This window comes from Humulus lupulus, chromosome 1, assembly GCF_963169125.1.
Source record: "Humulus lupulus chromosome 1, drHumLupu1.1, whole genome shotgun sequence".
In the NCBI taxonomy this organism is placed as follows: Eukaryota; Viridiplantae; Streptophyta; class Magnoliopsida; order Rosales; family Cannabaceae; genus Humulus; species Humulus lupulus.
The window spans coordinates 251,469,629-251,541,717 of record NC_084793.1 but is presented as its reverse complement, the minus strand read 5'-3'; the positions used below and the strand labels follow the sequence as shown (position 1 = coordinate 251,541,717).

The window sequence follows — 72,089 nt, the reverse complement described above, 5'->3', positions numbered from 1 at the left end:
AAGAACCGACCTACCATGACATCTTCAAGCATAGGAGGTAGGTTCAATGTGAACCGACCTCCCATGCTTTCCTTTGTTATACATGATAGGTCGGTTCTGTGTAAACCGACTTATAAACATGTGGTAAGTCAGTTTAAGTGGAACCGACCTTTCATGGCCGATGACTGTTGTCCAGATTGTAGTAGTGAGGTGAAAAAGACTTCAATGGTACCTTTGCCAAGTACCTTGGATTTGCCCTCATTGCCCATTTTAATCTCATGGTTGCCCTTTGACTCTTCAAAGGTTTTGAACAATGAATTGTCATAGGTGACATGGACGGTGGCACATGTATCATACCACCACCCTTTCACCTTGCCTTGGACCACATTCACCTCACTATGGGTAGCAACTATGTTTTCCTCTTGAGTTGCATTCACCATAGGTCCTTGTTGTTCTTTTCTATGCCTACACTCTCTAGCATAGTGACCCTTTTTCCCACACACAAAGCAAGGATCTTTCTCGCCCTTAAACTTGTTTGGGTTGGTTTTTGGACCCAAGGATTTCTCGTTACCCTTTTTCCCTTTGTTTTTGGGATGTTTTGGTTGTGACACCGCATTTTCTTTGGAAGTCTCTCCATTAGACCCCTCCACAAGTTTATCTATATATATCAATTCCTCCTCAATTCGAATATGTTTTTGGATTTCCTCCAAAGAATAATCCTCATTTTTATGAAGGATTCTTTTCCTATAGCTCTTCCAAGTTGGTGGTAATTTAGCCACTATAGCACCAACTTGAAAGGCCTAGGGAAGCTCAATCTTTAAAACTTTCAGTTTGTTAACAATTATTTGCAATTCATGAATTTGAGGAAGAATAGGTTTATCACAAAAAAATTTGAAATCAAATATTGAGATATCAAAAACTTTTTGGTACCTTCCTCTTCCGCCTTGAATTTTGTCTCAAGTGCATCCCATATCTTCTTGGCCGATTTGGTCTTGGTGTAGAGGTCATAGAGCCTATCGAAAAGGGCATTGAGGATATGGCCCCTACAAAGGAGATTGTCCTCCTCCCTCTTCCTTCTTTTCTCCACCTCCTCGGGAGTGTCCTTGCCAGATGGCGTTGGGAGAGGTTCTAGAGTGGACTCTAGAATGTAGGCGATTTTGAGAGTGGTCAAAAGGAATCTCACATTGTCTTGCCACCTAGTAAAATTGGACCCATCAAACCTATCCAACCTCACTAGGTCTTGATTCATTATCTTGATGGTTTCACCTTCCATTGAAACAAACAAGGGTAAGCTTTTGAATGTTAGGAAAAATAGTATTTGTCTCAATGGAAATGGTAAGAAAATTACAACTCTATGCAAAAATATTACAATAGACAAGGATTGATTAAATAAAGTGTTATAACTCTATAACTGAAAATACAAATGAACCAAAGAAGAAGAAGAAGAGAATAGTGAAATACAACTCTATGCAAAAGATTACAAATAGAGTAAAGTGTTTGAAACAAAAGAAAAGAAAAGATTACAACTCTTAAACAAGAAATACAAGTAAATAGAGAAGAAGAATATAAAGATGAAAAGCAATAGAATAAAAGAAAGGAACAAGAAACAAAAGATAAACAACTCTCACTCACACTACCAAAGTGAAGAGTGTTGGGGATCACCACCTTGAACAAGGTTTGAAACCTTTGTCCAAAAGCTTATTTCCCCCTAACTCAAGCACTAAGAGATCTCTCAAAGATTATAAGAAATGAATTTTGGAATAATCAAGCCTCAAGGTGTTTCTAGCTAAGTGCTCTAATGGATATAAAAGTTTTGTCTTTCAAGTGAGCAATATGCTCCTATTTATAGAGTTTAGAGACACCCATTGAATTTCAAATTCCACCAACCCCCATGGCTGTTACCAATTTTAAATTGGATTTTTATGGAATTAAAAGTGAGATTTGGGAGTTATTTGGGTTTTTGGAGCTGTTCAACACAATTTGGAAAAAACTGAAAAATTGTCAGTTTTTGGCCTGTGGTCGTGGCCAGGGACATTAGTGGCCGTGACCACTGTTCTCTGTCCCACAGGCCGCGACCACCAACATTCAGTGGCCGCGACCACTGACCATTTTCAGCATAAAATTTTGTGTTGTTTTTCCAAACGGTTCCAAACCCTCCCAAATGATTTTGTAACCTTCAAAACACATTATTGGGGTTAAAATCACATCTCTAACAACCATTTCACATATGACTTTATGAAATTCATCTCAATATTATGTAACACCAAATTTACACAATAAAGGGTAATATTTGGAAGTTACAAATTTGTAGCTGAATTTGTAACACCAAATATGTTACATATTTGGATATTTCTCATATATCTAAATATTGTAACTCTCTATTATATGTTACAATATGTGACACTCTTTGTCACATTTATTTAATCTTAAACATTATATTATAATATAATATAATGTTACATTATATTGTAATATAATGTAATAACATAATATAATGTTACATTATATTATAAAATATTATAAAAAATCCTTCATGAATTTCTTCTAGGATTTTCTTTGCCTCGGGTGGAGTCACACATCGGAGTAACGACATAGAATATCCTCTCCGATATAACCTCCCCTCCACAATAGTATATCTCTGGATTTGATACATCAATTTTCAAGCCTTGTTCCATTCTGTTGGGAGAATGTCGGTTTCGAGGAAATCAACTATTGGGGTAATCCAGGTTAGTTCAGAGTCAATAATGCGTACGTCTTTTTTTTCAGGCTCGCTGATACTGGGAGTCGACAGGTATTCTATTGGTACTACATTCAGCATGTCGGCTTCATTGGATGTGGCGAGCCTGGCTACGGCGTTAGCATTTGAGTTTCGTTCTCGGGGAACCTGCTCTATGGCATAGAACTCAAAATGTCCGAGAGAAGCTTTGGCTATTTCTAAATAAGTAGCCATCCTTCTATCACGAGCTTGAAATTCCCCTAGAATTTGGTTAACCACCAATTGTGAGTCACTGTAGCAGTGTATTGCTTTGGCCTTGAGTTCCTTGGCTATTCGGAGTCCTGCCAATAGAGCTTCATACTCAGCCTTGTTATTAGATGCTTTGAAGCTGAACCTTAAGGCAGAGTTAAATCGATTTCCTATCGGAGTGATCAATATGACTCCTGCCCTTGATCCATTTTCGTTAGACAATCCATCGACACAAAGTTTCCATAGCTTGCGGGCTGGGGTTGTAACTTCGTCATCGGATACTCCAACAGATTCCACAATGAAGTCTGCCAGGGCCTGCCCCTTTATGATTGTTCTCGGATGATAAGTGATCTCGAACTGCCCGATTTCAACAACCCATTTCAATAATCTGCCCGAGGCCTCTTGTTTGGATAAGACTTGTCGCAGTGGTTAGTCTGTCAGCACATGGATGGGGTGCACTTGGAAGTAAGGTCGGAGCTTTCGAGATGAATGGATTAGGCTAAGAGCCAGTTTTTCCATTAATGGGTATCTCAATTCTGCCCCCAGTAATGTCTTGCTGACATAGTACATTGGTTTTTGTACCTTCTTGTCTTCTCAGACGAGCACAACACTGATAGTGTGCTCGGTTGTAGCAAGATACAAGTATACGACTTCTCCTGTGATAGGTTTTGACAAGATTAGAGGTTTCACAAGGTGTTTCTTTAGGTCTTGGAATGTGAGCTCGCATTCCTTCATCCACTCGAATTTTTTGCCTCCTCTCAAAAGGTTACAGAATGGAAGACAACGGTCTGTAGATTTAGAAACAAACCTAGTTAATGCCGCCATCCATCCAGTTAGACTTTGAACATCTTTATGATTTTGAGGTGAGGGCATATTGATTAACGCCTGGATTTTTTCAGGATTAACCTCTATTCCTCATGCGTTTACGATGAAGCCCAGATTCTTCCCCGACGACACTCCAAAAGAGCATTTTTGGGGGTTGAGTTTCATGTTGTACTTCCGTAACACGACAAAGCATTCTTTGAGGTCGTCTACATGGTTATCGTTGTGTTTAGATTTGACCAACATATCATCAACATAAACTTCCATGTTATTACCTATTTGCTCAGAGAACATTCTGTTCACAAGCCTTTGGTACGTTGCTCCAACATTTTTAAGTCCGAAGGGCATAATATTGTAACAGTACAACCCTTTATCGGCTACAAAGCTCGTATGCTCTTGGTATGGTGCGTGCATGGAGATTTGGTTATATCCAGAATAAGCATCCATAAATGACATAAGACCATGCCCAGCTGTGGCATCTACGAGCTGATCGATCCGAGGTAAGGGAAAACAATCCTTTGGGCATGCCTTGTTGAGGTCAGAGTAATCGATGCAAGTTCGCCATGTTCCATTGGGTTTCAAGACCAATACTGGATTGGCGATCCAATCAGGATAGAAGGCATCTCGTATGAACCGATTTGCCTTTAACCTGACAACCTCTTCCTTTAAGGCTTTCTTTCTATCATCATCCAGGGGTCTATGTTTCTGCTGGTTCGGGGGGAAGCTCTTGTCAATATTGAGTGCATGGCTCATTACATTTGGACTTATCCCTACCATGTCCGAATGTGACCATGCGAAAACATCCTGGTTTTTCTTTAAGAAGAAAATTAATTGCCATTTTTCTTTTTTAGAAAGATTTTTCCCCACCTTCACGGTCTCTGGGGGATCAACTTCTTCGAGCTTGACCTCTTCGAGCTCTGCCAATGGCTCGAGATCATTACATTTGGACTTATCCCTACCATGTCCGAATGTGACCATGCGAAAACATCCTGGTTTTTCTTTAAGAAGAAAATTAATTGCCATTTTGCTTTTTTAGAAAGATTTTTCCCCACCTTCACGGTCTCTGGGGGATCAACTTCTTCGAGCTTGACCTCTTCGAGCTCTGCCAATGGCTCGAGATCAGCTCTTTCCTCTACTCTAGGGTCGATTTCTTTGTCAATTTCAAAGATCGTCCCGTCCTCGTTCCGAATTATGACAAGTGCCTGTGCACTTGTTTGCTTTTTCCCTCCAATCGAAATGCTATAACATTCCCTCCACGCGAGCTGGTCCCTTTTTAGAGTCCCGATGCCACTAGAAGTCGGGAACTTGATGGCCAGATGCCTAACGGATGAAACTGCCCCTAGCCCTACTAGGGCAAGTCTCCCAAGCAGAATGTTATAGGCGATGGAAGGTCCACCACCACGAACTCCATCATCCTGGTTATAGACACTAGGTAGTCTCCCAAGTTCACATTAATTTCAATGGATCCCATGCAGGCAATCCCTTCTCCTGAAAAGCCGTACAACATAGTTGCACAGGCTTTTAGGTCACGAAGCGCGAGTCCCATTTTCTGTAAAGTAGCCTTATAGAGGATATTCACTGAGCTCCCGTTGTCAATTAGGACTCAGTGTACCCTCTTGTTCACGAGCTAAAGGGTGATGATCAGGGGGTCATTATGAGGGAACTGTACATGAGACACGTCGTCTTTAGTGAAAGTTATGGGTTGAGTTTCAACCCTTTGTTGTTTCGAAGCTCTGGGTTGGGGTTCGTAGGGAGATCCGTCACCAGTCTTTAACTCATTGACATATCTTTTCTGGGCATTCCTGCCCGATCTTGCTATATGGGGTCCCCCCGAGATGGTTATAACATCTTCTCCATCAATCAGAGGGGGTCATTCATCTTCCTGAGCTCGGGAGTTATTGTTCTGGGCAGCTGGTGCAGCTACTGCCCTCTGGCTGGTGGAAGCCTGATTGGGGTTTCAGTTTCTTACATACTGACCGAAATACCCCCTCGAGATCAATCCTTCGATCTCATCCTTTAATTGTCTACACTCATCGGTTGTATGCCCGATATGTCTATGGAATCTACAATATTTGCTAGAATCTCTTTTCGCCTTTTGATTCCTCATGGGATCGGGTCGTCTGAAAAGGACCTGGTTTTCATTAGCCAGGTAGATATTCTCCCGAGACTCATTGAGCTCGGTATACACCTTGTATACGGAGGAATATCTTTCCTCTTTCTTCTTCTTTCCCCCTATCCGCCTCGGGGTTACTTCCTTCAGTTTTCTTTCTCTTAGAAGGGTTGTCCCCTGGGGTTTTGAAGTTGTAGGGTCCGCTGAAGTTGAGGCAGAGTTAGCGTTCGTTGTTGTAGTTATGGGCTAAGAGTTCATATTCAATGCTGACCTCGTCTCCTCTACATTAAAAAACCTCTGAGCTCTTCGATTATACTCGGTTAAGGACCTTACAAGCTTTCTTTGCAAGTCTTCATAGAGAGGACTCCCAGGCATTACTCCAGCTTGAACGGCCATTAAATGGCCACTATCGTCAACATCTCGAGCTCGAGCGACTTCTACGTTAAACCTTGTGAGGTAACCTTTTAGTGACTCATTTGGCTGTTGCCGGACATTGGTCAAGGTTGAAGCATCGGGTCTAATGCCAACCATGGATTTGAATTGTTTCGTAAAATCTCTCAATAATTGATCCCAGGAGGCAATCGAATGTTTCTTATATTTCTCAAACTAGTTTTTTGCTGGTCCTGTGAGAGAGGCTGGGAATAGCATACACTTGAGCTCGTAGCCCATATTGCTGGCTCACATAATTGTGTTGAATGTGCTTAAGTGACTGTATGGATCCAAATTTCCATCGAATGATGGGACATGAGGAATTCTAAATCCTCGAGGAAACGGGGTGTTAGAGATATGTGGGGCAAAGAGCTCGAGTTCCTCATCAAACTCTTCATCTCGTTCTCAGCTACGTTTGTTCTGTAAGAGCCTGAATGCTCTCTCCAACTGCTCAATACTCTCTTGGAATGGATCTACAGGAGGCCTAGCCTGAACTGAAGGGAGTTGGTTATCGTTGATTACAACCCCAATTTCATGTCTCGGTGCAGGATTGTACATCGGCTGCTTGCGATCGTTCAAATGATCTCGTAGATATGGATTTGGGGGATTATCACGCCCCCGATTATGGTTTAAGTGTTCCCGTAGGTCAGGGTGATCTCATCGATTTTTGACATTCCTTGGTTCTGTGTCATGAATGCTCATAAACCTAGTGTAATCTGAGCTTTCACTTACGCAACTCGTTGCTCGGTGATTACGAGGTGGATCCCCTGCTGGTCCCCTTGTCCAAGCAGCTCGTGATCACGACATTTGGCTTTTAGTAGGTAGAGGAGCCCTGCGATCTCGAGTAGCCTCTCCATTTCTATGTCCTCATCCAATCTGTCGATCCCTATTTTGAGGGACAGGTTGCGGAGCATCTTGAATTGGTGAGGGATGCCTTATTGGTGATGGCGGGTGTCTTATGGGAGACGGTGGCTGTCTCCCATTGTTGGGCCTGGAAGGTTCTGAATTCGCTCGGTTAGGTTCTGGGACATTCTGCGCTATACCAAGATTTGGAGTCTGAGCCACCTCGAGGGCTCGGTTATTTCCCATTCCCGTGTGTGCTACTGCAGTTGGGTTGGCAGTGGCCTTAGCCTGATTCCCCCTCCAGGGTCTCGACTGAACAGGAGGGGATGTTCGTGGCAGTGCTTGTTTCGCTCTCCGGGTGGCCGCATTATTTCGAGGACATCCCCTGGGCCTACGAGGTGGGGCCTGTGTCTCCCGCGGAGGCGAAGGCTGGGTATCTTGCGGAGGCGGGGCCTGAGCCGTCTGTGCTTCAGCAGCTAACCTGGCTAACTCTTCATTACGTTTTGTAGCTTCGGCAAACTATTTACGCAGTTGACGATTTTTTATTTCCTCGATTGGAATATATCTCTCGGGATTGTAGTACATATCCTCATCAGCCCTGGGGGCAGGTGGTCCCCGGGAGTTAGACGAGTCACTCCTCTCATCGGGATCAGAATTCACCATAGGCTGCTTTCCAGGCCGTCATGGATATTCATCTTCATTTAGAATTTCCTCCTCATGTATATTGGGATCGTTCCCAGCCATTGCTAATCCGAGAGGCTCTCTAACTAAACAGACTCACGCACATTTTAATGGCTCTCAATGAAAGCACCAAACTGTTGACGCCGTTTTTCATCAACTTAAAAAGGAGAGCAATTAAATAAGAATATATCAGAGGAAATGAAATAAGAAGATGACAACATGATCTTTTTACGTGGTTTAGCCGTTAAAATTCTGCCAAGTCCACGAGTCTATATTATTAGTTCTTTGGAGTCTCTTGGAGACTTTCAGAGAATAGTTGCCCAGAGTTTTCTCTCAAGATCTCCCGATTTTCCTCTCTCCTTACAAATGGAGTTTCCTTTTCTATTTATAGAAAAGGTTTCAGAATTCTTTCCCACATATTTCGGGAAGATTTTCTGTGAGTCAAATGATATAATGCCACTTAATGCATTATCTTTTACGTGCATGATAATATTCCTAAGAATGTGGGATTGGACAACTAATTACATCATATCCCTTAAACATAAGGATTTTACAACAATAAATACATTCACACGTAACCGAATAGCTTAGATATTGGGCCTATTATGCCCTTGAGGTTACTTGTCAATCACGAGCTCATCATTCTTGCTTCGCCTTTGCTCTCGACAAGTTATTGATGGAGTCATCATATTGGAGCTCATGCCTCTCGAGCTCGGATCATCCTGTCTGAGGGCAACAGATACATCAGGAAATATATTCAAGTGTTGAACCCTTTGCTGTTGCGAGCTTACCTCATAAGCTCGAAGCATCTTCGAGGCTACATACAACACGAGCTCATGAGATCGTTATTTACAGTGAAACTATGTGACTGGAGGATCGTATGAGGACTGTGCATATATTGAGCTTACACCTAATGAGCCTAGATTTCGGGATCTTAATTCCTTATGCTCGAAATCTATGTGTAACAGTATAGATTCCATATCTGTTAAGCTATGTCCCTAGCCATATACATCATTGAGTCCCCAAAACAATAGTTCTTAGCCTGATCATTTTGACAAACCGTAACACATGAATCAAAGGATCAAATGACATATATAGGAGTTTATAGTAACTTCAGGATTAAGATCAGTTTGTCTATGATCATCAGTTGATGTATTTTATAATACTACGAAACGGTATTTAAACAAGTATTATTAAATCACATATGGTCCAGTTCTACATACTCTCAGCATGTAAAGTACCTCCACTAAAGTGTCCTACTATACTAGTAACTCGGATCTAGGTCACATGTATTCATAATACTAGTGGACCGTATTAGTAGTAATTAATCTAAAGATTCCATAACTTTATTTTACTACGAACTATTTAAGTTCATTTTCTCAACCTCGATCCTCTCATACCAATATAAGATTGAGACCACATAGATGAACTTGTAAATTTTATGATATTTACTTAATTTTAGCAATAATATAGTACATAAGCTACAAATATACAATAATTCAATTCATTCATTTATTTCATTAAAACCATTGTCTACTACAATTGCTTTAAGGGATCAATTCCCAACAAAGGTAATATCTAATTTGATTGTGTGTAATTTAAGATATATATATGTGTGTGTGTGTATGATCTTGACAGGTATTATTAATTATTAAAAAGGGCCATTTCCCTGCTGCTTATCTTTGATTTGCTCTTTTAATACCAACACATGGGTCATGCACACGTGGCACAAGTTGCACCACAAGTCTATTCATAGAACAATATCACATAAAATCATAAATGAATTATGTCAATTCTACTAAGTAATTCTCAACTACTTCAAGTCAAGAACCATGTATTTAGTTAAATAACATATATTTGAGCTTAAAAGTAAACTTGCATGTAACATGCATATGTGAGATGGTTCTTAAATCTCGCTTTGAAGTTGGTAATATTTGTTCCTTTATTTTCTTGTCAATTTCACAAAAATTCAACACGCATAAAATAAATTACCAACTTGGTAAAAGTTACTTTATTATTTTAAATCAAACATTTGTCATTCACAATTTTTGTTAAAAAAATTATTTTACTAAAATAATTCTTTAGGTTAAATTGTACAAAATAAGAAATGTAATTATTATTTAATAACAATAAAATGTGACAAAATTTATAATTACTTTAAAAATAATTAATTTGGCAAAAATAATTAACTTCATAAAAGTGCCTTTTTAATTTGGCAAAATTAAGTAAATAATACCCATAAAATGTGACACATTTATTTTCTTTTCAAAACTAATTATTAGGTCATAAAATTCACATTATTTATAATTATCTAAGTTTGGCAAGAAGGCTCATAATATTTACATTTTCAATAAACAAATTTCTAAGCACTTTTAAATAAAAAATTTACAACTTTTGAATATTAAAATTCAGCATATATCATATTTTAAAATACAAGTCACATGTATAAAATTACACCATTTTTCTAATCTTAGTGTTAAAATATGATTTCAAGGCATACTTTGCTCTCTTTCTAAATTATTTACCAATTATTATTTTAGAAATACAAAAATTCAGCAAGCATAAAAATTACATAAAATATTAAAATGCCTAAAAATTCTTGTTACAATGTTTCAACAAATTAACCTAACATGTTTCTACACTTTATGCAAAAAAAAAAAAAAAAAAAAAAAAGATATTCTACCATGCTTCCCATTACAATAATATCACCAAACTTTACATGCTCAACATCTAAATAAGTTAAAGGAACCTAAAGCCTAATATATGCCATTGTCGAAAATACACATAGAGTTCCATAGCAAAGCTTATCACCACAACTCATCATGCTTCTTTTTCAAAAAGAACATAACCATACATTCAAATCCATAAGCATATTTATCAAAATTCAAAAGAAATAAAATGAACCCTAAAACATACACTAGGCCGAAATATACATCAAATCTCATTAATTCTTGTTTCCATTTTTCAATTAAAACCCAACATGCCTATATTCAAAATATCTTACCAATACATGTATTGATCATAGCAACATTAATAAAAAATATATACTAGAACCTATAAACATGCTTGGCCGAAACTTAGCATCAAACCAAACCCATCAAAACTACAGAAATCAACATATCACCATACATCATAATTATGTCTTCTCAAAACAACATCAATCAACCCATAGCAAGAATTAAAATAAAAGCCAAAACAACAACAATCCATTAAAATAACAACAAATCAACAACAAGGCTAGAGATTAACTACCTCATTTGATAGCAATCAAACCCACAAAAAGTTGATTCACCCTTTGGCACCTATTATTTTCGAACACCACAAGGATAAGAAAGAAAAACACTTAGAATTGAGGAGAAGATCTAGACTTAAGAATAAAAAAAAAACATACAAGGCCATACCTATAGAGATTCAAACTCCTCCTATTTTCTTCTCCTTCTTCTTCTTCTTCCTTTCCCTTGCTCATGCTCTCTCTCTCTCCCTTTCTCTCTCTAGGATTTGGTAGCCACCACAAAAAAATGGGTCAACCTTCTCTTTGTTTCCCCTTATTAACCTAGCCGAGCTCCTTTCAATCACTTGCCTAATTCTTAGTTCCAATCCTATCCTTGATTCCCTCCCCAAAAATCAAGTAATTGGCTGAAGAAAAGGAAAGTCATCTCCCTAGTTGACCTCACCACTCAAACCCCTCTCTCTCTCCTACCTTACTCAGCCAACACCACAACTCCTCTCCATCAATTCCCATTTACTTACTGAAATAATAAAAGACAACTAATGTCATTTTCCTCAATGTAATAAAGTCCATTTTTAAATATATTGGTTTCTCTATAATTTTAAATTGGAGAAAAGATGTCAAATGAGGAAAAAGGAAAATTTTCACTCTTCCAACCTTGCCCATTCACACTACACGCCCTCTCTAGAACATTCTCTTATTATTTCCCCTTTTTTTTAATTAAATAGAATACTCATAAATTAAATAATGAAGGGAAAAACTAATGCATGTCTACCATGCATACATGCACATGCACACACCCAAGTGCTCAAGTGTATCATGCACCCTCCGATACACAACCAAAACTCAAGAACTCACAATTTAAAAATAATTAAATTAATCAATTGACAAAAATTAAATTCACAAAATTTCTACCAAATAATAAAAATAAAATCATAACACTTAATAATTAATTTAAAAATAGACAAACCATTTATAAAATAATAAAAAAATTGGTACGCTATAATATACCCTCCTTAAAATAAATTTTGTCCCGAAATTCTTTTGTACCAAATTCCTCAGGGTATCCTTCTTCCATGTCTTCCTCCACCTCCTATGTTTCCTCCCTTTCCATGTGTTATTCTTCCATAGGACCTTAACCAATGGAATCCTTTTCACTACAAGAAAAAATGCTTTTAATAACATCGAAAATGTGTTATCAAAACATACGATAACACTTTCTGATGTGTTAAGACCGACTATGTTATCGTAGGTTAGGGTACTTTACATAACACTTTTTATCAGTGTTATACAGATGTGTTATTGTACTGTCAACGATAACACAATTTCTTTGTTATTTTAATATATAGATAAGTGTTTAATTATGTTATTTATAGTCGATTATATAACACTTTTTTTGTGTTATACTACACTCTAGTGTAACACTTTTTTTGTGTTATACTACACTTTAGTATAACACATTTTTTGTGTTATACTATACTTTAGTATAACACATTTTTTGTGTTATATAATGAAGTTTGCATAACATAATTCTTTGCATAAAAAGTGTTATTGTAATAGATATTTTAAGTCAATTTTCGTATTATTGTTATATTTAGATATGTTTAAATTCTCATTATATATTTTATTTATATAACACTAATTTATTCTATTATATTTTTATTTTTTTTATATAATTAAAATTAGCTTTCTAATATATACTAGCATCATCAAATGAACTTGATTTTCAAATAACAAAAAGTAAGAATATTCAACATTGAATTAACAATCCACAATTTAGTTTAAAACATTCAACATTGAATTAACAATCCACAATTTAGTTTAAAACATTCAACATTGTCATCAACAACAAAATATTCTTTAAGTATTCAAGGAGTCTAAAAGTTACTACTTTCAACACAAATAAATAGACAAAGTTACTACTTTCAAGGAGTCTTAAGTATCCTTTTATACTTCCCTTGTCACATCTACAAAATAAACAGAGAAATATTTTATTGTTATTATCTAGCATCACAAATTACTTCAAGAAAAATGCTATGGAAATTATATCCAAGAAAGGACACCACATACAAAATAATGGATTCACAACTACACCAAAGCAAACAAAAACCATTCTACTTCGAAACTACTCGGAAATGAGCCTTTTACTTAAGAGTGTCAAAAACCATAATTTCCAAGTCTCCACATAAGATATAAAGGAAATACTAGCAGTTTTTTCTTTTTTGGTTTCATCAGGTTATGACAGGTGAGCAAAAGAAACAATTAACTAAAGTCGCACAAAATAGATTAGCATTTGCTAGTTTGGTAAAGTTGAGTTCTTTTCACCATTGTCAAATCTACCAATAAAGCTAAGATCAAAAGATTTATACAATTCTAATTAACATAGCTAAAAGTCAATAGTTCTATTGTTACTGTCACATTATATTCATTAGCAAAGCAACCATAAGCTTCTGATGAATGTTAATTAAGAAGTTCAAAAGCACCATCACGAACTTCATCATATGCCATACAACCTTTAATGCATATACAACTCCAAAACAATTAGTTACTCCTATTGCCACTGCTAATAAACTTATGTGTGAGATATGAATATGAGAGAAGGCATTGCTCCATACCTAGGGAATCTGTAGAGTGCCACAGGTGTTGTTGCCGGAAGTCTTAACTTTAAAGTGAATAACAAGATTACTGCAGTAGATTGTTGCTGCAGAGTTTTATATGTTTTTTTCTTTCTGATTCTTTGATCCCTGAAAGTAAATAAGAATGACCATAACCAATTAACCAACCAAATCAGAATGCATATGAGACAAAAAAGCACAGAAGAAAATCTTACTATCAATCAATATCAGCTTTACCATTCTTAGTAATAGAATAGGAAATAGACCTATCATGTTTTGACCCAATAAAGCTCCATGACTTAATCGATTTTTAATAAACACATCTTCTCACCAATTTCCAAAAATAAACTACCACTAACTATTATTATTTTACTTATGCCAAATACATAAACCATCAAAAGGAGCATGTGCACAAACCAGTACAGTTAACAAATTCTTTAGGGAAAATAAAATAAAATAGAGAAGATAACATCTTGAGTACATCTTTTCCCCTGCATTGTTTCACTTTCAAAAAAGAGAAATCAAGTTAATACAAGTTGCCCTCACCAAGGAAAGCCTCTGCTCACATAAAATCTTAAGCTGCAAAACTTCAATTATTAGATATGGTCACATAAAATCTCTCAAATTGAGAAGTATACTCCCCCTAAAATTGAGAACTTATTCAATAGCATCATCCAACCAAGAATACACCCTCAGCAAGAGATGCCTTGCTGCTACTATTGCTCTGGATTGCTGACTGAACCTGATGAAGAAACAATAACCATATAGAACCAGAACATTTTCTTTTTTAGGTAACAAACAGAGCACTTGATTTAAGACCAAAAGGAGACAGAAAAAAGGTCTACCAACCCAACAAAACAGCACAAAACAATGGAGCGCATTAATTCAACCCCTACATTATTTTACCTGAGAAGACACACTTTTGAGTACAGAAAGTACATGAGAGCGAATCATACCCAATGCTCGAGACTGTCATAACAAAAAAATTACTCAATTATTGGAAATGGAAGCAAATTTTAGTGGAAGAATGTACAAAAATGTAACGTTATCTAATCAGCTATCTGCATAAATTTGTTTCTACCTGTAGTTGTCGAAAGCCAGATTCAGCATACTGTGGGTTGTTTTCTACATACCTAATATAAAGTAGATAATGTTTAAGGTCTCAAGTTGATTGAGAAAATAAATGTCTCAACAAAATATGCTAGTAATTCCCTAAATCAACATATAAATTAATGGTACGACACAAGTAATATTTAATGAATGCAACTAAAGCAGCAAAAATAGATACATAAATATATATGATGTAAATAGCATCCCCTTACGCTATGCAGTCATCAAGGCATTTGAGCAGAGGGAGGAAGTTCTCATTGACAACATTCATATTTGGAGAATAAAAATTTGTAGAGATCTGCACAAGGATAGACAACAGCAAATCATTTTGTAATGATAAGAACCGAATAATTTAGTATAATACACTGTCCAAGTTTTGAATCCAACAAATTGCAGTTCAGTTTATATTTCAATAATCAGCTCTCCAATTAAACTCTAAAGACTGGACACTAAGACTAATCTGACAAATTCAACTTTTACACTAAAAAAATTCAAGCAAAGAAAATGTTAGATAGTTCAAATGCATTACTAAATTATTTTCATATTTCCTTGCATGCATTTAAAAAAATCCAAACAGAAAAAATTACAAGCGGTATCATTATCAAAGCCTACCAACCTGTTAAAATGAGCTTAATTTATAAGGTTTTAAGCGGTATTTGAAAGTTTTTTTCCTGAAAGAGCCCCATTGTTTGATCCACAAAGTCCAATCTTTCATATATCTACAGCAGTAACAACAATGGCAGAGCATTAATCAATTAACAGCTCAATTATAGAACAATAATCGAACGGTTAAGCATAAATATTCATAGAAGTGATCTAACCTTCTCAGTAGATCCACACTGTACTAGTCCTCGTGGTTCAACCGGTACTACCACAATGGTCTGCAAAGTGAGTTTGATTGTTAATAATTCTGAGTTGTGAGCTGTTGCGAATTTTTACTACTGCGCAAGTATACGCAATCGAATAAACAAGTAATAGTAGTGGAAATATATTATCGTTCCGTCAGGGAATTGATCTAATAATTACCAATAGCAAACTTTTATTTCTATTTGACTAATGAAATTTAAATGACAATTAACAATGAACAATAACTAAGAAAGCACAATTTAATTAACGAAATTTAATATAAGCGAAAGATTAGAGTATTCTAATTTCATCAACCTTCAATTCTATTCAATCAATAATACAACTAATATGTTTCTTTGATCTATGGTTATAGCAAGTTTACTAATGACAATTCTATTCTCTCTCAAGATATAAAATATTCAGTTTACCTGCGAATTTTCTACATGTCTGTGATAAATTCTACACATAAACCGCATTAAGAACAAAAACCTAATTGCTACACAAACCAATTTGATACTTTTGTTCTAAATTGAAATCTATGTCTATTGTCTAAAGCTATTCCAATTCTCACTTTTCAGATATTGAATTAAAACCAATAATCATGCAACAGATGGCCAATCAATTACAAGCATTAAACATAAGAACAATAGATAACCATAAATTCAAAGATTCATAGAAATTGCATTAAAAACGAATACAATATCCAGTGACTACATTAAAATACTCTAAATAAGAATTTAGTTCATAATATTAAACTTCATCACACAATCTAAAATTCAAAAGCATAAAATAAACACAAACGAAATAAATGTGGATTCTTCTCTGTTTCTTTTCCTTTGCCGTCAGAATGCTTCCTCCCTCTCTGTCCCTCCCGATCTTCCTTTTATTCTTTTTACAAAAATCTCCAAAAACCTACGAATTTCCATGAAAATTTCCAAAAATGCCCTCGTGCCGATATATCGCCTATGATGCTGCGATATATCGCCTGGTGAATTTTCTCGATGAAAACGCGAGTTTCTGATGTCGTTTCTGCAAAGACAAAATTTGGAATTCCTTCTTATGCCGATATATCGCCCAAGGCAGGCGATATATCGCCTGTACCATATTTCCACATATTGGCCAATTTTCGGCTACTAATACCAACATTTATCTAAATTCTCGAACAAATCAGAATTATAACAAAAAACTGCACAAGTTCACCAATCAGATTAAATAGAAACTTTCTCTTGAGAAAAACAACCAAATCAATCTGAAAATGTTATCAATAAGCGTATATTTTGTACGCTTATCATGAGCTAGAATTGAACAACTTTGACAACATATGAGAAGAAACCATAAAATTTATAACACAAGTTTCTACCATACTAATCTCAATTAAAGTACTCAAAAAGAAAAAAATTGTACCTTTATTCCAGAGGAAAACTGATATTGAACCTCAGAATCATCCTGTAGAGTGAAAGAAAATTCACAAAATAAGCAAAAGGAGTGTGGTGTATGTAGAGTCCAAGAACTTTACTTAGCTAAGATAGATAGTAGTATGATAGTATTTATAGCATTATCTTTGTTACTGTGGATTTTTGGTTCAGACTGGGAATTATTTGGACACTCATAGTAGCACTTATAGATTTTCTAAGTTTAATCTATAGTTTAAGAATATTAAGTTAACCTAAGGTTTGATTAATGTGACTGATATTAAGGATTAAATTTATTATACTATAAGGTTTAGATATCAACCAATAGGATTTTAAGCACATGTTATGAATGGTGATTAAGGATTAAAGATTTTTGAGGATTTAATATAATAAGGAGTAAAGTTTGAATGTTATAGGGTCAGTCAACAGCTTTGAGTACGTTGAGGGCTTAGTCAAGGCTGTTTACTCCATTCAAACTTAGCTAAAAATGTGTAATTTCGTGTTTAAATATTCAGCGTGTGCCGATATATCGCAGCTATAGGGGGCGATATATCGCAGCACGTAGATACGGAAAACACGAATCGATGCACGGTCGCCTCGGGAACAATGGTCCAGGCGATATATCGCCTATAGGGGGCGATATATCGCCTCCTCCAGCATAAATTCAAATACTTTTGAATTCTTTTCCTTTCAGCCATTCAAACTCCTCCATAAGTCCAGCATCTTTTGAATGAGTCTTCAGCCTCTGCTGAACGATTATTCAAATGATTTTCATCTAACAAGCCATTATTTTTATTCAAGTAAAATCAAGATACTTTCTTTCCCAAACTCTATAAATAGGACCTAGTACCCAGCCATTATTCACCTTTTGCTCTAAGTTCAGAAGCTGCTAGTGTTAAGTGAGTGTGAGAGTGTAAACACCTGGTTTGGGAAAAAACTATAAGCTTAAACATCATAAGCTTATCAAACACTTTGGGAAGTGAGTTCCATAGTATTTCGGTGGAGGTGTAGATTGGTCTTTCAAGTCTTTGAGGTAACCAAAACTCTAGTTCCTTTCTGTATTATGTTATTTTCTTTCTCATAGTCTTCTACTCAATCTCTAACCTTAATCTTCATTTTGTTTAGGGAATCTAAGTTCTTGAGCACATAAGTTCGGTAAGCATGTTTCTCAAATGGTTTAGTCTTTCCATCTCTTTCATTTCATCTCCTTTCTTTAGACTCACTCTTTCTTATGGTTTTAGGAGTGTTCCAAAAAGTCCCAACTCAGTCCATTATATCCCGGTAACTTTGGTAAGGAAAATAGGCTAGAATCAATATGTTATGTGCTTATGTTATCTATATGTTTTATGTTATTAAATGTGTTATGATATGTATGCATGTTTGTAGGCTTGGGCATATGACCCATATGACTAACAAGACCCCAAATGGGTTATGGGCATATGACCTACTTAGCTAGTAGGACCCCACTAATCCCATGGGCATATGCTTGTTTAGTCTATGGGACCCCAAGTAATAATGGCCATTATAATAAGTGTATGTTATATGTATTATGTTAAGTCTTTATGTTTCTTATGAAATTATGTAAATGATTAAGTGTTAGATTTTTCCTTGCTGGGCATTAGGCTCATTCCTTTCTGTTTATGTGCAGGAAATAAGCTTTAGAGGTGGAAAGATTCGTGACGCTTAGAGGATGTGTATCGATGGTGAATGGAGTCAAGGGGCCGAGCGTTATTCTATTCGAGGATGTAGTCTTGTTTATGTTTTTATGGTTTTAAATGTATTTTCCGCATTTTCTATGTAACTCTTTTTAGTTTTTAAGTTATTTTTGTTTTAAAGACAATTGGTACCCATATCCTACTTATTTTATGAAAGTAAACTTTGTTTCTACAAGTTTCTGATAAATTATGGTATTTTCGCAAAAATGTAAGTTTTATGTATAGTTTTGTTAATGGTCCAAAAAGTCTAAAGTAGTGGGTCATTACAGTTGGTATCAGAGAAACGGTTCTTTTGCATGAAGTTCTCCTCGATACACACGCTCAAAGCTCCGAATCGGACCGCCAAGTAAGTGTTTAAGTTACTAGTTATGTTACTTATGTGTATAGCTAACACCTTTAGTGTTTATGTTTTCAGTTAAGAATGAACGGAGCTTTAAGCAATGAGGATATCCGAGCCATTAAGGCTTTAAACAGAATAAGGGAGCCAAGGAACACCGTAGGAGCACTAGAAAGGATCACTCAAAGATTGATCTTGTTCCACAAAGAGATAGGTCACCTTCAAGAGTCTAAGCAAATCATGATGAGAGCTGCAGAACAATATGTCCTAGTAATTAGGCTTTTAAAAGATTTTCCTTCAGCAATTTTAACTTTAGAAGAAATATGGGAGAATATAAATAATGATGATGACTTACAAGCAGCCCTAAGATATTATTCTCTCATACTTAAGTTCACCTATGATTTAGAGTTTCAATTCACTAATGAGCAACAACATAGGATCTTCTTGAATCTTCCCCGAGGAAATTTTGAGGCTCAAGACAACGATGATTATAAGGAGATAGATGATAATATGCTAGATGAAGGATCGGATGTAGAAGATCCCGATTTTTAGAATAGCTAGTTTTTCATTGTTTGTTTTGTTTAAATCTTTATTTTATGATTGTAATAAGTGAAAATTATTTTTCCAAATTAATTTCATGTTATTTTATCATCATGTACGAGTTTGATTTTATTTTCGCAATCATAATAAGTAATAAATAAAATGAATAATGACTAAGTTCAGTGAAGGTGGATACAAATCAATGAACCAAGTTTCCTTATTGAGAGTTAGGGGGCCTTAGTAGTGGGAACGATTTTACTGATCCCAGCCCTCCCTCAATATGGTTAACTTTGGAACAAAGATAAGTTTCGAGCCTAAGAATCAAGTCATATAGGATGATTAGAAACACACCTAGAAAATAAAGATGACTTGTTTTTCTAAGTATAGAAACCCACTCTAATAATAAATAAAGACCTATATAATTTTTCATAAGAAGTCATAATAAATAGGTCCGAGATATGTTTGTTTTAGAATAAGTTTTTGCCTTAGAGCCTATTAGGGTAAGTTCTAACAAGTTCTTGACTGTTAGAACTTTTGGTGAAGATGTCGCTCCGAAGATCTGCACGCACCAGCGGAAACGCCTCCAACGTTGTTCCAACGACCAATGATGCCCTCCAGTTCGCAGAAGAGGAGTGCGTGCTACTATTAGCCGCAACACACCGACACCGCCAGCTGACAACACCGCGGAAATCGCTAGATGGCAACAACAAGTCGAGGAACTCTTGCCGCAACAACGTCAACAGGCGCAGACTCAGCCTCAGCCTCCGCCGCAACCGCAGCCGCAGCTACAACAAATGGCCCTAGCACCTCAACAAGTTGGTCCATATGGGGGATGGCCAGTGACGAACCACGCGCCACATCCAGTACTGAATATGGAGTCAGTGTATGAAAGGTTCCGCAAGCAGCACGCTCCAAACTTTGAAGGGACTATAGACCCCTTTGAGGCAGAATAGTGGCTAAGGAATGTGAAGCCAATTCTTACGCACATGAATCTTAGTAATGCAGACCGCATATCCTACGTCTCGTCATTACTCAAGAAGGATGCCAAAATATGGTGGGACTTAGTTCACCTGACTAACGATGTCACCACCATAATATGGACAAGATTTGTGGAGCCGTTCCACAAGAAGTATTACACCTCAGTAGTCATCGCTAATGGTAGAAGAATATGCTCGTCAGTTCAACAGATTAGTCAAGTTTGCACCAGAGTTGGTCCCAACCGACTTTACGAGGTTGACCAAGTTCGTCAGAGGACTTAGACCGAAGATGGAATTAGGGGTTAAGTTAGCAAACCTGGGAACCACTACCTATGCCAATGTTCTAGAAATGCCAATCGAAGTAGAAAGGATTCTGATGAATGTTAGTGAGGAGAAGAAGGATTAAACGATGGTTCCAGACCAAAGTCTTTGCATTGACCCAAGGAGGAACCCATGCTAGTAACAAGGATTTACTGGTCAGATCCTATCCTCGATAGTATATGTTCTAGTATCGCTTGATTGGTAGCTGTATACTCGTAGATCTCGTTAGGAATGATAGAAAAACTAGACAAACCTAGTGAAAGATTTAGAACTAGGTTTGTAATCGAGTTGCCTTCGGGCAAAGTAGTTCTATCATCACGAATAGTACGAGGCGTACCGATCAAGATTGAGGACATAGAACTAGAAGGAGACCTGATAGAGCTAGTGATCAAGGACTTTGACGTAATACTAGGCATGGATCGGCTAGCACGGCATGGCGCAACGATCGACAGCAAACGCAAGAAGGTGATGTTCGAGACTCCTGACGGCCAGAAACTGTGCTTCATGGGACAAGCTTCAGGACTACGCACACCGTTAGTGTCACCTCTCAAAGCTCAGAGAATGATGGAGAAAGGATGCCAAGCGTTCTTAGCCAGCATCACGAATGTGGAAAAGGAGACGTCACTTAAAGTTAGAGATGTTCGAGTTATACAAGAATTTCCAGAAGTTTTCCCGATGACTTGCAAGGATTGCCGCCAAATCAAGAAATAGACTTCACGATAGAATTAGTACCGGGCACCGAGCCTATCTCTAAGGCACCATACCGGATGGCACCTACGAAACTCAAGGAGTTAAAGACGCAGCTGCAAGAACTCCTAGACTTGGGTTTCATTAGGCCAAGCCATTCACCATGGGGAGCTCCGGTACTATTCGTGAAGAAGAATGACGGAAGTATGTGCATGTGCATAGACTACCGTGAGCTGAATAAAGTAACAATTAAGAACAAATACCCGCTACCTTGGATTAATGATTTGTTTGATCAACTCCGAGGTGCGACGGTATTCTCAAAGATCGATCTACGATCCGGGTATCACCAGCTCAAGGAAAAAGAAGAAGATATTCCTAAGACAGCCTTTAGGACTCGTTATGGACATTACAAGTTCTTGGCTATGTCTTTTGGTCTTACTAACGCGCCAGCCGCGTTTAAGGACTTAATGAATAGGGTCTTCAAAGACTACTTGGATAAATTCGTCGTTGTGTTCATCGACGACATTTTAATTTACTCCAAGGATGAAGTAGAGCACGAGGAACATTTGAGGATGATTTTGACGCGATTGAAGAAGCATCAACTCTACGCCAAGTTCAAGAAATGCGAATTTTGGCTTTCGCAAGTGGTGTTCCTCGGGCACATCATATCGAAAGATGGAGCTGCAGTAGATCCACCAAAAGTAGAGGCCGTGAAGGATTGGCCTAGACCAAAGAACGCGTCAGAAATAAGAAGCTTCTTAGGGCTAGCAGGTTATTATAGAAAGTTGTAGAGGGCTTTTTCTAAGATAGCCACTCCACTCACCAACCTGACCCAGAAGCAACAAAAGTTTAACTGGAACGATAAGTGTTAAGAAAGCTTCCAGTTGCTTAAAGATAATCCTTGCTCAACACCAGTACTTAGTGTACCGACACCCGACGATAAGTTCGTTGTCTAATGCCATGCATCAAAGCTAGGATTGGGATGCGTGTTGATGCAAAATGACAAGGTGATAGCCTACGCCTCACATTAGTTGAAAGAGTATGAACAATGCTATCCAACTCACGATATGGAGTTGGCAGCGGTGGTCTTTGCGTTGAAAATCTGGCACCATTTTCTTTACGGAGAACGGTGCGAGATTTATACGGACCACAAGAATTTAAAATACTTCTTTACACAGAAGGAGCTTAACATGAGGCAGCGCCGGTGGTTGGAGTTAGTAAAGGATTACGACTGCGAAATCCTATACCATCCAGGAAAGGCGAACGTAGTTGCCGATGCGCTTAGTAGAAAAAGCTAAGCTATGGGAACTTAGCAGCCTTATCCGGAATTGAAAAGCCGCTACAGCAGGAGCTTATCAGTGCCGGAATAGAAGTGGTTGTAGGCAAGCTGGCTAACTTGTCTATCCAATCGAATATGCTAGAAGACATACGGAATGGTCAGAGACGTGATGAATCGCTAGCAGCACACATGGATGCAGTCAGAGAAGGCAAGACTACAGATTTCTCAATATCCAGTTAAGGTTTATTGAGATATAAGGATCGGGTATGCGTACCAGACGATCAGAGTATTAAGAAGACGATCCTAGAAGAAGCGCACAGCACCCCGTACTCAGTTCATCCAGGGTCTACCAAGATGACTCATGACATCAAGGCAGTCTATTGGTGGCCAGGGATGAAGAAGGACATAGCGGAGTATGTATCTAAGTGTCTGGTATGCCAGCAAGTGAAAGCAGAGCATCAGCGGCCTGCAGGTTTATTGCAACCGCTTAGCATACCAGAATGGAAGTGGGATGATATAGCCATGGATTATGTGACAGGGCTACCAAAGACGAACAAGCAGCATGATTCCGCTTGGATAGTAATAGATAGACTAACCAAGTCGGCTCATTTTTGCCTGTTAGAACTTCATGCACGGCAGACCAATACGCAGACATCTACATCCAAGAGATTGTACGATTGCATGGAATCCCCAAGATGATAGTGTCAGATAGAGGATCAGTATTTACGTCAAGATTTTGGAGAAACTTACAGAGAGATATGGGTACTAAGTTAAGCCTTAGTACAACTTTCCATCCTCAGACAGATGGGCAGTTTGAGCGTACGATTCAGATCTTAGAGGATATGCTACGCGCGTGTATACTTGATTTCGGAGGTTCGTGGAACAAGTACTTACCGCTGATCGAGTTCTCGTACAACAACAGCTACCAGTCGACGATCGGGATGGCACCTTATGAGTTGCTATATGGAAGAAGGTTCCGATCACCGTTGCACTGGGACGAGGTAGGAGAAAGGCAGCTTCTAGGGCCCGAAGCTGTTAGGCAAGCTCAAGAAGCAGTAACGCTTATTAGACAGCGTATGCTTGCTGCTCAAAGCCGTCAGAAAAGCTATGCGGATACCAAGCGACGCGATGTGGAGTTCCAAGTTGGAGATCAAGTCTTCTTGAAGATATCTCCTATGGAAGGTGTCAAGCGGTTCGGGAAGAAAGGCAAGCTTAGTCCCCGATTCATAGGTCCTTTTAGATATTGGACAAAGTGGGAACAGTTGCGTATAGACTAGCCCTACCGCCAGCACTAGCCGATAGTCACAACGTCTTCCACATCTCGATGCTACGCAAATATGTGTCAGACCCATCTCACGTCCTCAAATACGATACCATAGCGCTCCAGAAAGACTTAAGTTACGAGCAACGACCGGTTAGCATCCTGGATAGAGGGATGAAGTAGTTACGGTCTAAGAGCCTTCCTATAATCAAAGTCCTATGGAGCAATAGTTCTGAACGCGAGGCAACGTGGGAGTTGGAGGAAGACATGCAAGGCCGGTATCCGGAGTTATTTGATAAGTAAATTTCGAGGACGAAATTATTTTTAGTAGGGGAGAATTGTAGAGTCCAAGAACTTTACTTAGCTAAGATAGATAGTAGTATGATAGTATTTATAGCATTATCTTTGTTACTGTGGATTTTTGGTTCAGACTGGGAATTATTTGGACACTCATAGTAGCACTTATAGATTTTCTAAGTTTAATCTATAGTTTAAGAATATTAAGTTAACCTAAGGTTTGATTAATGTGACTGATATTAAGGATTAAATTTATTATACTATAAGGTTTAGATATCAACCAATAGGATTTTAAGCACATGTTATGAATGGTGGTTAAGGATTAAAGATTTTTGAGGATTTAATATAATAAGGAGTAAAGTTTGAATGTTATAGGGTCAGTCAGCAGCTTTGAGTACGTTGAGGGCTTAGTCAAGGCTGTTTACTCCATTCAAACTTAGCTAAAAATGTGTAATTTCGTGTTTAAATATTCAGCGTGTGCCGATATATCGCAGCTATAGGGGGCGATATATCGCAGCACGTAGATACGGAAAACACGAATCGATGCACGGTCGCCTCGGGAACAATGGTCCAGGCGATATATCGCCTATAGGGGGCGATATATCGCCTCCTCCAGCATAAATTCAAATACTTTTGAATTCTTTTCCTTTCAGCCATTCAAACTCCTCCATAAGTCCAGCATCTTTTGAATGAGTCTTCAGCCTCTGCTGAACGATTATTCAAATGATTTTCATCTAACAAGCCATTATTTTTATTCAAGTAAAATCAAGATACTTTCTTTCCCAAACTCTATAAATAGGACCTAGTACCCACCCATTATTCACCTTTTGCTCTAAGTTCAGAAGCTGCTAGTGTTAAGTGAGTGTGAGAGTGTAAACACCTGGTTTGGGAAAAAACTATAAGCTTAAACATCATAAGCTTATCAAACACTTTGGGAAGTGAGTTCTATAGTATTTCGGTGGAGGTGTAGATTGGTCTTTCAAGTCTTTGAGGTAACCAAAACTCTAGTTCCTTTCTGTATTATGTTATTTTCTTTCTCATAGTCTTCTACTCAATCTCTAACCTTAATCTTCATTTTGGTTAGGGAATCTAAGTTCTTGAGCACATAAGTTCGGTAAGCATGTTTCTCAAATGGTTTAGTCTTTCCATCTCTTTCATTTCATCTCCTTTCTTTAGACTCACTCTTTCTTATGGTTTTAGGAGTGTTCCAAAAAGTCCCAACTCAGTCCATTATATCCTGGTAACTTTGGTAAGGAAAATAGGCTAGAATCAATATGTTATGTGCTGATGTTATCTATATGTTTTATGTTATTAAATGTGTTATGATATGTATGCATGTTTGTAGGCTTGGGCATATGACCCATATGACTAACAAGACCCCAAATGGGTTATGGGCATATGACCTACTTAGCTAGTAGGACCCCACTAATCCCATGGGCATATGCTTGTTTAGTCTATGGGACCCCAAGTAATAATGGCCATTATAATAAGTGTATGTTATATGTATTATGTTAAGTCTTTATGTTTCTTATGAAATTATGTATATGATTAAGTGTTAGATTTTTCCTTGCTGGGCATTAGGCTCATTCCTTTCTGTTTATGTGCAGGAAATAAGCTTTAGAGGTGGAAAGATTCGTGACGCTTAGAGGATGTGTATCGATGGTGAATGGAGTCAAGGGGCCGAGCGTTATTCGATTCGAGGATGTAGTCTTGTTTATGTTTTTATGGTTTTAAATGTATTTTCCGCATTTTCTATGTATCTCTTTTTAGTTTTTAAGTTATTTTTGTTTTAAAGACAATGGGTACCCATATCCTACTTATTTTATGAAAGTAAACTTTGTTTCTACAAGTTTCTGATAAATTATGGTATTTTCGCAAAAATGTAAGTTTTATGTATAGTTTCGTTAATGGTCCAAAAAGTCTAGAGTAGTGGGTCATTACAGTGTAAAGAAGAAAAGACAAAAGGAGTGTGGTGTAAAAAAAGTTATAGAATTGATTAAGAAAAGAACAAAAGGAGTGTGGTGTGGTGTAAAGAAGAAAAGACAAAACGAACAAAAAGAAAAAACTTACATGGGATTTCTTTGGTCGAAACACCAGAAAACGCAATAAGACCAACCATTACTAACACAAGGACTCTTGAGTGTTCTTCTAAGCACTTAACTGATCTCAGCTTCACCCATTTCACTAACTATGAAATGGTCTTTGTTCAACTCTGTTGCTGCTAACCATGTTGTTATTGCTGCCCGAAATCGTTCCAGTTTTGATAAAGTCCTTACTTTTGTGAGTATACAATCTTTGTTCGAGAGCTTTAATTATTAATGTATAATATCTGACTAAGGGCAAAGGGTGAAAATTCAAGAGAGTATGAAAATATGGGAGAACATATAATATAAATAGAAGAATAAGTAGGAAAAAAAATTAAAGAATTAGAGAGAGAGAGAGAGAGAACCTTTATAATTTCATAAATAATGTATAAAATAATGAGAATAGCTTCTCTCAAAATAGATTGAGAAAAGTTTCCTCATTGAATTAGGCTTTGGTAATTTTTCTATGAAAGTAACTCTAGGAATATAAAACACACTCAAACTTCTAGGCATATCCAATTAAATTAATAATATAACTCCTAATTATTTAATATGTTGTTCTGTATCTTTTTGAACTAACAGAGACTTTTGAGAAGAAAATGGGGAATAAGTTTAACAACTGTTTCTCATTCGTGCAAAATGGGGAAGAGGATTGTCCCATAATTTAGCAATTTTTTTTTGTCAGGTCTATGTTTGAAATATTTTATTATTAATCAAAATGTCTTTTATATTATGGGTTAGTTATGCTAACACAAACATCTTCACCAAGCCTTCACTGTCAGTTTAGGTTGTAGTTTACTCATTTACCATGTATTAAAATTAGCTTCTTATCTATGGATATCATAATAATATGTGATGTCTTGCAGGCACATGATACAATTTTTGCTATGGAAGCCTCAAAAAAGTCACAGGTAGCTTTTGCAGCTGCTAGCACTGCAAGCTTGGCAGAGGCTAAATCTGGGGAGGCTATCTCTTCCATTAAGAGGGCTCTTGATTTTAATTTCCAAGATGTGGATGGATTACTACGGTCGGTACGGCTTGCAATGGAGGCCATTAGCCGTTAAAGACTTAAAAGTGGTTGTGGACTTCTTAACTTCGGGATTTAAGATAAACTGGTGAAAAGTAAGTAATAAGAGGCTGACCTGATCTCTGTGATGAAGGCTCTCTCTTTGTCCATGTTTATAATTTTTTTATTTGCTGAAGATCAGCTTATTGGCATGCACTGCAGTGCCCCAAGGTTGTTTCAAGTTTACCATGGCTGGTTTGTGCTATTACTGATTCAAGGCTTCTGCATAAAAGATTCTGAACTCATCCCAATTGGCTGATCTACTTTTTCCAGAAGGAGCTAAAGATTTTCAAGAAAATAAATAAAAAAAAAGTGGACAATTTTATTATAGGTGTTTGTTTTTTTTAATCCATACTTGTGGCGACAACCCAAGGATTGGGAGCTGCCTGATGCATAATCCATCTAGCTTTACTTATACGAAGAGAATTCAGAAACTACCCTACTAACATCACTTGAAGAAGGTAAGAGATGGCAATTTTATGTAGACCAGTCCTTTTTGTTTTTCTCTTTCAAACTACTTTTTCTTAATCTTCTTTCAGTTGATATGAGAAGAAACCATAAAATTTATAACACAAGTTTCTACCATACTAATCTCAATTAAAGTACTCAAAAAGAAAAAAATTGTACCTTTATTCTAGAGGAAAACTGATAGCAAACCTCAGAATCATCCTGTAGAGTGAAAGAAAATTCACAAAATAAGCAAAAGGAGTGTGGTGTAAAGAAGAAAAGACAAAAGGAGTGTGGTCAACAACTCTTACAACTTCTGAAGCTGTTTCAAATTGCCAAACTCAGGCATCCTTCCTGTGAAGTAGTTACTACTGATCCTTCTGCAATGAGAGAACATGAGTCAAGATTCAAGTGACATAAAACTTGGTTCATTTTGGTCATGGAGTTACATTACAGATTGACACTTACAGTTCTTTTAACTTGGTGAGACTAGTGAGATCAGGGAACTCTCCAGTAAAATTGTTTGCAGCAAGAGTCCTGTAGCCACACCATTTCAATATACTTAAGACTAAATTAATAAATGTCATTTTACTTTATTAATAAAATGCAATTTAAACGTTCTTCCACATACTTTATAACATAGTTTGCCTTGACCATATTAAAGTAGAGAAGAATCATTTTAGCCACTTTAGACAAAAAAAATCACCACATTCAACAACATACTATTAACACAACAAGAAATCAAGCAAGCATGGCACAAAAACTTGACTTAAGTCATATCATTATGCATTATGAAGCAAACATCTAACAAGGTTGTAAGCAAAGACATGTCAACCAAATAATATGCTCAATGCAGTCTTACAAACATAAGAAAACTTTTTTGCATCATCTGAGTAGTGCCATTTTAATTTATAAATTATAATGACTATTCATGAGCATAGCAACAACATTGGCAGCTGAAATCCATCAAGTTGCAGCTAGCTTGACATCCTTACCATGTATTTAGCATCAATAAAAGGATCATTCACTGCCACCATGTCAATATCATCCCTGAATATTGCTACTTGTAAAACCAATCTTCCAATCCGACCAAAACCTATATGAGCCAAGCATTGAAAAAGTAAGGAATTAATCAACTTTACCATTATTCTTTCAAAGAGAATCACTTGGCTCACAAAGTTCTTTAAACCCTGAGGTCCTTCATTTAATAAAACACATATTAAATATAAATATATATATCTAGCATCCAAGAACAATATTGATACATGAAGCTTTACTCTTTTACATGTCAGAATATTAAACTCGCCCAAACTAAAAGGGATTAAAAAAGTGACATAAAGGAAACAGAATTCAAACTATAGACTACTTCTAATTCGAAAGCAACAAATAAACATAAATATATAAATGTAACATAGAAACTAAGTTGAATAAAAGTAAATAATTTTCCAATATGAAAACACACATCAACTCTTGCAAGATTTCAACTGTACCTTGACCTATTAAAACAAAAACTATTGAAGGCCAAAACTGATCAAACATTGACCAATGCACAAAATTTTGCATCTCTAAAAAGAATGATAAAAACATTAACCACACCAAACAATGGAATGTACAATCATTATTAAGTCCTCATTTCAAACTAGGAGCTATGATGAACTTACCATTGATCCCAACCTTTGACTTCCCATCGGTCTTCAATTCTAAACAAAATAAATTATGAGTGAGCATCAAATATTAGAATTTCAAAATTCACACTACAATGTATGAAGTGTCTAGTCCTTAATCTGAACAGTTGGTGGCAATTCAGTGGCCGTTGCTTTAATGGGTTGGACTCTCTTGACATTGCATCCCCTGAACAATGTGTCATCTTCTTGGGTCAATTATAAGAACAGAAAATATGCTTAAACCCATAAAAATTTATATACTACGTTACTCAACTGTAAAACAGATGATCTGCTTGGAACAGCAGAGCCAAATACACTTGACTGAAATCTTGCAGAGTTTGGGCTGTGATTGAAACTAATGCACGATGTTTGAAAAACAGAAGGAAAATATTAACAATATATATTTATAAGTATGAGTGTATATGTGTGTGAGATAAAAAGATCTTATAAAGTCAAAACAAATAAATGTTGAAAACATTAAATATGGAAATCAAGCAAACCCCAAATATAAACAAACTAATAAAAAGGTTTATCTAATATACTCACTCCGCAGAAAAGAACAAAAACATTTTAATGAGAGAAATTATACCAAATGCAAAATTTATGTGTTGAAAATTTTTTGACTCTTTTGTGCAGCCATTCCTCGCTTAAAGCTTTGTATAGCATAGCCATCCTGCAGTTAAAAAGTCCCGTGAGCATGAAAATAATTAAATAAGCTAATGTGTTATGGTCAAACATATTGAATGAAACTGAATATTGGAAATGTATAGTTTCTTGTTGTTTTCCAATTTACATCGCTCTTCCAGCTATTTAGATGCATGGTTTTTGGGAATGGTTACTAAACTAGCACATGCAGAAAAATGAATCAGTTAAGAGAATTCATATTAGTTTGAAGGAGTTCATTTGATTTCAGAACTGAGTAGACTAGAGATCATTATACTCTCGACCTGACATTCAAACAGATCTTTGCAGAACAATACCTGCTCTTCTCTCGAGATAGTATATCGTTCATCACATATCTCTGCACAAACTCCCATTCCAAAATCATTATAGACACCCCACAGGCCATCTTTAAGCATGCCATCAATAATTTGTTCATGTCCTAATCAAGATCCTTTTCTAAAAATAGAATGCAAGTTAGACTGGTTTATGGAGACTTTCTTGCAATAAATTGATACAAAAGAGTTTGTTAAACACATACAATAAACTTAAAAATCTCGTCATAAAGGTAAATGAAAGGGTTTAGATAAATGTACAATAAATTTTTTTATTAAAGCAAGTCTTGCTTGTTGAATCAAAAACCACTAATACCATATAAACACACTTTTCAATCAAGTGAAGCTGCAATAGATCCAAGACTCATGTACGGTCCATTTGAGTTGTTAATAATTAATTGCCATACATGACCAAGTTGAGCACATTGAACCATTTCGTAACTGGACTAGAGTTAAATATTAAACTTCAAATTTTTCCAGTTCCAGAAGCAAAATGGTCTGACCTTACATCTGGAAGGTACTTAGGAGTATTAGACATACTCTCCATTCCACCAGCCAATCATGAGCTCCTCAAGCTTCGGCCAGTCCATAGGTGAGACCTAAATACACTCCACCAGCCAGTCCTGCCACATACATATATATATATATATATATGTATAAGCAAGAACACAAACAGAGTGAGTTTTAAATGGTTTTCAAGTAATTAAGAACATTGAGCTAATGAAACTGCTCTCACATTCACCCCATTGTAATGATTCTTTTCCTGTGCTCTTCACCTGGCAAAGTGTAGAATTATTAACACATATTAGTTTATATTAATAAGAATATTAATGGAATATTTATGAGTATAAATATACAAAGGACTCACCATGGCTTCAAGAGAATTTCTGTTGGTTTCACCTAAAAAGCTCAGAGTATCACCATCAAGAATAGTTGGTAATATTAGTAGCTTATTTTTATAGTTATATCTATCAATATGTTGATATGTATATATAACATACATCCAAAGCCCAAAATAGTAGTGCTCTGTAACAGTGCTCTGTAAGGCATCTCTTTTTGTAGCTAATGGGTTTGAAACTGAAAAATGATGAGAAACAATAGCCCCCAATAGTACAGAAGCTACAACTGTGCAGCTAATACAATGCCCCAAGTACCTAGCAAGAAAGAAAATTAGAAACAAGTTACAAAAACTAAACAAAAACCAAGAGAGCATTAATTTGGAAAAATCTAACAGGCAATTACAAACCAGTAATGGACTCCAAAGCAAATGAGATTGCTTACCCAAAAGTGAAAGAATTCCAAGGCAAAAAAATGGTTGTCGGGGTTTAGACAAATGACCATAGGACCGTGCGAATGATTGAATATTCCTTGGTAGCTGAATTCTTCCCAAAGGCAGTGAATTTATCTTGCTAAGAATCTGAAGGAGCTGTTCTTTGTTCAGTAAAAGAGAGCAACTCATAGTTTTGCCACCGCTTTTCTCTATGTAAAAAACGCAGCATACGAATTCAGCACAATATCAATGAGAATTTAGAACACAAAACACGGAAAACCCATAGAGCATGATCGTTTACCTTGTGTGCGAGCCACAACAGCCAACAAGTTAAAGATATCAAAGTGTCCATTAATTTTATTGTCTCGATCTCCAGGGAGCACAAGTCTCGAGCTAACATCGTCTCGTTGAGCTTTCCTCCTATGCCGATTATGCCCAGCAAGCCTCCTTCTACAACTCTGCTTGCCCTCGTCAAACTCAGAAAGGGGATGAAACCTGCAAAGAGCAAGCAAGAAGATGATGAACCTCGCCGTTCTAAACAACAGAAATCTACAATACAAATTAAAAGAAAAAAAAATTGAGATTTGAAATTTGCATAAACCTGCTACACTGCTGGCAAAATCTCTGCATCTGGTTGGCAACATGGGATAGGTGGTGGTGCTACCGAGAGAGCCAGAGCGAACCCTCTTATTGGGTCTGGATCCAGGGTCATCCCCACAAGTGAAGCCGCCCCCCGGATTAAGGCGGAGAGTTGCATCGGTTATCTCAGGGGTTTTCTTCTTCAAGTTAAAAGGAGTTGCAGGGAGTTCTTCCGTCTTGGCGTAGTCCGCAGTGTTGACGGCAGAGAGGCTGCAGAGTCAAGGGGCTTGGCAAGGAATCTAACCGTGTCCCGATCCGAGACCTTAGTGTTCCAATTATCAACGTGATTGATGTTTGTGAACCGCTGCTGGTAATTAGGAGCCAGATAAGGGAGATCGCATTTTGAGAGAGATGAGCACAAGATCATTCTTCCCAGAAAATTATTTTACTGTAATTAAAAAAGGAAGAAAAAAAAATACTGCCTTATAATTTAGCGGGATCACAAAAGTTTTACTGCTTTTTTCTTTTTTACTTTGCCACCTACCATAATACTTTTTGAGAAGTCTTATATTCATGTGTTATGAAAATGGGTATTTGGTGTAGTGTTTGGAACTCAATTCCATGATTCCCTTTTCAATGATATGCTCTGGCTGGTCATCGTAACGAAGGTCATGCTTCAGCTGTAACAACTCATAACTCAGAACATAAGAGGGATCGGACACATACTTACGCAACATCAATTTATGAAAGATGTTATGCATTTTGGCTAGTGCTAGAGGCAGTGCTAAACGGTACGCAACTTGCCCAGCTCTGTCCAAAATTTCAAATGGACCTATAAATCTCGGCTCAATTTCCCTTTCTTCCCAAAATGCATAACACCCTTCATTGGTAAGACTGTCAAGAACACAAACTCACCAACTGAAAAATTCGATGTCCCTTCTCTTAAGGTCGGCGTAGCTCTTTTGCCTACTTTGAGCGGTAAGCATCCTTTGGCGAATCTTCTCAATCGCCTCGCTGACTTCCCTAACTGCCTCGGTGTAACATCCCGTAAAATTTCTTAACATAATTTGCAGAAAACATAACCATTTTCTAAAATAACATAACCTAAAATCCATATAAAAATACTTTTCAAAACATGAAATTGTTTGGAAGTATGCACATACTAAAAAGTAAATTATAGTGTCATAATTTTAAAACATTCAACAAGCCCAAAATAATTTCTTAGTTATCATATGGGTTCTAGTCCCCAAAATATAAAAGGTTGGTCCACATGTACATCCTCCCAGATAAACTCCAGCAGTCACTGATCCACTTTGCCTTTGAGCTTACCTACAACACGAAACAACTAGGTAAGCAAAATGCTTAGTAAGAACAATTTAACAATCATAACCACATACACGAAGCAAGAACTTAAACTAACTGTAACTAGGTAGATAACTAACAAAGAATAGGATTCTGATAAAATTGAACCCTAACATACAATTTAAGAATGTTCGAACGTCCTGGCAAACTTATGGTCATGCCTCATAACCAAATTTCATATCCTGAAGGTACACCTGCACGTAGAAAATCCCAGAGCGTACATATAGTCTTAACTAGTAACATACATACTTACTTACACAATCATATCTTAACATACATACTTAGTCATTCATATCTTAACGTACATACTTACTTAGTCATTCATATCTCAACATTCATACATACTTAGTCAATAATATCTTAACATACATACTTACTTAGGGTTCCGGAGGAACCTTCAACATAATTTAACATATCATAACATCTCTTAGCATATCTTAACATATCTTACCATAGCGTAACATATCTTAGCACATCTTAACATATCTTACCATAGAGTAACATATCTTAGCATATCTTAATATACCTTACCATAGCGTAATATATCTTAGCATATCTTAACATACCTTAGCATAGCATAACATATATTAGCATATCTTAATATACCTTACCATAGCGTAATATATCTTAGCATATCTTAACATACCTTAGCATAGCATAACATATATTAGCATATCTTAACATACCTTACCATAGCATTGACGGATGTCAACTACTTACACTGGTTACCCATACCCCTAGAAGAATTCGGCATACTTTCTTAGTCATAGAGATTTGATTTTTGAATTAACTTACTTACGTGTCATGGGGTTTAACCAGACTCTTATGTCAAAGGTGTTAAACCAGACTTCTTACATGTTGCGGTGGCCAACCGACCTTAGTTACATAGTTACCGGTGGCGAACCAGTTTCTTACTTAGTTCCCCGGTGGCTAGCCGAAGTTCATAGTTGTCACAGTAGCAAGCCGGAATCGGAATCAACTTACTTATGTGTCCCAGAGTTTAACCAGACTCTTATGTCACGGGTGTTAAACCAGACTTTTTACATACTGCGGTGACCAACTGACCTGTAAAATGCCCTAAACTAGTGCTTTATAAAACATTCACATATTTATAGGTTTATGAGAGAAAAGCCACTTAATATAAAATCCCAGTGGGGTCTTGCTAAAAACATGCAAGTTGGGCCCAATAGTTTAAAAAGAAAATATCAGTTTTCATGCAAAGTTCTAAAACAACCAAAAGTTCAAGTCCCACTGATAAGTTTGAAAAGTCCCATTAAACATAAATGGCATTTTAATTGATCGTTTCTGGTCCATAGGATGCCCCCATGCCATACACACCACGACGATAGAACTCCCCACATCACCACGTGTGCCATAGAGGAACCTATTTGCTACCTGGAAGGGAAAGTAAGGGGGTGAGCTAAAAGCCCAGTAAGGAAGTACAAACAACAAACAAGCAAAACACAACAAAAACAAACATATTCATCCATCTTTATTCATCATAGCATCATTGTCATAATGGCGTAAATATCATAAACATAAACATATTCACGTCAACATAACATCCTCATCATATCATAAACATCATAACATCTTCATAACCACACATCATAACATCATCATAACAACACATCATAACATCACCATAAACATTTCCTTGTGAACATGGCCCGCTAACTTGTCCATGTCACCCTTTGAGGTAAACAGGATCTTTGGTCCTTGAATAACCTCGGCGCGTCCGCCCTTTGAGCTACGTCTTCATATCCTTAGTAACTCGGGTTACGTCTTCATATCCTTAGCAACCCCTTTTTCATGTGTCACGCTCATCACGCTACCATCCATTCATAGCATACAACATACCATCCAAACATATCACCACATCAAAGCATTTCATAATTCATAGCGCAAGGCATCATTAACACTTTCATTCTGTAAAGAATGCCCTAAACTAATACTTAATAAAACATTCACATAACATTGTTTCATAAAAGAAAACGCCTTATTATAAAGGTCTCAGTGGGGACTTGCTTAAAACCATGCAAGTTGGGCCCATTAGTTTTAAAAAGAAAACATGAGTTTTTATGCAAAGTTCAAAAGAAAACAAATCCAATAATTAAGTTCCACTGATAATTTAGAAAAGTTTCTCAAAACATAACATAATTAAAATGGCGTCCTAAAGTGATCTTTTTTCCGTCCATAGGATGCCCCACGCCATACTACCCACGACGATAGAACTCCTCACGTCACCACGCGTGCCACAGAGAAATCCTATTTGCTACCTGGAAGGGAAAGTAAAGGGGTGAGCTAAAAGCCCAGTAAGTACAAACAATAAGTAAGTAAGGATATAACAAATACAAACACTATCGTTCATCTTAAACATTATGACATCATAGACTATCATAACATTATCGTAACATAACATCATAACATATCATAACATTATCGTAACATATCATAACATTATCGTAACATAACATCATAGCATATCATAACATTATCGTATCATAACATCATAGCATATTCATACAGCATTCATGGTGAACATGGCCCGCTAACTTGTCCATGTCACCCTATGAGGTAAACAAGAGTCTCTGGTCCTTGAATAACCTCGGCGCGTCTACCCTAGGAGTTACGTCTTTATATCTTTAGTAACTTGGGTTACGTCTTTATATCCTTAGCAACCCATTTGATGTGTTTTATCACGCTAACATCCATTCATAAACATAGGAGTTGCATCTTTATATCCTTAGTAACTCGGGTTACGTCTTTATATCCTTAGCAACCCATTTGATGTGTCACATTCATCATGCTAACATCCATTCATAAACATATCATATTCATACAAGCCACATATCATCACATTATGACATTCATAATTCATAACGATTCATTCATACAACAGCCTTACCATTCATAGCATAAACAATCATAAATTCTATCTAACTTCCTTACCTCAGGTCCGAGCTATGAAATTTCACATCCTCTCAACGAGCCTATACCATAACCAAAACAACATTTCTTAGGTTCATAAAATTACTATTTTGCCCTTTCATACAACTCATGTGTGCATGGGCCATGCACACATAATAAGAGTTACACATAACATGCAATTATTCTGAACTACACATAAAGCCATAAAAGAATAATGCTCATTTTACCTATTTTACATGCATGATCTTTCTATAAAAACCACATGGTTGAATAATAGACATAATTTTGGACGTAAAAGTGGATTTGCATGTAACATGCATACGTGGGAACATTGCGTAATAGTGACGTTTTAAAAAACGATAATTCTACATGTCTTACTTTTATCGGTTTTTTTTAAATAATAGACTTACACTACAAGAAATCTGACATTTACCTACCAATTTCTTACCTACATATATATATTGGTAGGTAAAAATATCTTTTGCCCACTAATATTTATTGGTAGCGAATATTGGTAAGTAATTATTTGTCATTAGTAAATCAATTCAGAAATGTTATCTCCTACCATTATTACCTACCAATATGAAGACTTTACCTACTTTTATTTTTCAGGGAAAAATTTTACAATTCCCGCTCAATTTTTCCTCCCATTTTTGCTTACTTTTTATTTTATATTTTTATAAATGCTTATGTGTAAGCTGATGTGTTATAATATTGATGATGTGTTAAATTTGTTGTAATATGTGTCTGCCATGTGGCCAACTTTTTTTATCAAATTTACAAATATATTATATGTTATATATGGGGTTAAGGTTATATCCAGCCGCACCCTTTCCTTGTATTCTCTCACACTCTGTATCCAGCCGCACCATGGAAGAAGATGTTCTCCACTCCACCCATTGAAGCTCACTTGGAGTATTGTACTACGCCTTGGCCGATCTTGCAACCAGGAGATTCTGTGTTTAAAGTGAGTTTCGAGTGGGACGAATCCATTGGAATTCTGTGATCTTCAACAACAATCACGTTTTCTAGTTCTTCCTCAAGACCATTACTCTTGATCATGTTCCCGGCGGAGGTAAGATCCGATTCATCTGCAACTCCTGGGTTTACCCAGCTACCGCTTATAAATACAATCTATTTTCTTCAGAAACAAGGTATTACCCACGATTATAATCAATTTTTTTCGATTGATATTGGTAACAAAAAAATAAATGGTCTTAGTCTGCCATGTGCTTGAGTAAAGTACACAACGAAAAAAACAAAAATAAAGCCGCTTTCTTCTTTACGTACCCAGATTAATTATTTGGTAATGATGGGTTGATTTTGTTTGTGGCCCTTCGCCTCCTCTGCCTGTTGAATATGGGTTTGCTTATCTTAGTTGTGAGATGTGATTCAGCGCCTCATTCACCTTGGTGAGACGTCGCCTCGTTCATCTCAGCTCCAAGCTGCCGCCTCATCTCCTTGACCTTCGTTGAACGCATTATGGTTCGTTGTTGTGGTCTCGTTCCTTCGACCTTTGGCTGTAAATAGAATCTCTCCCATTTATTTTAATATATTTAGAGGTAATGGCTATGTAATGTTCTCCCAAAGCTTATGTGTGAATGTTGTTATTAATCTCACAGTTTATTTATTTGTTAGGTATGCTTTGTTTGGGACTTTCAGATTGGTCTTGGTAGCTTTCAAATTGTTGAATACTGAACTTGGTGGCTTTCGGAGGACTGAGTTATTGGCTTGGTGGCTTAAGGTATATATGTATGTATGATTATCATTGATTTATTTCTCACTTATCTGAATGATTTGTAATGAATAATTGTTCTGAAGTCTTTGTTTGTTTTATTTGTGATGAATAATTGCTTTGATTTGTGATGATTATGTGGTACCTTTCTAAAAAAACTAGATGTGTTATTTTCAATGATTATCGTTGAATGTGTATTGTTTTTCTTTTAATACTTTGTGAATTTCGGACTAGGCTTGGTTTGCTTTAAGATTTTTGAAAGGGTGAGATTGATGTATATTTTTATGATACTCTACTTAATAGTTTATCATTTGTTTGTAATCTGAATTCTTTTGAGGTAATTTTTGGTTATATATGATTTGTCTTTTTATTTTTGCATTTTTTTATTTGATTTGATTCTTTATATTCGTTTCCAAGTTATGTTTTCTAAATTTTTTGTATAAGTTTCAGATCTGATTTTATTTTAGTTTTGATTGATTTTGAATGTGTAAATATGAGCATGATTGAATTCTTGGTTTGCTTTGAGATTTTTGAAAGGGTGAGATTGAAGTATATTTTTATGATACTCTACTTAATAGTTTATCATTTGTTTGTAATTTGAATTCTTTTGAGGTAATTTTTGGTTATATATGATTTGTCTTTTTATTTTTGCATTTTTTTATTTGATTTTATTCTTTATATTTGTTTGCAAGTTATGTTTTCTAAATTTTTTGTATAAGTTTCAGATCTGATTTTTTTTTAGTTTTGATTGATTTTGAATGTGTAAATATGAGCATGATTGAATTCTTGGTTTGCTTTGAGATTTTTGAAAGGGAGAGATTGATGTATATTTTTATGATACTCTACTTAATAGTTTATCATTTGTTTGTAATCTGAATTCTTTTGAGGTAATTTTTGGTATATATGATTTGTCTTTTTATTTTTGCATTTTCTAATTTGATTTGATTCTTTATATTTGTTTGCAAGGTATGTTTTCAAAAAACTTTGTATAACTTTCAGATCTGATTTTATTTTCGTTTTGATTGATTTTGAATGTGTAAATATGAGCATGATTGAATTCTTGTTGTTTTTATTGTTGATCATCTTTTTCAATCAGAATTTAATTGTAATATGAATTTCTTGTAGTGCTTTGAGGTTTTGGGATTGGTCTGGGTGGCTCTGTGATTTTTGAATTAGGCTTGGCGACTTTAACACTTTTGGAATTTAGGCTTGGAAGCTTGGAGGTAACATTTTTATGATTTATAGTGATATCAAATCCTTACTAATCTGAAAGTTTGATGATGAATCATTGTCCTGAGGCACTTTTTGGGGCTTTGTTTTTAGTGTTTGTGATTGGTTGTTTATGCATTTGAATTTGTCTATGCTATTTCTTTTGTATTTTGTCTTTGGTACTTTGTTTATGAGTTGTTGTTAGTGCCTTTCCCTCTATTGTTTATGTACTAAGATTGATTAAAAGTCTAGTTTCTTTGGAAGAGTCTAGTTTCTTTGGAAGAGACTACAAAATAATAAAATCAAAAATCAGTAAATTAACACTAATTAATAAGCTTACTATCCTTTTCTACTGGTACTTAGTTTAGAGTTCAGAGACAAACTGTTATGGTTTATTTGCTTTGTGAAATATTAATAATCCATGTGGAAGAAGAAAAATTAAAGCCCCTTGTTTACTGGGGTGAAAAGAATCTTTAAAGCCTCCTCCTGGGCAGTAGTAGTAACATTTGAATATGTACAAAAATATGTGCACCACATATATATACATACATATATTTATATGTTTCTATATAATGACAATAGTTCTTTCAATTCAATATTGTTTTTTTTTAAAAAAAAGAAAGAATTAATAATAAAGATGCATTCATGAATCCTTGTCAGATAGATCAAATCCCATGTTACTAAATTGAACCTCCCCAAAAAATGCAACGTCCATGAGAGGTGCTTATCTAGGAGCAACTTCCATGATTCTCAGCTTAGCTGCCCCAAGTAGCTGACCATAACAATTTTCATTGTTTTCCTCATCCTTTTTAGCCTCTCCATTTTCATTTCACTTCCCCCAAATCAATCTCCCACTCTCTCTTCTTTCTTATTTTCCTATTTCATTTATAATAATCTACAAAAGAGAAAAATCTTTAATATTTACCATCATTTCTTATTCTTTCTCTTGATCTTGTTCTCCTCTGTTTTCTTTCTAGAATTTGGGTTCATCATCAGCTCTACCAACTACAACAAGGGACACCATTTTGTTGGTTCATGGATCGTCATTGGATAAATATACCAAATAAACTTTCAGCAGAATATGTTGTTGGAATGAATGAATTCATTAGTGTTGCAAGACACTCCATGGACTCTAATGGGATGGTTCTATGCCCTTGTTGTCAATGCGTGAATAAGAAATCACAATACATGCATGTGATAAAGTTGCACTTGATCACTCATGGATTTCTTAGTACTTACACAAGGTGGTATCACCATGGTGAGCAAGTATAGGAAGTAGAAGATGATGGATTATTCGATACCGAGGATAATGTTGAAGATTCGGATCAGAGTGATGATTTGGCGGCAGGTCTTCATGATGCTATTGGTAGTAAGTATTTTGACATTGGTCCAACTAGTGACTTCAATGATGAATCTCCACTTAATGTGGATGACAAGTATGATGCATTTTTTGAGTCACTTCATAAGCCTTTGTACAATAATTTTAAAGGTTTCTCTGTCTTAAGCGCGACGGTGAAGTTGATGAATCTCAAAGTGCTTAACAAATGGACAGATAAATCATTCAACGGTCTTTTGGAGTGTTTGAGAGAGATATTGCCTGAGGGTAATCAGTGCCCAGGGAATTATTACCAGACGAGGAAGCTTCTTTGTGAAGTGGGCTTAGGCTATGAGCAAATTGATGTTTGTCAATACGATTGTGCATTGTTTTATGGTGAGAATGCAAATGCAGTGTCATGTCCTGTATGCAAGTCTAGTCGTTATGTACGAAATCAAATCCCACATAAACGACTTAGATGGTTCCCAATCAAGGCACGACTTAAGAGAATGTTTAGTTCGAAGCACACTTCTAAAGATATGTGATGGCATAAAGAGGTACGAAAAAATGAAGCTGGGATTTTACGTCATCCTGCTGATGAGGATGCTTGGAAGCATTTCAACAATGTTTATCCTGACTTTGCAGCTGATTCTAGGAGTGTACGAATGGGGTTGGCGTCAGATGGGTTTAACCCTTTCTCTAATATGACATCAACCTATAGTTTGTGGCCAATGATATTAATTCCGTACAATATGCCACCTTGGGCTTCTCCTAATGGAACAAACTATCTCATGTCTTTGTTAATTCCAGGTCCTAAATCTCCTGGAAAAGATTACGATGTGTTCTTGATGCCATTAATTGAAGAGCTTAAAGAGTTATGGGATGGAGTCAATGCATATGATTTGTATGGTCAATGCATGTTTAAACTTCGAGCTGCAGTCTTGTGGACAATTAGTGATTTTCCTGCTTATGCATACTTGTCTGGGTGGAGCACTGCTGGTAAATTAGCATGTCCTGTTTGTCTTGAAGATACAAGATCTAGAAGAATAACTGACAAACAATGTTTCATGGGACATCGATGTTATTTGAAAAGAAACCATTCTTGGAGAAAAAGTAAAGAATATGATGGATCTACTGAATTACGTGGCCCTCCTAGAACTTTTACTGGTGATGACATTTTAAAGCAATTGGATGAAATTCCTATTCATACCCCTGGTAAAGCACCAAGTAATTCTTCAAGAAAACGTAAGCGTGGAGAGAAAAAGCTGAATTGGTGTAAAAGAAGTGTTTTGTTTGAATTGCCATACTGGTCAAAGCTCTTGTTGCGTCACAATCTTGATGTGATTCATATAGAGAAAAATGTATGTGATAACATTATTGGAACACTTTTAGACATTGAAGGTAAATCGAATGACACTTTAAAAGCTCGTAAGGATTTAAAAAATCTTAATATTCGTGAAGAGCTTTGGCTGAAGAAGGACCCATCTAATAACAAGCTTGAAAAACCTTATGCTAGTTACACTTTGATGAGAGAAGAATGCAAAGATTTTTGTAAATTCATTCAAAGTGTTAGATTACCAGATGGATATGCTTCGAATATTAGTCGATGTGTAACAGATAATGACAAACTAGGAGGAATGAAAACTCATGATTGTCATGTTTTACTTCATAAGATATTTCCAGCTGCATTACTTCCTTTTTTGACAGACAACATTCGTGGTACTTTGATTGAACTCTGCCAATTCTTTCAAAAAATTTGTGCAAAAACATTACAAATTTCTGACATAGAAGAATTGAGAGATGGAATTGTAATAATTTTGTGCAAGTTGGAAAAGATATTTCCACCATCATTTTTTACCATAATGGTTCATCTTTGTGTTCACCTACCCGATCAAGTGTTATTAGGTGGTCCAGTTGCTTCGAGATGGATGTTTGGGATAGAACTCCATATGGGTTTGTACAAGAAATATGTGAGAAACATGTCTCGGCCTGATGATTCAATAGCAGAAGCTTTTGTTGTAGATGAAGCTGTAACTTTCTTGTCAAGATATGTTTCTAACATAGAGACAAGATTCACAAGACCCGAGCGTAATTGGGATATACCTTCTCCAAATCATAAGTTAGATGTTTTCAACTCCAATGTTCGTCCATTAGGGGCATCTACTATCAAATTGCTTCAAAATTGGAGACAAGTTGTTCAATGGTATATATTGAACAATTTTGTAGATGATATCCAAGATTTTATCGACTAAGTAACAATTTCTTTTCTTCTTCTAAATTATCTCAACAAAATATCATTTACTTATTCATAGAAATGAATTTGAATGTAGTGATCATATAAAGTTTTTGGAAGAAAAATGTCTTTCAGATTCAGAAGTTGCCTTAGAGCACAAAGAACAATTTCCTTCTTGGTTTAAGAATAAAGTAAGAGATTATCATTAATGGTTTCTTACTAAATTCTTAAGTTGTGATATCATTCATCATAATTCAAATTCTTTCATACTATAGGTGTCTCAAATGCGAGTTCAAAAATCACCTCTTGCCAATGATGATTTGTACTCTTTATCTCAAGGTCCACTTGAACAGTACAACACCTACCAAAGTTGTATTGTAAATGGTGTTCGATTTCGATGTAAATAGCGTGACGATACTCTTAAGACACAATGTTCTTGAATTTGCACTGAAGGTGATCATGACAATATTAATATCCTATATTATGGTGTCTTGATTGAGATTTTGCAGTTGTCATTCGTTTTAGATCGAAAGGTGTTCTTATTTCGTTGCAAGTGGTATAACTCTAATCCAAAAGGTAGATCAATTGTTGTGGATCATAATTTTACTTCCATCAATACATCTACTGATTGGTATTCTAATGAACCATTTATCTTGGCAACTCAAGCACAACAAGTTTTCTATTTGCTTGATATGAAGTGTGGTTCAAATTGGCGGATTGTTCAAAAAGTAAATCATCGATATATTTATGACATTCCTGAAATTATGGAAGAGACAGTAAATAATGATGTGTTTCAAGAAGAAGAATCATTTCAATTGCCACCTTTTCAACCAACTGAGGATTTCATTGAAAGTTCGTCTTTAGTTCGATTAGATTTTCCTTCTATAACTCTTTCAGACCAACTTGTTGTTGATTTATTTTTAAACCAAAGTCAAAATGTTGACAAGGATAGTGACTTAGACGAAGATTTTGATGAAGGAAATATATTCTCTAATAATGAAACATTTCTCTCAAGTGATGACACCAAAAGTTATACAGAATCTAAATGTGATGATGATGCAGATTCTTAATTCATAGTTAGTCATCTTGTCATTGATCAGTTAGTGCCTCGTGAAATTTGTCTACAAATGTTCTTCCTCAACTAGCCAACTAGCCAAGCACCCTATACACAAACAGAAATACAAGTACAGAAACTAAGGTTTGCAAAAACTGAGATGAAACAAGATATATAGACATATAGACATCCATATCAATATATATACACATCTAGATTCTTAATTCATGGTTATTTTCTTAATATTTGTAAACATTTATTTACTAATCATTTTCTTTGTTTTATTTCACAGAATTTTAGTCATGGCACCTGGTCGTCGCACCACTCGATCTACTGCTCAACGTCAACAAGTTGAACCAGTCATTGATCATCCTGCTCCACCTTCACAAGTTGTTCGCACTACTGGGTGGAGTATAGAGAATCAACAAGTTGAACCAGTCATTGATCCTCATGCTCCACCTACACAAGTTATTCGCACTACTCGGTCGAGTTTAGAGAATCAACAAGTTTGTCGCACCACTCGATCTATGGTACTAAGTCAACGACCTAGAACCACCACACAATCTAATGTAGAGAGATAACACCCTCAAGGCTCCACACACCTTACTGTACAGGGTGAACAAGTCAATGTGACGACCCATTTTGATACTGAAGATGATAATCAATCTTCCCAAGTTCCACCTGGTAAATTTAATGACTTTCATGTTCATTTCTTTAAATTTATATTTATTTTAATTAAGATTATATTGTATTGTAGGACAAACATCTTCCTTTAAGCCATGTGGAGTTACTCGCGGCTTGACAACTATAACTATAGCTAAGGCATCATCAACTGGAAAGTTGTCAGTGACTTTTAATGCGGAGTGTCGTCAACCAATTTCTACTAATGCTGAGAAATTTAATAATGAGATTGGATTCATTATTCAGAATCATGGTACATTTCATTATAAAGAGTGGAGAATGGTCCCTGAAGATGTGAGAGCTCCATTGCGACACTATCTTCTGGTAAGTCATTTCACAATATTACATTTATATTTGTAATATTTATAATTAATATTGTTTTATGTTATAGGAACATTTTGACATCAACTTGAATGATGAGACAACTAAAAAATGCATTGATGAGCAAATGAGAAAAGCTTGGAAGGGTCATAAGTACAAGCTGCACTTATATTTCAAAGAAATTCGAGGAGAAAATGATCTTGAGATGACCAAGAGCAAACATCATCCAGACTTAAAAGAAGAACATCAAGAAGATTGGATGATTTTGTGTGATCGTTGGTGTTATCCTGAATTTAAGGTAACACTTTTTAGCATAATATTGCTATTATGATAGGAACAAGAGACCCGACATACTATTTACATATTACTATTGTTCTTAACATCTAGCTTTTTGCTATTTTTTTCTGTTTTATTGAATTTATATTGTTGTATGTTGCCTTGATTGTCCACAAATGTCGAACTACTGCTTAATTTTGAAATATTGTATTGGCTATAGATGACCTCTTTGTTGAAATTTCTGTCTTTCTTTGACTGTGATACCCAATCAGTTGTTGTGTTTATTTCATTTTGGTTGTGGGAATGAAGTTTATTCTGACTATGTAGTTGATGTAGTTAAGGTGTTTGGTTAAATGTTTGAATGAAAAAATGAAAGCTAATGTTATTATTTTGGCATCATCTACTCTTTCTAGTATTTGGCCCTACATAAACATCTACTCTTTCTAGTATTTTGTTTTGTTATTGGTTTACAGATTTTAGTGTTAAAATGTTTAATAAAGTTTGTAATAAATAGATATTGTGTTGTTCAAAAGAAAAGGTTGTGTAAAAAATTTTCTAATAAATTTTATTTGGATTTATTTCTTCAGGAAAGAGCATTAAAGAATACTACCAATCGATCAAAGAGGAAATGGGAGTCGAAAAATGGTTCAGTCTCCACACCACGACATCACATTCGACGCGGAATGGTGTTAACTTCTCCTACCGGTCAAATTGAGACATGGCGTCTAAAGCATTATGATGCTGAGAAAGGATGGACTGGAATAGAGCTCAGACCATTATATGTAAGTAAATTAAATTTTTATTTATTATATTTATTATATTTCTTACTAATAATTAATTAAATATATTATTAGGATAAAATGATGGAGTTAAGGGGTCAACATCCTCCAGAAGAATTGTCTGATAAAGAGATTATGGAGCGTGTACTTGGACGTGATTCAGTATACTTACGAGGGTGGGGGCGGTCTCCTAGTGTCACAACTTCTACTTCACATCATGAAAATATTGTGGGTAATCAACCAACTTATGAAGAGTTAGTTGAACGACTTAATGATACAACTTCCCGCCTTAATGCTACAAACGAACAACTTAGTGTGGTTTTGGATATACTTCGTCATAACAATTTGATGGCACCACCTCCACCATCTCCAACAGACCAAGCTTCAGATGCAAATTTAAGAGAGTCGCCATCTTTTTCAATTCGGGAGTCACAAGATGATTCTTAGTTTATTTACATTAATGTACTAAGGAATGAACTTTATGAAGTTTTTGTTTTTTTGGTAGGGGTAACTTTAAAAGGATAACTTTATGACTCATTTTAGTATTGAACATGATAAAGAATTTTAGCATTAAACATTTTATTATTATTGATCAAAATATAAATAGTGTAACAGACCAATAAAATCATGTTATGTGGGCTAATAAAATGACCCCACGTGGTCCAATAATATTGTGCCACATGGACCAATAAAATGATGCCACATGGACTAATAAAATGATGCCACGTGGACTATATCAAATGATGACAAATGTACTAATTACCAAATGACACGTAGACAAATTATTATTTAACACATGGAGCAACCACAAGATGCCAAGTGGCGGTATTGATGTATGCCACATAGGATGCCACGTCACCAGACACATGAAACTATGAAAACCATGTCAGCGGACACGTAGGATGCCATGTCATCAGACACATAAAACTATGGAAACCATGTCAGCAGACACGTAGGATGCCACGTCATCAAACACGTCATCTGCTGACTCATCATTTGATTTATAACTTAGTGGGGTCCACTGATTCTTTTACCTACCAGTATTAATAAGTGTAGGTAAAGACTATTTCCCCACTAACCTTTACCTACCAATCTCTACCAATTCAATATTGGTAGGTAAACCACATTACCCACCATTAGGCTAGTTTTACCTACACTTACAATTTGTAGGTAAAGACCTCATTTTCTTGTAGTGTTATAATATGCTTTATTTTTCTTAAAATTTCTAGGTTGATTAAATTTCTCAAAACATTATTTTATTTTATAAAATAATTTTATTTAGCTTAAAAAAAATAAAATATGTGACAATTTCATTTTTTATTCTCAAATTACAAAGAATTAACAAAAAACTTGGAATTTATATTAAAATGCCTATGATTACTATGTTTCTTTAGAAAATCAATTTTAATATTGGTTAATTGTGTTACATAAATGATGTGAGAAAAATATATTTTTAAGTGTGGGAAAAATATATTTTATTTAAATGATTTAAGACTTAGTTTTATGTAATATAAACCCATATGAGACAATTAAATAATCATTTTTTTAACTTTTTAAACCAAACTTTCAGCCACTATTTAATTTCTTTGAAAATCACAAATAAATTGATTCTAAATATTTTCTCAATCAAAATAAAGAAAAATCATAACATATCAAAATATGCATTCATACCATATTAAAATACCATTTTTAATATTACCATAATTTAGGGTATTAATTTTATTTCAAATACTCATCAAATTCATTTTATTGAAACACTTCACATTTTTTTACAAAAATTCCAGAAACCATTTTTATCTTTAAAAATCACCATATTCAATTTAAAACTTCATATTTTTCTAAAAATACAATAAAAAATTTGTAGGTATTTATTTGAGTAAAATATCATTTTATTGTGACTTAAAATACCCTTTTTAATTTCATAAAATTAACATAACATCAAGGACATTACTTATGCATGCAAATTATTTTTTTTTATCAAACTTTTACCCAATTATTTACAAAAATCAGCAAGCTTAATTTCTCATGAAATCCATCTTTTATCTAAAAAATTTCACATAAAATCATACATGTCCAAAATCTCATCATGCTCTTATCATTGAATAATTCTAAGAGTATTACTAACACATATTCACATGCAATCTTAAAAAAAAAACCATTTTTCTATTCCATTGAATCTACACATGAAATCCAACAAAACACTAACAATCACAATAACATAAATTAATTCATAAACACCATATTCACATATGCCTTTATATTAAACCTAACATGCTTCTATCATTTTTCATGCATCTTATAATTTATTCTTCCACAATATCACATGCATACTATCAAAATTTCATGGATCCAAATATCAAGATTGCCAATTATCATTTTACCCAAATTACATAGGTCCTAAAACATGGATCTAATATATTGAAAATCATAAAACATCAAACAAAATATAAGATGATCCTTAGGTATGCCTAGGCCGAAATCCCCATGTTGCATTCATAAATTACCACTAATCATTATACATAAAAAATCAACATCAAAACCCTTTTATACATCAAACCATAATACCCTTCATGAAAATCAAACAACTCATTATCAACAAGATATCAAGAACACAAAGTACGCAAAACACATAATAACACATAAGTATTTACATATGTGTTATTACTTGCTTCTATTTTATTTAATTTTCTATAGTTAACTGCTGTAGTAAAAATGCCTCCTGTGTTGAGAACGACAAGGAAACAATTGCTTAAGGAAATCCACGCGATTCCAAAAGTCGAGCTTGACGAGGATCCTTATGATTGGCGCATGGCGGTCTTAAAGACGACAAAGGAGGTCTGCAATCGTATCCATGGAATAATGAATAAGAGGGGAGCCTTGCTTTGGCCCATAGAACAATTATGGGTGATGAGTGAAGCTTTGTCGATGTACCCGGAGGCTCTTCGATAGTTACATCAATCATGGAATGACGTTGTGCTAGATGACATGGAGTTAACACCATGGAGTTTACAATTCGCGACTTTCTGGTAAGATACGACCTTAGTCGTCTGGAGTTGGTGCTAGTAAAGACGGATGATGGCGAAATAGAGGAGCGTTTAGAGACAGTGCATGACGTGGAAGGAGAATCGGCAGTTGAGGAAGTACTACAAGCTATACCGCGTCTGACCGCGAGGATGGAGATTATGGCCAGCACTCCTGACTATTTCCACATCCTTGAAAACATCTTTTATTACAATGCAGAGGACGAGTACACCGTCGAGGACTAGAGTCCATTTCGTAATCGTCGCATGGGGGTGCCAATAAATAAGATGGAATAATAATAATTTCCTAAGACCTTAAAGGATATATGTTTCGGTTAATTAAACACTTTTTGGGATTGTTTAATTTTGGAATAATTTAAACGTTTTGAATGCTATGGATATTTTATTGCAAATTTTAAGTGATGTGATGTGAATGCATGATTTACAAATATCCATCAATATGCAATGTTCCTTCCTTATGATTTTTCCTGTGATTGCCTTAGAACTTCATCATGTCAACCAGGGGAAGAGGAGGAAGGGGAAGAGGTAGAGGCATAGGAAAGGGTGCCTCCACAAGGTCTGAAACTACGGCCACCCCTGACATTGAAGTGTCATCTGTTCAACCTGCAGCTCTAGCAGCGCCAACTGTGGACCTGGCTGCAGAGGTAGCAAGGTTAAGAGAATAGTTGAGATGAAGAGATGAGGAACTAGCACAAGCTAGACAAGCACCACATACATCCCAAACGCACCAGATACCTCAAGTACCAGTGGCGCAACCTCAGCCGCCAGTACCACCGCCCGCACCACTACCAGTAGCCTATGGGTTCGAACCAGTATATGAACGCTTCAGGAAACAAGCCCCACCGACGTTTGAAGGGAAAGCTGATCCAATGGTGGCAGAAGATTGGTTAAGGTCGGTCAAGGCTATTTTTGATTATATGGAGTTAGATGATTGCCAAAGGGTTTCCTGCGTAGCTTATCTACTTAAGATGGATGCACGGATTTGGTGGGACGTGACTAAACAGACCCGTGATCCAAATACCATGACTTGGGCGGAGTTTTTCCAGGCATTCATTAAAAAGTATTACAGTCCAGCTGTGCTAGCAACTAAGGTTGATGAATTTGTAACTCTGGTTCAAGGGAGTCTTTCAGTCACTGACTATGCACAAAAGTTCAATTGATTGGCCAAATTTGCCCCTGAAGTGGTGCCAACTGATGCATTGCGAGTCCAGAGGTTTGTAAGGGGACTCAAACCAATGATCGCGAGGGACGTTAGGATGACCAGCGTGTAGGTGGTCAGTTATGCAGAGGTACTGGATAGAGCTCTTGAGGCTGAATATTTGGAGGAACAGATATGGAAGGATAGTGCCGCTAGAAGAGAGAACCACCGCAACAAGAACTTCCATGAGAGCAACAAGAGAAAGGCTAACGAAGGGCAGATTAGTGGGGTTGATAAAAGACCTAGACCTCCAGTCACGAATAGCAACAACCATAACTCTCAGAACCATATCAACCGCAATAACCGCTTCAATGACCGGAACCGTGGGAACCAACAAGGCAACCGAGTCGAGTATCCTACCTGCCCTAAATGAACGAAGAGACACCCAAGAGAGTGTCAGGCCGGTTCCAACAAATGCTTCAAGTGCGGCCAGGCAGGACACTTGAGAAAGAATTGCCCACAATGGAAGGTGGGACAGAATAACAATAACAATCTGGTGCCAGCAAGAGTTTTCGCCCTAACCCAGAACGAAGCGGCCAATAGCAACACCGTGGTTACACGTCAGCTCCCTATCTCTGGTACAATGTGTAGAGTCTTAATTGATTCTGGAGCGACTCATTCTTATGTTTCCATGAATGTGATTGATAGACTGAATATGCCTTATAAGATGTTTGAACATGCCTTTAGTATATTGTTGCCATCGGGAGATATGATGTTGTCAAATAAGTGGTTACCGTCAACACCTATGACAGTAGAAGGAAGGGAGTGCCCAGCAGATCTCATAGAACTGAGTATACCAGATTATGATGTCATACTCGGCATGGATTGGTTATCCAAACATGGGGCTACGATAAATTGTCGAAAGAAGATCGTGGAGTTTAGGCCAAAGGAAGGAGAGGTCTTTTCCTTTAAAGGCGAAGTAGCGAGCTTTCGAACACCCATAATATCTGCACTGGAAGTAGCGATGCAACATGGATGTTCGGCGTTCCTTGCCAGTGTAGTGGATAAGTCCAAGGAGTTAGAACTAAAGCCAGAAAATGTACATATTGTTTGTGAATTCCTGGAGGTGTTTCCCGAGGAATTACCAGGACTACCCCCGGATAGAGAAATCGAGTTTGTAATCGAGCTTGCACCTGAAACCGCACCGATTTCTAAAGCACCTTATCGAATGGCGCCGATAGAGTTAAAGGAACTTAAGAACCAACTACAGGAGTTGTTGGACAAAGGGTTCATAAGACCTAGCAATTCACCGTGGGGAGCGCCAGTCCTATTTGTGAAGAAGAAGGACGTGAGTATGAGAATGTGCATTGATTATCGAGAGCTCAATAAGGTCACCATCAAGAATAAGTATCCTTTGCCTAGGATAGACGAACTTTTTGATCAGCTACAAGGGGCCTCATTGTTCTCGAAGATTGATCTGCGATCTGGGTACCATCAGTTGAAAGTGAAAGAGGGAGACATTCCAAAAAAGACCTTCAGAACTCACTATGGGCACTATGAATTCTTAGTGATGTCCTTTGGACTCACCAATGCCCCAGCAGCCTTTATGGATATGATGAATGTGGTATTTAAGGACTTCTTGGACAAGTTCGTAGTAGTGTTCATTGATGATATCCTCATCTACTCAAAGACCAAGAGGAGCACGAAGAGCATTTGAGATTGACTGTGAACAGATTACGGGAACATCGGTTGTACGCCAAGTTCTCTAAATGCGAGTTTTGGCTGGAACAGGTAACCTTCTTAGGGCACATAGTCTCTAAGGATGGGATTGCAGTAGACCCATCGAAGATCGAGGCCATTAGAGACTGGCCCCAGCCAAAGAATGCCTCAGAAGTACGGAGTTTCTTAGGGTTGGCGGGTTATTATAGGAAGTTTGTCGAGGGTTTCTCGAAGATCGCTACCCTGTTGACCAACTTAACCTTGAAACATCAGAAGTTCGCATGGACATAAAAATGTGAAGAGAGTTTTCAGACCATGAAGGATAAGTTGATTTCCACACCTATCCTTTGTGTTCCCACTGAGGGCGAAAAATTTGTGGTGTACTGTGATGCATCAAAGAACGGCTTGGGATGCGTGTTGATGCAAGAAGGGAAGGTGGTAGCTTATGCTTCCAGGCAACTCAAATATTATGAGTAGCGGTATCCCACTCATGACCTTGAATTGGCAGCAGTAGTGTTCGCACTAAAGATATGGAGACATCACTTGTATGGAGACAAGTGTGAGATATACACCGACCACAAAAGTCTGAAATACTTTTTCACACAAAAGGAACTGAACATGAGGCAACGAAGGTGGTTGGAATTAGTAAAGGACTACGACTGTGAGATTCTATACCACCCAGGCAAGGCCAACGTAGTTGCTGATGCTTTGAGCAGGCGGGGACATGGGAGTGTCTCAGCATTACATACAATAGAGATGCCTCTTCAGAAAGAGATCATAAATGCCGGCATCGAAATTGTGATGGGAAGTTTGGCAAACCTCACATTGCAATCCTCCCTACTAGAACAATTCTGAGAAGGACAGAAATTGGAAGAAGCCTTGGTGAAACAAGAGGCTTTGGTACAGGAAGGTGGCAGCAGCGATTTCACAACATCTAATGGTGGATTGCTAAGATACAAGGATAGGATTTGCGTGCCTGACAATGCTGAAATTAAGGAAAGTATCATGAAAGAAGCGCACACAATGTCTTATTCCTTGCACCCAGGGTCCACAAAAATGTACCAAGGCCTTACGGCATTATATTGATGGCATGGAATGAAGAGGGACATTGATGAGTTTGTTGCTAGATGTTTGGCATGCCAGCAAGTCAAAGCGGAACACCAGAGGCCAGCAGGGTTGCTTCAACCGCTCTACATTCCTGAATGGAAATGGGAGGATATCACGATGGATTTTGTGGTAGGGTTTCCTAGAACCACCAAGCAGCACGACTTAGTGTGGGTGATAGTAGATAGACTCACTAAGTCTACCCATTTTCTGCCAGTTAAGACCACATACTCGGCAGATCAATATGTTGACTTGTATGTTAGTGAGATAGTGAGACTTCATGGGGTGCCAAAGTCGATAATTTCTGATCGAGGGTCAGTTTTCACATCGAACTTTTGGAAAGGGCTACAGAGAGCTATGGGATCAAGACTAAAGTTTAGCACCGCTTTTCATCCTCAGATCGATGGTCAGTCTGAGAGGACTATACAGATATTAGAAGACATGTTGAGGTGCTGTGCTTTGGACTTTTCAGAGTCTTGGAACTGATATCTACCCCTAATGGAGTTCTCGTACAATAACAGTTACCAATCTACCATAGGGATGGCTCCCTATGAGATGCTTTATGGGCGTAAATGTAGATCTCCTTTGCACTGGGATGAAGTTGGGGAGAAGCAGATTTTAGGTCCTGAAGCAGTTAGGGAAGCCAGTGAGGCGATAGAGAAGATTCGCCAAAGGATGCTTACTGCGCAAAGTAGGCAAAAGAGCTACGTTGACCTCAAGAGAAGGGACATCGATTTTTCAATGGGCGAGTTTGTTTTCTTGAAAGTCTCACCGATGAAAGGTGTGATGCGTTTTGGAAAGAAAGGGAAGTTAAGCCCTAGATATATTGGTGCATTTGAGATATTGGATAGAGTAGGGCAGGTTGCGTACCGTTTGGCACTGCCCCCAGTATTAGCTGAAACGTATAACGTCTTTCACATCTCGATGTTGTGTAAGTATGTGTCAGACCCCTCTCATGTGTTGAGTTACGAGCCATTACAGCTGAAGCAGGACCTAAGTTATGATGAACAGCCTGAGCGCATTATAGAAAAGGGAATCAAGGAATTGAGATCCAAAAGGATTCCACTAGTTAAGGTCCCATGGAAGAATAGTACGGAACGAGAAGCAACATGGGAGTTGGAGGAAGACATGAAAGCAAGATACCCTGAATTATTTTGGTAAGAAAGAATTTCAGGACGAAATTCCTTTTAAGGAGGGTATAATGTAGTGCATCAATTTTTTTTATTTTTTTTTAGATTATTTAAATTTTGTGATTTATTTTATTTAAATGTTAAGTGTGATGAATTTTTTTATTTAAATGTTGTTTATTTTATTTGATTGTTTGTTATTTTATTTAATTGTTAGAATTGTTTGGTATAATCTTTTTAAATTTAAATTTGTTAATTGTTTGTTTGGTGATTTATTTTAATAAGTGAATAATTGTGTAACATATTTATTTTACTATTAGTGTTACATTTTAAAAAAGTGTGACAATTGATGTGATTATGTGAGATTTGGTTGAATGCACTAAGGTGCATGGTAGATAGTGATGTACCCTAGTGATCTAGTGTGTGCAAGTACATGGAAATAAGGTGCACATGTGTGGATTTTCTACACATTTTATAATTGCCATTTATTTGATATTATTGAGTAGTTTTATTTAATTGATAGAAAAATAAATAAAATGGAAGAAAAGGGCAAGTAGGTGGCGTGTAGGAAATTAGGGGATTGATTGATATTTTTCCATTTTCTTTAGAGAATAAAATTAAATTGGATGAGGATAGTCATTTTGGGAAATCACCATTTATCCCCAATCTATTATAATAAAAGAAATTAAAAGAAAATAAAGGAGAAAAGGAAACTTACCATTTCTTTTTGGAGAGGCTTCATGAGGGGATTATGTTAATAGAGGAATGAAAGATTTGGAAAACCATTTTCCCATAGGCTGCCATGGGATTAAGGAGAGGAAGAGAGAGAGAGGGTGGCGAGCTAGAGAGGGAGAAAGGAAGGGCTACCATTTTTTCTAGAGAGAAAGGAAGAAGAAGAAGAAAGGGTTCAAGCTAGGGTAAGGTTTTTGGTTGTTTATCCTTTTGATTAATCTAGTATTTTGGGTTGTCTCTAACTTTGTTCATCTTCTTCTCCATCTTGACTATTCAAAATATACAACCCCTAGGGTTTGAGCAAGGAGGTTATTGGATTCTTGATTTTCTATTAAGAATAGGTATTGAAATCCCTCCCTAAATTTTGTGATTTTTGGTTTTGATGAATAGATTATTATAGGGATTATGGTTAAAAGGGGATTTATGTTTTGGGTAGGAAAAATGGGTACTTTGTGTTCTTGATATCTTGTTGATAATGAGTTGTTTGATTTGCATGAAGGGTATTATGGTTTGATGTATAAAAGGGTTTTGATGTTAATTTTCTATGTATAATGATTAGTGGTAATTTATGAATGCAACATGGGGATTTCGGCCTAGGCATACCTAAGGATCATCTTATATTTTGTTTGATGTTTTATGATTTTTAATATATTAGATCCATGTTTTAGGACCTATGTAATTTGGGTAAAATGATAATTGACAATCTTTATATTTGGATCCATGAAATTTTGATAGTATGCATATGATATTGTGGAAGAATAAATTATAAGTTGCATGAAAAATGATAGAAACATGTTAGGTTTAATATAAAGGCATATGTGAATATGGTGTTTATGAATTAATGTATGTTATTGTGATTGTTAGTGTTTTGTTAGATTTCATGTGTAGATTCAATGGAATAGAAAAATAGTTTTTTTTTTTAAGATTGCATGTGAATATGTGTTAGTAATACTCTTAAAATTATTCAATGATAAGAGCATGATGAGATTTTGGACATGTATGATTTTATGTGAAATTTTTTAGATAAAAGATGGATTTCATGAGAAATTAAGCTTGCTGATTTTTGTAAATAATTGGGTAAAAGTTTGATAAAAAAAAATGATTTGCATGCATAAGTAATGTTCTTGATGTTATGTTAATTTTATGAAATTAAAAAGGGTATTTTAAGTCACAATAAAATGATATTTTACTCAAATAAATACCTACAGAATTTTTATTGTATTTTTAGAAAAATATGAGGTTTTAAATTGAATATGGTGATTTTTAAAGATAAAAATGATTGCTGGAATTTTTGTAAAAAAATGTGAAGTGTTTCAATAAAATGAAATTGATGAGTATTTGAAATAAAATTAATACCCTAAATTATGGTAATATTAAAAATGGTATTTTAATATGGTATGAATGCATATTTTGATAAGTTATGATTTTTCTTTATTTTGATTGAGAAAAATATTTAGAATCAATTTATTTGTGATTTTCAAAGAAATTAAATAGTGGCTGAAAGTTTGGTTTAAAAAGTTAAAAAAATGATTATTTAATTGTCTCATATGGGTTTATATTACATAAAACTAAGTCTTAAATAATTTAAATTAATATATTTTTCCCACACTTAAAAATATATTTTTCTCACATCATTTATGTAACACAATTAACCAATATTAAAATTGATTTTCTAAAGAAACATAGTAATCATAGGCATTTTAATATAAATTCCAAGCTTTTTGTTCATTCTTTGTAATTTGAGAATAAAAAATAAAATTGTCAAATATTTTATTTTTTTATAGCTAAATAAAATTATTTTATAAAATAAAATAATGTTTTGAGAAATTTAATCAACCTAGAAATTTTAAGAAAAATAAAGCATGTTATAAGTCTATTATTTAAAAAAAAAACGATAAAAGTAAGACATGTAGAATTATCGTTTTTTAAAATGTCACAATTACACAATGTTCCCACATATGCATGTTACATGCAAATCCACTTTTACGTCCAAAATTATGTCTGTTATTCAACCATGTGGTTTTTATAGAAAGATCATGCATGTAAAATTTGTAAAATGAGCATTATTCTTTTATGGCTTCATGTGTAGTTAAGAATAATTGCATGTTATGTGTAACTCTTATTATGTGTGCATGGCCCATGCACACATGAGTTGTATGAAAGGGCAAAATAGTAATTTTATGAACCTAAGAAATGTTGTTTTGGTTATGGTATAGGCTCATTGAGAGGTTGTGAAATTTTTTAGCTCGGACCTGAGGTAAGGAAGTTAGATAGAATTTATGATTGTTTATGCTATGAATGGTAAGACTGTTGTATGAATGAATCGTTATGAATTATGAATGTCATAATGTGATGATATGTGGCTTGTATGAATATGATATGTTTATGAATGGATGTTAGCGTGATGAACGCGACACATCAAATGGGTTGCTAAGGATATAAACACGTAACCCGAGTTACTAAGGATATAAAGACGTAACTCCTAGGGCGGACGTGCCGAGTTTATTCAAGGACCAGAGACTCTTTTTTACCTCATAGGGTGACATGGACAAGTTAGCGGGCCATGTTCACTATGAATGCTGTATGAATATGCTATGATGTTATGATACGATAATGTTATGATATGCTATGATGTTATGTTACGATAATGCTATGATGATAATGTTATGACATGCTATGATGTTATGTTATGATAATGTTATGATATGCTATGATGTCATAATGTTTAAGATGAACGATAGTGTTTGTATTTGTTGTATCCTTACTTGCTTATTGTTTGTACTTCCTTACTGGGCTTTTAGCTCACCCCCTTACTTTCCCTTCCAGGTAGCAAATAGGATTTCTCTGTGGCACGCGTGGTGACGTGAGGAGTTCTATCGTCGTGGGGTGTATGGCGTGGGGCATCCTATGGACGGAAAAACGATCACTTTAGGACGCCATTTTAATTATGTTATGTTTTAAGAGACTTTTCTAAATTATCAGTGAGACTTAATTATTGGATTTGTTTTCTTTTGAACTTTGCATAAAAACTCATGTTTTCTTTTTAAAACTAATGGGCCCAACTTGCATGGTTTTAAGCAAGTCCCCATTGAGACCTTTATAATAAGTGGTTTTCTTTTATGAAACAATGTTATGTGAATGTTTTATTAAGTATTAGTTTAAGGCGTTCTTTACACATTCATACAAACAATCTTACCATTCATAGCATAACAAGAAAAAGTCTATCTAAATTTCTTACCTCAGGTCCAAGCTACGTAAAATGACAACTTCTCAACGAGCCTATACCATAATCAAAATAACATTACTTAGCTTCACATAGACACTATTTTGCCCACTCATATAACTCATGTGTGTGCATGGGCCATGCACACATGGTGAGAGTTACTCACAACATACAAATATGCATAGTTACACATAAGGTCATAAAAGAATAATGCACATTCTACTTATATTACATGCATGATTTTTCTATAGAAACTACATGGTTGCATAATAGACATAATCTTGGACGTAAAAGTGAATTTTCATGCAACATGCATACATGGGAACGTTGTGTAAATGTGGCGTTTAAAACAATAATTATACGCGTCTTACTTTTATTGTTTTCAAAATAATAACTTGTAACACGCTTTGTTTACCATTATTTATCTTTGTAAAATTACTAGGTTGATTAAATCTCCAAAGACATTATTTTTATAAAAATAATTTATTTAACCATTAAAATATATGTAATAAATCCTTTTATTATTTTACAATTTACAAAGAAATAACAATTGCTTGAAATTATTTAAAATACTTATAATTATCATGTTTCCTTAGAAAATATCAATTTAATTTAAATTAATAGAGTTATATAATTGATGTGAGAAAAATATAAATTTTAGGTGTTGGAAAAAAATATTTTGCTTGAATCATTTTAAGACTTAATTTTATGTAACATAAATTCATATATGATAATCAAATAATTATTTTAAACTTATTAAACTAAACTTTCAGCCACCATTTAATTTATCAAAAATCACAAGTGAATTAAATTCAACATTTTTTCTTAAATCAAAATAAAGAAAAATCATAACTAATAAAATAAATACTCATATTATATTAAAAATACCACTTTTAATGTTACCATAATTTAGGGTATTAATTTATTTCAAATACTAATCAAATTTCTTTATTTAAACACACTTCACATTTTTTTACAAAAATTTCAACAATTATATTTATCATTACAAGTCACCATTCCATTTGTTTAAAGACTCATATCTCATCAAAATATTAAAAAAAAAACTAAAGGTACTTATTTGTGCAAAAATATCATTTTAAGTGTGAATATTCTCACAAATACCACATATCATTAGAGACATTTCTTATGAATAAATATCATTATTTCATCAATCTTTTCACCAATTAATCACAAAATCAGCAAGCATAAGCCATCATGAATTTTATCTTTTACCTCATGCTGCACAAAATTCATACAAAGTCATACATGTCTAATTAACACAATTAAATCACAAATCCTAGCATGCTCTTAATATACAAATAATTCAAAGAAAAATAACTAACACATATTCAATTACAACCTTACCAAAACCTTATTCTATTTTCCAATGAGTTTATACATGCAGCCCAACAAAATAATAATAACAACATGCATTAATAACATAAACACCAATATTCATATATGTCTTTATATTAAACCTAACATGTTCCTATCATTTTTCATGCATACCATAATTTATTGTTACATAATCTCATATACACCCTTATCAAATTTCATGGATCCAACCATCAAAAGTACAAATTATTATTCCACCAAAAATTACATAGGTCCTAGAACATGGATCTAACATATTGAAAATCACAAAAACATAAACATGGGGAACCCATAGACATGCATAAGCCGAAACCCACATGTACATTATCATGAAATATCATAAATCATCATACATGGAAAATCATCTCTAAATCCCCTTCATGCATTAAACCACAAGAAAATTCCTTCATATGCATGATCACAATAACACACCACCAACAAAATAATAGGAACACTAACAACCTTTTTATTACAATTCATAAACTCTTAATCCCCATGAAATCAAGACCAATACATATGTAGAGAGAGGAATCTAATACCTTCCTTGAGAGAACACAAGAACCAACACCCAAAAAGCAACCTCTCTTGAATACCCTAGTTTTTTTTCAAGAATAAAGATGGAGAAGAAGATGAACACTAACAATTAGAAACAACCCTAATAATCATACTAGAATTAAAAGGAGGAATCATAAAATAAACACAAGAGTCATACCCAAGCTTGACCTCTTCTTCTTCCTTCCTTCTCCTCCTTCTCTCTATTTAACGCCTTTCTCTCTCTCTAGCCGTGGGGTTGAATGAGCATAATGCTCTTCCCCTCTTCCATTCCCTCTTTATCCAAATTCTCCCATAATGAACAAATTAAAAGGAAAAGGTAAGTTTCCTATTTCTATTTATTTTCTTTTAATTTTCATTATTTGTTCTTATCACAATTGATAGGAGATAAAAGATGACCACTTCCTTTCCCAAAATAACATTTATCACCTTATTTTTTAATTTATTTGAATAATAAAATATATAGAAATAAACCTCTTCCTTTCCCATTCTAAGCCACACGTCCACCATCTCATTTTCCTTTCTTATTTTTTTTCCTCAATTAATTAAATAAAATCTAATATAAGGAAAATATCAAGTGTGTGGAAAATTCTACACATGTGCACCATGCTACCATACACTTGCACACACTAAATCACTAGGGTGCACCACTACCTACCATGCACCTTAGTGCATACAAACAAAACTCACATAATCACATTTTAAAATAAAAATAAATAATTATCATTTAACAACTAATTTCACAAAAAATTCTACCAACAATTCTATCAATTAAATAAAATAACAAAAAATTAAATAAAGCAAACAAACAATTAAATAAATATAAAAAACATTTAAAAAAAATTCACCACACTTAACACTAAAATAAAATAAAACACAAAAATTTTAATAACAAAAAAAAAATTGGTGCACTACATGACCTTAGCTACATAGTCATCGGTGGTGAACCGATTTCTTACATAGTTCCCCAGTGGCTAGCCGGAGTTCATAGATGTCACGATAGCTAGCTAGAATCGGAATCAACTTACTTATGTGTCCCAGAGTTTAACCGGAGTCTTATATCACAGGCGTTAAACCAGATGTCTTACATATTGCAGTGGCCAACCGACCTTAGTTACATAGTCATCGGTGGTGAACCAGTTTCTTACTTGGTTCCCAGTAGATAGCCAGAGTTCGTAGTCATCGCAGTAGATATTCGAACCGCTTATCTTAGTAATGAGTATGCGAACCCTCTAGGACCACGATCTTGAGTAAACCTTCTAAGACTAGTTCAAATTATTAGCTTATAACTTAGTTATCTAAACTAGTCATTAATGTGTTATAGCCAAACATATCATAAGTTGTCTTACCCAGATTCCTTAGCGCTTGCTTGTGGAAATCTTTTATCCAGAAGCGAGCCTTCTCGCTTAGATAACACTGTAGTGAAACCACATAGTGACTCAGATTAATTATGTTGTTTGATTAATTAAGTTTATGTCTTTAAGTTGAGCGATTAGGAATGAACTTAACAAATTTTCAATACTTTAAAAGCATTTTCTCTTAAATCTTAAAACTTAGACTAAACTCCTGAATTTATAGCCCTATCACATTATTCATAAAAACATGCTTACAAATAACGATGCCAGAAATTTTGGAAATAAATTTCCAATTGCATAAAGAGACCACATTCTTAAGCCTAAAGGAAACTTTTATTGCCGCGTTCTTATTTTCCTTATAAAATAAAAGTGTTAAACGCTATGTCCCGCTTTATTAAAATTATAAAGGAAACATTCTGAAATTAGAATTACCAAGTTTGAAAAATAAATTTTTATTTTATTAATATTGTAAATTAAAAAGGTCAATTTTTAGTAAATGAAGAAACCCATAAGTTTTATTATCCAAAAAGATTTCATTTTCTCAATTAACCAAATAAACAAATTTTAGTCCTAAGTGATAATTATTTTTGTGAAAAAATAAAGTCCTATCTCACACAAGAGTACTATCTTAAGATTTTTCAATAAAATGTAAAACCTCATTATATTTAAGCCACTTAAATCTTAACTCTTAATCAATAGAAAGTTATCTTATATTTATTTTAAGAAAAAGAAACATGATTTGACTAGTGAATTATGACATAAAGTTTAAAAACTAAATTGTCAAAAATATTATTTGATTTGACAACCTTTTTAGAAAAAACAAAACTCACAATCTATGGAGTATTTCTTAGTCAAATCTTGTCGTACTTTTAATTTAATATAAAAAGAGTCAAATTAATTAAAACCATCTAAAAATGTTGATTTTAAACTTGTCAAAACGTTGCTCAAACATGCACTCTTCAAGCTGTCAATTTTTCACTCCAGCTTGCACATCAATCACAAAAAACTTATAACTTGACCTAGACATAACATTTTTTGGTGTGTCAAAATGTTAAAATCAAGTAATCTTCCTAAATAATAAAATTATAAAAGTCCCATTTGAAAAATTGACCAATAACCTAGTGTTTTGCCCGTTGGGAACCACTATAACAAAACCATCTTGGCAGCAAACAATTTTGAAAATCTAAATTGGAAAATTTATAACTCCCAAACTGTAATGAATTTATAAAAACTATTTCCTGGGCTTAATATTGAATATATCAAGAACATTCAGTAAAAATGGAAGCCAAAAATAATAATTTTTACTCACTCAACTAACTGTTTAAAATTTTAAGGTCGGAACTGCCAAACCCTAATCAAGCTAGCACTAGATTCCTAAAAAGCTCATAACTTGAGTTATATAAAACGTTTTTCAGTGGTCCAAGATGTTAAAATCATGAATTCTTTCCAAATAATGGTTTTCAAAAACTCTCATTGAATAATTAGGTCGTTTAGGTATGATTTGGCCCTTTGGAAGCCACTGAAAAGTTTTGGCAGCAAACATGCATCAACCAATCCTATGGAACATTGGATTCCAAGCTACCAAACACCACATAAACTACATGCATGAATCATCAACCCACTAAATATCCTTATTACAATCAAAATAACTAATTTAACTCACAAAACAACAATCAAATTCAGATTTGATAAAGCCATTAAAATGTTATGGTAAGAATCAAGATGTTTTACCTCTTTATGTTCAAGCCTTTGGGGTGGTTGAGCTCTTAGGGTTTCAGATCACTTCTCAACACTTCACACACTTAAATCCCTTCCCATAAACACTAAGAATCAGATTATAGAGCTACAAAAAGAAAAGGAGAGGGATGCTTAAAAAGAGTTTGCTCTAGGGTTTACCTCTGTAAAAAATTTCCTTTTAAGATTACATCCATGTAGATGATGGTTCTCACAAGCACACCCATTTTCTTGACTTTGGTTCAAGCTTTATGTGAAACCTTAAATGGATCTTCTTCAACTTTTAAGGGGCTGAGATGAATGGTGTTTCATGACGTAGAAAACAATTATTAAAACTAGTCATGAAGAAGAGAAAAGCAGATGGAGAAATGAGAGTGGGCTGAAAAAATCAGATGGAGTAAGAGAGAGGGAGGGGTACGGTTGGGGTCTTGGATGGTGAGATTGACTGTTGAAATTGGCTTAGTTTTCTTTTCCATAAAAAAAATGATAACATGGGAAAATAATGATGGCTATTTTCTTGAAATTCTATTGGGCAAGATTTTCCCACTCAAGCACTCTACATAACCAGCTGCAGATGCCTCAAAGTGCCTTTAATTTAAATTTTATTAATCCTCAAATAAGCTTGAACATAAGATCAAAAAGGTATTTAGCATAGTGTATAGTTTTGATTAATTTTTCTTAATGAGAAAAATCAATTTAAATAAAATATGACATCCCCAAACTTATCATGTTTTATTATTAAAATAACCTATATTTATTTTTTTAACTTTATGCTCAAACTGAGTTTTGCCATAATTATTCCATCAAGAATTTTCTGATATTTTTACTCGATTAGGGTTTTTGACCAGGTCCCCTACCAAAGGTCTCAGTTTCTAAAAACACCGCACTTATCATGATATGGCTAGCATTCAAACATCACGAACTTCTTGTAACATAAAATGTTCCCCTAAAATAATACATAATATAGGAAAATAAAATAACCGAATGTGGGTTTACCCGGTGCCCAAAACACGGGGCATTACAATACCCACAATTTATACAAGTTTCATCCTCGAAACTTAGAACAAACATGGGTATAACTCTCTCATCCGGTCTTCGAGTTCCCATGTTTCTTCTTCTACCCCGTGGTTACACCACTACACACTACTACCAAAATGGGTTTTCCCAACAGTTTTTAACTGTCGCTATTGAGCAACGACGACAGTCGAGTAACTGTCGTATTTGCCTATGCCGGCGTAGGGGTAGCTACGCCGACAGTTAAAAATTATCGCTATTGCGGGCAACGCCAACAATTATTAGGTGTCGCTGTTGCTGGTAACACTGACATAAAAGAAACGCTGATAGTTATTACATGTCGACGTTGCTTGCAAAAAAATTATTTATTTTTCTTTCAAATTAAAAATTGTGATTTAACTAAAACATTTATATACAAATCTAAAAATTTATAGATTAAAATAACAAAACTTATATAAAGTATTTACAAATCTAATAAAACAATTTTTGGAATAAATATAATACTACTACTTGACTCAAAAATCATATAGCCTTGTCTATAAACATAATCGTCTTGACCTGAAAAAATATATAACTAGATTTAAATAGTAAATAATTAACCACTCAAAAAAGAATCCTTTACTCTATTAAAAATTACAAATAAAATAAAACACTAAATTCATTGTCAAACCACATATCTTCACCAATAGTCTTTCCAAAGTAAGGATTGACTGCCATGAATTTCTTGCTAAAATCATCCCTGAAACATGAAAAATCACATTATAATACACCAAACATGAAAAGTTATAACTAGAAAATATATTTTCCAGAAAATTGGGCTCCGGCCGCGGCCTGGGACATTGCTGGCCGCGGCCACTACGTTCTGTCCACTAGGCCGCGCCCGTAGCAATTTTTTCCGTTTTTCGGTTTTTCAGTTTTCTTCTACTGCAGCGACTGAAAGTATTTTAAGGATAACTTCCACTATATAACTCAGAATTTGACGATTCAAAAATCTATAGAAAGCTAAGAAACATATCTAAAACTTATATTTCTAGGTATATTTCCAAAAGAGTAATGGAAAATTATCAAAATGAAGCGACATTCTACTCTTGTCACTCATCTATTCAAAGTTACTAATGTATTCAACTCAAACCAAAGTTACTAATCTATTCAACACATTACTACTAGTCAAGTCATCAAGGAGAAATTGTTAAACAATATCCAATATATGAAACACACAAGAAGTATGCTAAGAAGTGTCAACAATCACCATTTAAACAAGAGCATACATACAAGTAAGTCAATATTCAACAAATACATTAAAAAATAAAAAATAAAAAATATTTTTTAATATTTTTCCATACTCAATAGTTTCAATGAACTAATTTTATCTCTCTAATACATTACATTAAAAAAAATCAATAAATTAAAATTTCCAGAGTAGAACAAGACAAAGAAAATACAAAGTATCAAGGCGATACACTAAGTGCATTTTATCAAATACTTTGTGTGCAACTCAAAATCCAAATTGAAACACATAGTTATTTACCAAAATACATCCATAAATGACAAAATCAAAGGTAATGTGCATATAAATGAATGTTGTTTTGCATGAAAAAGGTATACTAGACTTGAATTTATAAGAACAAATTTAGAAACTTTGAAATCTTTAAATCTATACAAAGAAATCAAATAATAGATCAAAAATACAATTAAACACATATAAAACATAGCTTTCCATACAAATATAGAAAATAAATGGGATGATATAACCTTGGGCAAATATGGAGAGATTCAATCTGCTAGAGTACCTTGGACTTCGATCAGCTGGAAGATGGAGGAGACGACGGCATCGCATGGTGGCTAGAGGATCGTCGGCGTCGCACACGGTGGCTAGAGGGGCTCTTCACTTCGACAGCAGTGTCTGGAAGATGGAGTAGTCGCACGAGACAAAGAGAGAGTGAGAGAGTAGTCGCACAAAAGAAAGAGGGAAAGAAATTAAAGACTTGTACATGTGGGGGAAAAAATTAAAAACTATTTTTTTTAAATATAGCTGTCGACATTGCTCCAATATGTTGATTTATAAAAAAAATTGTAAACATATATTAATAAAATTATGACTAATAAATTTATATATTAAAATTATTTTACAACATTTTTCCAATCAATAAAACTACTCACTTTTAACTAATACTAATTTTATAAATATGTTAAACAATAATATAATTAAATTAAATTAAAGTATTGTTACTCTTAATATCATAGTTAATTTAAAGTTTGATATAAAAATTATTATAAATACAAACGTTAATAATATGAAAAATTTAGAAACAAAAAAAATATAGTTTTAAAAGTGTAATAAATACATATTTACATAATTTAGTTTATTTTTAAAATTTTATTATTCATTATTTATATTTAAAAAAAAATTATTTTAATTTTGGTGACATTTTATAACTGTCGACATTGGTCTTGAATTAAGTGTCGGCGTTGGGGTCAATAGCGACAATTTCTAACTGTCGGCATTGGTCTCGAATTAACTGTCGGTGTAGAGTCCCGCTAATCAATTACGACAGTCAACAGAGTTCACTGTTGTGGTTAGGTGTCGAGAAAGCCCAGTTTTGTAGTAGTGACACTTTAACCAAGGGTATAGTCTTATTACGCAACACGTTATCCTTACAATCCAGAATCCTCACCGGTTTCTCCTCGTAACACAGTTTAAGATCCACCTCTAACTGTTCGTAACTAAGTACATGGCTCGGGTGTTCCACATATTTTCTCAGCATAGATACATGGAATACATCATGTACTCGATCCAACGCAGGTGGGAGAGTTAATCGGTAGGCTACCATGCCGATTTTCTCCACTATCTCAAAAGGTCCAATATACCTTGGACTTAATTTTCCTTTCTTACCAAAATGCTAAGCTCCCTTCAACGAAGCCACCTTTAGGAGCACCTTATCTCTAGCTTCAAATTCCAAGGGTCTTCGGCGTCAGTCTGCATATTTGCACTGTCGATCTATGGAGGTTTGCAACCTCTCTTGAATCTTCTTGATATATTAGATAATTTTGTCCACTTCCTCTGTAGCCAAGAATTTTCTTTCACCGGCTTCGTGCCAATGAACCGGGGATCAACACTTTCACCCCTACAGGGCTTCATACGATGCCGTCTTAATAGAGTCGTGGTAGCTATTGTAGTAAGAAAATTCCATCAATGGAAGTTTTCCACTCCACGACCCCTGGAAGTCGAGTACATAGTCTCTCAACATGTCTTCCAAGGTTTGGATCGTTCGCTCACTCTGGCCATTTTTTTGGGATGGAAAGCAGTGCCAAACTTAAGTTGAGTCGCCAAACCTTTTTTTATCCTTTTCCAAAATGCTGAGGTGAAACGCTGTCTTGGTCTGAAATGATGGACTTAGGTACTCCATGTAGTCGTACAATCTCTGCTATGTATAAGTCTGCTGACTTATCCACAGAATAAGTGATCTTAATGGGTAAGAAATGTGTCGACTTGGTCAATCTATCAGCAATCACCCATATCGTATCTTGACCCTTAGGAGTATTTGGCAGTTTAGTAACAAAATCCATTGTGATCATCTCCCACTTCCATTATGGAAATCTCTAGCGGTTGCAGCAACCCGGCTAGTCGCTGGGGTTTGTTGGCAATCAAGGTAATGGGCCATGTATTATGCTACTTCCTTTTTCATCTTCAGCCACCAAAAATACTTCCTTAAATCCTGGTACATTTTTGTGATGTCGGGGTGCATTGCGTAAGGGGCATTGTGTGCCTAATAGAAGATTTTCTTCTTAATCTCTGCATCGTCGGGAACATAAATTCTACCTTTAAATCCTAACACCCCATCTTCCGATATGTGGAATCTCGGTTGCAATCCTTCCTCACCTCGTGTTTGATCTGCTCATATCAAGGTTCCAAAACCTGTCCTCCTTGTATGGCTTCCATAATGGTGGGTTGCACCAAAAGATCTACCTTGAGATCCAATGTAGAGATCCAACGTAGAGATGTCACCTTGCAGTTCCAAGGGCATTTCCCGCACTACCATCACATACACCATTGGCTACTGACTCAGAGCATCTGCCACCTTATTGGCCTTTCTGGGATGGTATAGAATGTCACAGTCATAATCATTAAACAATTCTAACTACCGGCATTGCCTCATCTTCAATTCTTTCTGGGTGAAGAAGTACTTGAGGCTCTTCCTCTAACCACTTCTTTAAGCTCACCTTTAGGGTCTTGTTTATAGCCTCAACCTACCCATTAGCCTACAGATATGCTACCGACGAAATACTCTTGGTTATGGCATATTTTTCACAAAAATTTGTGAAGAGATCCCTATCGAACTAAGTTCCATTGTCAAACACGATCTTATTTGGGAGCCTAAATCGACATATGATATATTTTACAACAAAGTCCAAGACTCTCTTTGAGGCGATGGTTGGCAGAGGCTCGGCCTCCACCCACTTCGTGAAGTAATCGATGGCGACAATAGCATAACGACTCCTCCTTTTCTTGTTGGTAGAGAACCAATCAAGTCGATTCCCCATACTGCAAACGACCAAGGGGATATGATCATGGTTAACTTAATAGGAGATGCTTGGGTAATTATGGAGAAATGTTGGCATTTGTCAAACTTCTCCACGTACGAGATCGAGTCCTTTGTCAGCGTGGGACAAAAATAGCCCTATTTCAATACCTTCAGAGCCAGGTTTTTCCCCCAGCATGGTCTCCACAGAAGCCTTCATGTATTTCTTGCAAGATAGTCTGTGCATCCTTGGGCAGAACACACCGCAGGAGGTGTAGCGAATGCCCTCATCAATATAGAGTCTCTTCAACCATACCATATCACAGAGCTTGATATAGCAACTTTCTTGCGCCATTTCGATCGTCAGGTGTCTTAACGGTTGTGAGGTACTCCACTATAGGGGTCATCCAGGTCAGTTTTATGTCTATCATTCTGACCTCAACTGTTTCTGCTATTATGCTCGGTTTTTCCAAGATCTCCACCGGAACTACGTTCAGTGTATATGCCTCTTTGGTGGTAGAAAGTCGAGCCAAAGCTTCAACATTGGAATTCAGCTCGCGGGGTACTTGTTTAACGGAGCTAAACTCAAATTTAGAAAACTTTCCTTTAACCTTGGCTAAGTAGGCCGCCATCTTGATGTTGTGAGCTTGGTATTCCCCCAATATCTAATTGACTATGAATTGGGAACATTGGATCGCCTTTGCTTTTAGCTCTATTGCCACCCTTAGTCCTGCCAATTGGGCCTCATACTCAGCTTCGTTGTTGAATGCATCGAATTCGAGCCTGAGAGCTGTATAGAATAGATGCCCTTTGGGTGAGATTAAAATTATCCTAGCTCTTGATCCGTTTTTGTTAGAGGATTCATCAAAGAAGATTTTCCACAACTCCTGTGCCAGTTCTCTTATCGGCGAGTCTTGAAAACCTATGTACTCACCCACAAAGTCAGCGAGAGCTTAACTCTTGATTGTTGTGCGTGGCATATATTATATCTCGAACTAGCTGAGTTTGATGGCCCACTTTAGTAGACGTCCCAACATTTCAGGTTTTTGCAAAACCTACCTCAAAGGTTGCTCGGTTAAGACGTGGATTATGTGGGACTGAAAATAAGGTCTGGGCTTCCTTGAAGCCAAAATAAGACAGAACACGAGCTTTTCTAATAATGGATTTTGGGACTCAGCTCCGAGAAGTCTTTTAATTACATAGTACACTAGATTTTGCGCCCGATTTTCCTCTCGAACTAACATAACGCTGACCACATTTTTTGTCACAGCCAGATATAGAAACAAACATTCTCCATATGCTAGTTTTGATAGTATGCACGGTTCAGCAAGGTGAGCTTTCAGATCATGAAATGCATGTTCGCATTCTTCGGTCCACTCGAAATTATTATTTCCTCTAAGAAATGGGAGACACTTGTCAGTGGATTTTGAAACGAAGCGGTTTAGTGCCTCCACCTTTCCACTTAAACTTTGTACTTCCTTTTGCGACCTAGGAGAATGCATCTTTAACAACGATCTTATTTTCTCTATATTTTCCTCTATCCCCCTTGTGTTGTCTATAAACCCTAGAAACTTTCCTGAAAATTTCTGAAAGTGCACTTCTGAGGATTTAACTTCATATCGTACCGCCTTAGTACGCCCAAACACTCTTCCAGGTCGGATTCATGGTTACTGACAATCTTTTATTTAACAAGCATATCATCAGCATACAACTCCATGTTTTCCCGATCTGGTTAGCAAACATTTTGTTGACTAATCGTTGGACATATCACCGGCATTTTTCAGCCCGAATGGCATAACTTTTTAGTAGTATACATTATGCTCAGTCATGAAGCTGATATGCTCTTGGTTTGCAGGGTTCATCGCGATCTGGTTGTATCCAGAATATGCGTCCATGAAAGACATGAGCTCATGATCGACTGTGGTGTCTACCAACTGATCAATTCTAGGTAATGGGAAGCAGTCCTTACGACAGGCCTTGTTGAAATCAGAGAAGTCAATGCAAGTTCTCCACTTCCCATTTGGCTTAAGGATCATAACGGGGTTAGCAACCCAGATCAGGTATTTTGCTTCCCGGATAAACCCGCATTTAAGTAGGCGAGCTACTTCTTCTTCTAATTCTTCCGACCGTACTCTCCCCAAAAGCCTTCGTTTTCGGGACTTTGCAGGCACATTCTTGTCCAAGTTCAGAGTATGCTTTATTATACTCGGAGTGATTCCCATCATATCTTCATACGACCAGGCAAAGATGTCCATGTTCTTTCTCAAGAATTTGACCAACTCCTTCCTTTTAGCTCCAATATTTTTCCCAACTTTAACAACTCTTGAAGGCATTTCTGGATCAATACTGATTTCCTCGAGCTCCTCCACAACTTTGAGCTCAAATCTATCTTCGCCTATTCGCTGATTAATGTCGTCCTTTTGGGTGACCTTGTTATCTCCTTCTCGAGGTTCTTCCATCCCATGTGTAACTTTCATTATCCGGGACTCCTCTCCCCCTTCAACTATGACCATTGCCTACTGCCTGTGTTGTGATTTTCCCTTCATGGAAATGTTGTAGCATTCTCGAGTAGTGAGTTGGTCTCCTCTTACTGTGTATATACACAAAGTTGAGGGGAACTTCATTGCCAAGTGTCGGATCAAAGTAATGGCTTCAAAAATCATCAGTGTGAGTTGTCCCAAAATTGCGTTATACATAGACGGACAATCGATTATGACGAACTCAAGCATTTTAGTAACAGTTCGCGTATCATCCCCTAGCATGACCACCAGTCCAATTATGCTTATGGTTGTTTTTCCTTCACCTGAAAATCTATAAATTATCATTGAGGTTGCCTTAAGATCAATTACGGATAATCCCATATTTTCTAGGGTGGTCCTGAAAAGTACATTTATTGAGCTGCCATTATCCACCAATATCCTTCAAACCCTTCGATTAGAGAGCTGAACAGTTATCACTAGCGAGTCATTATGTGGGAATTGAACGTGGCTAATGTCCTCT

The 72,089-nt window shown here is 35.7% G+C and overlaps 1 protein-coding gene and 1 long non-coding RNA gene across 2 annotated transcripts; one reads left to right on the top strand and one right to left on the bottom strand.

Moving 5' to 3' along the window:
• Window positions 1-14,252: 14,252 nt before the first annotated feature.
• Window positions 14,253-28,559, bottom strand: LOC133831420 (uncharacterized). The gene is made up of 4 exons (XR_009892500.1): window positions 28,521-28,559; window positions 28,364-28,432; window positions 28,233-28,274; window positions 14,253-14,415 (listed from the first exon to the last, which is right to left on the bottom strand). It is a non-coding gene; the product is annotated as an uncharacterized LOC133831420 (long non-coding RNA).
• A 9,859-nt stretch (window positions 28,560-38,418) lies between these two features.
• On the top strand, window positions 38,419-44,415 carry LOC133832303 (uncharacterized). Its single transcript, XM_062262668.1, has 7 exons — window positions 38,419-38,426; window positions 38,516-38,597; window positions 41,070-41,537; window positions 41,670-43,315; window positions 43,443-43,536; window positions 43,621-43,717; window positions 43,799-44,415. The coding sequence occupies exons 1-7, from the start codon at window positions 38,419-38,421 to the stop codon at window positions 44,413-44,415; spliced, it is 3,012 nt and encodes a 1,003-aa protein (XP_062118652.1).
• The last annotated feature ends 27,674 nt before the right edge of the window (window positions 44,416-72,089 follow it).

Bases quoted from the DNA above. Each gene is read 5' to 3' on its own strand.
- LOC133832303 (XM_062262668.1), top strand. The intron at 41,538-41,669 runs GTATGCAAGTCT...TGGCATAAAGAG, and splicing joins CAAATGCAGTGTCATGTCCT to GTACGAAAAAATGAAGCTGG. The intron at 43,537-43,620 runs GTAAGAGATTAT...TTCATACTATAG, and splicing joins CTTCTTGGTTTAAGAATAAA to GTGTCTCAAATGCGAGTTCA.